The sequence below is a fragment of the Helianthus annuus genome, chromosome 11, assembly GCF_002127325.2.
Source record: "Helianthus annuus cultivar XRQ/B chromosome 11, HanXRQr2.0-SUNRISE, whole genome shotgun sequence".
Classification (NCBI taxonomy): Eukaryota; Viridiplantae; Streptophyta; class Magnoliopsida; order Asterales; family Asteraceae; genus Helianthus; species Helianthus annuus.
Window position 1 is genome coordinate 132,266,956 of NC_035443.2, and position 72,089 is coordinate 132,339,044.

General features: G+C 37.2%; 4 protein-coding genes and 2 long non-coding RNA genes across 10 annotated transcripts; 4 read left to right on the forward strand and 2 right to left on the reverse strand.

The window, feature by feature from the left end:
* Positions 1-2,465: 2,465 nt before the first annotated feature.
* LOC110884303 (heterogeneous nuclear ribonucleoprotein 1) lies at positions 2,466-5,843 on the forward strand. 3 transcript variants are annotated; one of them, XR_002561039.2, is made up of 6 exons: positions 2,584-2,771; positions 2,851-2,938; positions 3,193-3,421; positions 4,069-5,233; positions 5,329-5,431; positions 5,567-5,843. XR_002561039.2 is itself a non-coding variant. In XM_022132011.2 (5 exons), the coding sequence occupies exons 3-5, from the start codon at positions 3,200-3,202 to the stop codon at positions 5,340-5,342; spliced, it is 1,401 nt and encodes a 466-aa protein (XP_021987703.1). In that variant the 5' UTR covers positions 2,466-2,771; positions 2,851-2,938; positions 3,193-3,199; the 3' UTR covers positions 5,343-5,841. The 3 variants fall into 3 exon arrangements, 1 of the variants encoding a protein (XP_021987703.1); XR_002561038.2 differs by having other exon boundaries at positions 5,520-5,841; XM_022132011.2 differs by having other exon boundaries at positions 2,466-2,771; positions 5,329-5,841.
* Positions 5,844-9,308: 3,465 nt separating this feature from the next.
* Positions 9,309-10,095, forward strand: LOC110884302. Its single transcript, XM_022132010.1, has one exon. The coding sequence runs from the start codon at positions 9,371-9,373 to the stop codon at positions 9,965-9,967; it is 597 nt and encodes a 198-aa protein (XP_021987702.1). The 5' UTR covers positions 9,309-9,370; the 3' UTR covers positions 9,968-10,095.
* LOC110884301 (two-pore potassium channel 1) lies at positions 9,348-13,179 on the forward strand. The gene is made up of 2 exons (XM_022132009.2): positions 9,348-12,295; positions 12,932-13,179. The coding sequence occupies exons 1-2, from the start codon at positions 11,502-11,504 to the stop codon at positions 13,092-13,094; spliced, it is 957 nt and encodes a 318-aa protein (XP_021987701.1). The 5' UTR covers positions 9,348-11,501; the 3' UTR covers positions 13,095-13,179.
* A 26,799-nt stretch (positions 13,180-39,978) lies between these two features.
* On the reverse strand, positions 39,979-43,433 carry LOC110890276. 2 transcript variants are annotated; one of them, XR_002564386.2, is made up of 3 exons: positions 43,111-43,433; positions 41,843-41,926; positions 39,979-40,188 (listed from the first exon to the last, which is right to left on the reverse strand). It is a non-coding gene; the product is annotated as an uncharacterized LOC110890276 (long non-coding RNA). The 2 variants fall into 2 exon arrangements; XR_004873184.1 differs by having other exon boundaries at positions 41,843-41,931.
* Positions 43,434-46,047: 2,614 nt separating this feature from the next.
* Positions 46,048-49,502, reverse strand: LOC110892014. Of its 2 annotated transcripts, none has more exons than XR_002565761.2 (3): positions 49,180-49,502; positions 47,912-47,995; positions 46,048-46,257 (listed from the first exon to the last, which is right to left on the reverse strand). It is a non-coding gene; the product is annotated as an uncharacterized LOC110892014 (long non-coding RNA). The 2 variants fall into 2 exon arrangements; XR_004873185.1 differs by having other exon boundaries at positions 47,912-48,000.
* Positions 49,503-56,391: 6,889 nt separating this feature from the next.
* On the forward strand, positions 56,392-57,388 carry LOC110888253. Its single transcript, XM_022135785.1, has 2 exons — positions 56,392-56,807; positions 56,878-57,388. The coding sequence occupies exons 1-2, from the start codon at positions 56,392-56,394 to the stop codon at positions 57,386-57,388; spliced, it is 927 nt and encodes a 308-aa protein (XP_021991477.1).
* The last annotated feature ends 14,701 nt before the right edge of the window (positions 57,389-72,089 follow it).

Genomic DNA, 72,089 nt, shown 5'->3' on the forward strand with positions numbered 1-72,089 from the left:
CAAATCTAACATGTGAATGGACTTTAATGATAAAAAAATTGTTGAGGGACTTTTGTAAGACAAAACAAAGAGTATGTCAGTTTTTCGTATGCAAAAAAAAAAAAAAATTATTAAGAAGCTTTTGTGAGAAAAATAAGAAAGTATGTTGGTTTTTATATGATATTTTCCTAAGTTCTAAGGCAAAAAGTCTTTTTAAAAATGCTGTGCAAAAATCTTTAAAATTTATTGAGAATAAACTTTAATGAGGTATTGATTTATCATATAAAAACAAACATTTCATATTTTTTTTTTTCATGTTGCTACTATATGCCATAGTTGACGTGTGACACCCAAAAGTGTGGACAGTGTGACTTGTGATATAACACAATAAATACGTAACGCACCTTCCACTTTTACAAAATCAAAATAAGATATATCTTTTCTAAAAAAAAAGCTAAAACTATTCTAGAATATTTTACTATATATAATGGACAGTGTTCAGTCAAAATTATTTAATAATCTAATTTAAAAAATCTAATTCACTATATATTAAAAACACAAAGGAATGAACGGTAATAGAATTAAATGAATGGTATCGGGTACCGGTATTAAATTTACTAAATCGGGTCTGGGTGTATTTTTGGTATCGGTTCGGTATCGGTATTCATCAGTTTTTACTCTCAAATACCGGCGCCGTACCAGTACCGACCGGCGGCCTACCAGGTATATTCGGTACCGTTACCCACTTTTGGAACCTATATATTAAAAACACAAAGGAATGAACAGTAATAAACATAGAATTAAATGAATGGTATCGGGTACCGGTATTAAATTTACTAAACCGGGTCCGGGTGTATTTTAGGTATCGGTTCGGTACCGGTATTCATCGATTTTTACCCTCAAATACCGGTGCCGTACCAGTACCGACCGGTACAGTACCAGGTATATTCGGTACCGGTACCCACTTTTGGGGATTTCGGTAATGGCATTTTCGGTACCGGTTGGTATCGAGCTCATCAAATCTTGTAGCAATGCAAGTAATTGCATCTTTTAGATTACTTTTCATACACACAGTAAGTAAACTTTATTTCGTTTGAATGAGGTTTTATATACACAACGACTTATTTTGCTTTATTTTTTTCTTTTTCTGTAATGACTGAATTTTAGCATATAAAATTAACTTTGATATTTAGATTATTGATGAGCAAATCGTATCAAATCCTGTAATCAAACCGGTATCGTATCGGTACCAAATTTACTATACCAAATCATTTTCGGTACCAATTTGGTACCCACCTTTTGGCGTTTTCAGAATCGTTACTTTCGGTTCGACACCGGTCTAGCACCATACCTGTATTTATTGATTTTTACCTTCAAATACCATACCGTATTGTACCGAGTATTTTCGGTGCCAGTACCTAATTTCGATGATTTTCTGGATTGGTACTTTCGTTGCCGTTATCGGTACCAAGCTCATCCATATTTTAACGTGTTAGCACCGTAATAACTGAACTGAAAACAACCGAATTTCCAACGTGTAGGACGTGTGGGTCCTATTATTATATATTAGGTTATTTAAAAATCGTTTTTTAGGACGAAGTAACTATCCTTTTCACGACATTTTTATTTATGTTTTGATATTCGGTATTTGTTTGCCGTTAGTGACAAGCGTTTTGCAGTCATTGGGTCCCCGCCGCAACGCGCGGGCGGAAAATCAACTAGTAATTTAAATAATGGTTTACATAATCTAACAATAATTTATATATTATTAATTTGCAACAAATTTGTGTTTCTACTGGTTGTATCTCACGTATTAGGGTTTTAGTGTGAAAAAAACCCTTTGTAACTTTGGTTTTATGAGTTGTTTTCTTTAGTTGGTATTGTTTAAGTGGGTTTTGGCTTCATTCGAAAGTTTCCACTATCTCTCTCTTCGACTTATGAACTACCATTGCCTCTTTGAAGACCTTCGTCAAAGACCTTCGTCGCCGACCTCCGCCTGTGAGGGCTGGACTCGCTCTGATCGTTGGCCTCTACGATGTTTACAAGTAGATTCTTGCTGTTGTTGTCTTCGTTCAGTTTTTTACGTGTTTTCACGTAGTTAGAAACTGTGTATTATGCTCCGGAGGTTATGTTTAAAGTTTAATGTCGAGGTTTTATGTTGTTAACATAAACATGTTGACCCACTAAACCAGTTAACGATTTTTAAAAAACCCACCAATATTAATTAACATGTTTACAACTTGCTGGTTAACTCGTTTAGTTAAATCGGTTGACCCACCAACCTGTCTTATTATACATGTCGACCCACTAACCCAGTTAACCATTTTTAAAAATCCACCAGTCTTATTAACATGTTTACAACTCAATTAGTACCCGCCAATCCACTTGACACATTTAGATAAATAACTTAAACAAGCCATGTTCAGGTTGCACGATTTTAAGTGGTGACATAAATAAAACTACATGTCTTTTCCGTCAACCTGACACAGCTAACACCGTTAACACCCCGTCATTATTTATGGAAAAAATAAAAAAATACAACAAACATTCCAATTTTCACAAAACATTGAAGATTATAAAAAAATGTTTCAAATCGCGTGAGCTGAGTAATTTAAAACCTTGCAGTCACCCCTTCATTCATTCCTCTTCTCTCATGGTCTCCACATTTTCTTACCCGTGAAGAAGAGGGTAGCTAAACAGCCATCTTCTTCAATCTCCCACATCTTATATAACAATAACAACAGATCTTTCACCAATCAGATCTAAAATTCTCAATCTTTATATCTTAATTGGTACATATATGATTATATCAATCATCGGTTGTCGATATTTGATTTTAATTTACACTAAAATATTAACTTTTTGTTGTAGGAGTTTCGATTGATTGAATCTTGATCTGTGGAAGATCCGATGGTTTTTTGATTGAATCTGAGGATACCCATTTTGTATTTAGTTTGTGGTGAGAATCTTTTTGTCAAAATTGGGGACCTTGTGTGTGTTGTTAGCTTGTTTATGGTTATGCAGATAAGGTGTTTGATGAAAGTTCTGACTGAATATGTTATGTATTTATGTTTGTATATGTTTGTGGGTTGTTGTGTGTGGGTTTGATGAGATCTGTGTGGGTGGATTTGGTATAGTGTTTGTGTGGATTAGTTGGCGAAAGTTGTTTTTTTTTGATGTGGAATTGTTGGTTTTGTGTTTTTGATTGTGTAGAATTAGAATGGAAATGGAGTATGGGAAGCTGTTCATTGGTGGGATTTCATGGGATACAAATGAAGAAAGGTTAAAGGAGTATTTTCAATCTTTTGGTGAAGTGATTGAAGCTATAATTATGAAGGATCGGATCACGGGTCGTGCTCGTGGGTTTGGGTTTGTTGTGTTTTCCGACCCGGCTGTTGCTGAAAGAGTTGTGAAAGAAAAACATATGATTGATGGTAGAACTGTAAGTTGTTGTGTAATCTCGTTTAGTCGTTGATATAAGTGATCATAATTTGCCAAACACTCACCAACACTTTTTATTATTATTGTTGTTTTATGTTTTATATAGGCCTGTAAACGAAACGAACGAACACAAATGAGGCTTGTTCATGTTCATTCGTTTAACTTTAACTGAACAAACGAATGAACATGAGTTACATGACCATTTTATTGAACGTGTATTCTTGTCTGTGTTCATTTGTTAAGGAAATGAATGTGTGCGTGTTCGTTTGCTTATATTCTAAACGAACATAAATGAACAGTCATAAACATATGCAAATTAACGAACATGAATGACGAAAGCGAACACGTTCGTGTTCGTTGTTCATTTTGTTAGTCGAGACTCTACCAATAGCTCTGCTATGAGTAGGATTATATTGGGTATGTTTGTTTGTTAGATGAGCGTAAATAAACAAACATAAACACACATACATAAACACACATTCATGAACGAACAGAACACATGTTCATGCTTGTTTGTTTATCAAATAAACTTAACTCAAACACATTTCCCATTGAACATCGAACGTTCGGTTTGTTTACATGCCTAGTTTCATGTGATAATCCCACAACCAAACACACCCTACATTCGTTTTAAATTTTGATCTACAGGTAGAAGCAAAGAAGGCTGTTCCACGCGATGATCAACAGATTCTCAACAGAAGCAGCAGCAGCGTTCACAGTTCACCGGGTCCCATTCGCACAAAAAAGATCTTTGTTGGTGGTTTGGCATCCTCGGTCACCGAAAACGATTTCAAGACCTATTTTGACCAGTTCGGAACAATAACCGACGTGGTGGTGATGTATGATCACAACACACAGAGGCCTAGAGGTTTCGGATTCATTACTTACGATTCTGAAGAATCCGTTGATAAAGCATTGCTTCGAACTTTTCATGAACTCAATGGTAAAATGGTTGAAGTCAAACGCGCGGTTCCAAAAGAGTCTTCTCCTAGTCCTAACAGGAACCAGATAAGCGGATTTAACTATGGTTTAAGTAGAGCTAGTAGTTTTCTTAACTACGGTTTAGGTCAGGGATATAATAGTCCAAGTTACGGACCGAGAATGGATGGTCGGTTTAGCCCGGTTTCCATCAGTCGATCTGGGTATCCACCGTTTAGTCCGTCTAGTTATAATATCGGAATGAATTCTGATTCGGTTTTGGGTTTACACTATGGAAGTTATAACTCTAATATTGGATACACGCGTGCGATCAGTCCAGCGTATAATGCAGGTTCAAATAGACATGCTGATCCGTTTGGGTACGGGCTGGGAGGAGGTGGCGGTGTGGAAAATGGGTCGGTTTTGAACCCGACTAATCATAACATGTGGGCGAACGGGAGCCAGAATTTGAGCAACGTTTTGGCTACGGGAAATCCGTCTGGCGGGATTGGAGCAATTTGGGGTAGTTCCAATGGTGGTCAAGTTGGCGGTGTCGGTGTCGGTGTCGGTGGTGGTAATGCTGGTTTCGTTGGCGGTAATCTTAACTATGGCAATGAAGCGAGTACTGTTGGTCATAGGAGCAACGGGAACAGGATTACCAACGCGGCTTATTCATACGGCGTGATTGATGATGATGACGTTGGCGGTGATAAACTTTTTGGTGGTGGTGGTAGTGGTGATTCATTATTTGCGGACCCCACTTGGCGGGCATCATCTCCCGAGCTTGACGTATCTGATTTGTTTGGATATAATCTCGGAACTGGAGCGTCGGATGGTATACCCAAAAACTCAGTTGGTTACGTCGGATATAGTGTCACGAATAGATCAAATAGAGGTATATAACAATCATTGAACGATTTTATATCATAGTTCCTACGGTAAACATGTTACTAAAGACGGGTGTTTGTCAAATGTTTTATTTGGTTTCAGGTATCGCTGCGTAGGAAGTTTGCTAAATGGAGATATGCAGTTATGAAGATGAAGAAAGATTGAAGGATTTTGTGAATTCATAAAATACACCCCACGGCAAAAGGTACATTGCGACGTTGCGTACATTTGGTTAGATCTAATTGGAGCGCGTGTTAAATAGTACACATTACATGATTTGGTTTTGAAAATAGGTTTTTTGAACTGTGAGTTCATATGAGATGTGAATCTTGGATTGCAGATAAAGGTGGTGTCATTAGTTATGGTGACATCAAGATATATGGAAAAGAAGAAAAGAAAAGAAAAGAAAAGAATTGAATTGATATTTGTTGGTTTTTTTAAACTTTTTTTTTTGATGTGAATCCCAGAAAAGTTATAGTTTTTGTAAGGTAATGTGGTCTTTGAATCCATACTTATTTTGGGGTTTGTTGCTGATTTGATTGTTTGAAATATTTGGTGGGAAATACTCTTGTTGGATGCTAAATTGGGATCAATGAAATTAGTCCATATTTAGTATATTTCTTTACTTTTATTCAAGAATGGATTTTTCTGCTTGTTTTTATTGGAAGTGGCATCATTATTCTTATTCATTACCTTTGAAAATTTCAAAACTATTAAAATCAATCAAACCTTCTAAATCAAAGCAAGTAGGATGGTTTGAGATTTGTATTGTTCAGTTTTGACTCTTTAATTATTCGTCTTGTAGTTTTAAACTTAAAACCAATACTGTCTTTTTTTAACGACAAATTTCTTTTATTCCCTGTTGTCAGACTCAAACCCTATATTTATTATATTTATGTGTAATTGTTATAGTTTTAAAGTCTTCAACACAATCTAACGATGTTGAATAATAATAAATAAAGTTCTTTTTGAGTCCCTGTGGTTTGTGCATTTTAACCATTTGAATCCAAAAACCAAACTTGTTTTGATTTGAGTCCCTGTGGTTTCTAATTTTAACCATTTGAATCCAAAACGTAAACAACATTCAAATTAGAAACATTTGGTTTTTGGATTCAAATGGTTAAAATTAGAGACCACAGGGACTCAAATGGTTAAAATTAGAGACCACATGGACTCAAATCAAGACAAGTTTAGTTTTTAGATTCAAATGGTTAAAATACACAAACCACAGGGACTCAAAAAAGACTTTACTCTAATAAATAATTGGTTCAAACTACCAAAATCGAACTTTTAAACAACCAAAACTGGTTATTTTGAATGATACAACTCGTTTAGTTTAATTTGTCGTTTTACAAAACCGTAATTAGTTGTTTTGCTCAAGATTTTTGTCAAAACAAGTTGAACAACACAATGACCAAAACCCCAAATTATGATTAAGAGCATTTCTAATAAAAGGTTTTATCTTTGAATAAATATGATATCTACAAGGTGGTGTTTTGAGACATGGGATATTTTTAAAGATATATGTTTTTGATATTATGCAACTCCATTATTAACACATAGGCCCCTTATCTTTTAAGTGCTTACAAACATGTAAGATGTTGTGAAACACATAAAAATGAAGAATAGTTGACCCTTATCTAAACAAAACTTATTAATACAAGCCTTTCAATCTTTTTTGTTGGTCCATCTCTTTAAATAGGTAGCAGGTACTTGCCCAATATTAATATCATTCTCCAAATTGAGGGGTTCATTCAATATTTATTATAAGAACATTTCAGAAATTCTTTTTGTTCTATCATAAATAATTTAGAACATTTTAAAAATAATTATTTTGGTTTTGCGTAGGTTGTATTTTACAAGTTAAACTATACAATCTTTCCATCTTAACATTTTGTTTCTAGTTATATAATCCAAAGGTGCGTATAGTGAAAACCGTATTGAGTTATGTTAATATCTATAATCATATATCATTATTTTGTTAATAATCTATACTTAGGCCTTGGGGTATACTTTAACACTACTTAATTCTACCTACGTGTCATATCACCTATTTTTCCCCATTTCGCTCTATCCCACTTCAATGAAATGGTAATCTCGTTAACTTCATATAACCCTATTTTTAGTGGTTTAAAAAAGAAAAGAATATTTAATTCAATCTTTTAACATCCGGTTAACATATTAAAAATAGTCCCTTTAAGGGTGGAGGGAGTGGTTACGGGGAGTGGATCGGGGAGTGGGGTTTACCGAGTGGGGAACCATTGCCGGTGTTGGAGTGGTGATCGTGGAAGAGGAGAGAGGTGGTGTGGGCGGTGACTATTCATCAGCTCGATGAAGAAGATAAAGGTGGGAGAGAGAGGGTGAATGGTGGGTCCCAACCCCTTTCAACCAATCACATTTTTTTTTTTTCAAAATTGTTTACCATTCTCCATGACCATTGCAAGTGATTGAGTTCAAAATGGAGAGTGGAGTAGGGACTTGACATGACATTATTGGTTAGAAAATTGTTTAAACACTCAACATTTGGTGACCACTCCCTCCACCCTAACGCCCTTTAACACAAGGAGGGAGTGATGTACAATGTCGGTTAACGTGCCATGTCATCATTAACACCCTAAATGTTAAGGTACACCCTATGCCCTTAAGCCATGTATAGTTATAAAGCCCCTTTGGGGGCGTTATGCGACACATGGCACGCCACATCACTCAGGGGCTTTATGTGGCATTATATCACTAGAGCGTATAGTCATAAAACCCCTACCCATCATTACCTTTTCTATTAGTTATTTTCATTTTTATTGAATGAAAATAAAAATGGCAGCAACATCTCCTCCTTCACACTGCGAAGATCATCAGACCAACAACATTTCACACCCTCATAGCGCCGCCTGTAGCGGTGTTTCGCGGCGCTATGAGGCGTCATGGAGGGAGAAGACGGTATATACAGCCCCATTACGTATGATCTTATAGTTATTCAATTTGTTCAGTTTTATTGATATGCGTATCTATATCTATATTTATATTTAGAGTAAACTGCCATTTTGGTCCCTGTGGTTTGGTCACTTTTTCCACTTTAGTCCAAAACTCAAACTTTTTGCATCTGGGTCCCTGTGGTTTCAGTTTTATTGTCATTTTGGTCCAAAAATGAAATCAGGTCATATTTGTCTTATAAAATCCTGCTATTTTGTCATTTTCCGCATGTGCAAAATGATCATTTCTTTTTTATAAATAAATACCATATTTTATAAGACAAATATGACCTGATTTGCCTCTGAGGGAAATGACAAAATTGCAGAATTTTATAAGGCAAATATGACCTGGTTTCATTTTTGGATTAAAATGGCAACAAAACTGAAACCACAGGGACCCAGATGCAAAAAGTTTGAGTTTTGGACTAAAGTGGCAAAAGTGATCAAACCACAGGGACCAAAATGGCACTTTACTCTTATATTTATATTGATATTGATATCCATATTCATATCTAAATAGTAAATACCAACTTTAAATAAAATTGAAACATAGATTGTTACAAATTTAAATATAGGGATCTTAATTCTTAAACCAAATTATAATCCATTCCTTATCCGTATCTTTTATCATAATTTGATGTTCATTATTGCATTAATGATTTCATTTTAACATTAATGACCTCATGTGTGAATTTTTTTAAGTGAATCAAATTTTCGTAGTAAAAATAAATTATGCAAACTATTATAATAAAGTTTTAATGTATAAGAATCCAATGAGTTCAAAAACTTCAAAACAAAAGTAAACTTATAATTTGGTTCAGTATCCACCAATAGTGAATCGAATCGGGTTATCATGTCCGGTGGCTCTAATCGGTGTATTTTAGATACATTTTTTTACATATTAATTATTCATTAAACGCATTGATAAAACTATAAAATATACAAGTTTATAGAAAAAATCATGCTATTAAAATCAAGAAACATGAAAGATAATACAAGTGGAAGAAAAAACATACTTTTGGGGCAATTTGGCAAAATACAAAAGCTAGGTGTTCAAACCTATAAATAAAAAATCCAATAAAGATCAGCTTGTAACCACCACTCAACCATATATCTTCCTATCTTCCCTACACATTCATTTTCTACACTCAAAAAAACCACACAAAACTACCAACATGAAGACCATCACTTTGAGAACTCAACTCTACACCCCAACTCACTTCAATCTCATCACCAAAACCCCTCCAAGATTCAACCTTTCAAACACACCCATGATGTTTGACTCCCAAAAAGTCAAACCCACACCCAAAACCATCAAATTTGACCCAATTAACAAACCTTTTGATGATAAAGAAACAAACCCATCACTTTTTGGGGATAAAGAAACAAACCCATTTGGGGTATCAAAAAAAGTTGAGAACTTGATTGGTTCTGAAGAAAATTCTTCAAGGTGTTTGATAGTGGGGGCTGTTACTCTAGGGGTTGTGATGCTGGTTATGGGCTCTGATGACCACCAAAAGGCATTGGCTTTTGGGCCAGAAGGCCCATTGATGGAGGATTTTTGGGATAATATGAGGAGATATGGGCTTTATGCTTTGACTGTGAGTAGTGGTGTGTTGTATGCTGTTTTTCAGCCTCTTTATGAGTTGTTGAAGAATCCCATTTCTGCTATTCTTGTTTTGACCATTCTTGGAGGTGGGTTTTATATTGTTTCTCAGGTGGTTTCTGCTATGGTTGGTATTACTGATTTTAGTTATGAACTTAATTATTAGTAAAGTTTGCAATGGTTTGGTTATTGTATTACTGTTTTGTTGTTTAATGCCTATAGCAAAATACCATAGTTTTTGATCTTGTTATTCTTTTGTGAACAATGTGAGATGATAAATAGTGCTTGTGCATACCAATTGACTTATTTTCTAGCTCATGTCTTTTGCAATAACAATGAGATACAACCCGAGTTTAGGGCTGTGTAAACGAGTCGAGTCAGGGTGGGGTCGAGCTCAAGCTCGAAATTAATTCAGGCGGTTAAACTTAGCTTGAGCTTTACGTCAGAGTTAAACGAGCCTAAGAACGAGCCAACGAGCCGAGCCGAGCTTAGCTCGAGCTGGGCTTGGTTACAAAATGAGCCAGCTTGGTTCACGTCATCTCAAATTAAGTTTTTTAAGTTAGTTTTTCTCGAGCTTCTTTCGAACGAGCTACGAGCCGAGCTACGAGTCGCGAGCTTTATGAACAGCCCTACCCGAGTTTGACGATCGATTGATGTGTTAAGTTGTGGTATCATATCAATCTCGCAATTCAAAGCATGCATTTTGGGTCCATCTGTCATGCCCCCCCTTGAAAAAAAAATTAGTGGAACTTGTCGGCAAAAATCCTGATTGCTACGCCCAGAAAATAAATCCCGAGTCTGCCACTGGTCATGGTAAACGGTCTACGATGCCTTATAAACATCTAACTGTCTTGCCAACGCTCTACATTGTCCCAACACACTGCTTAGTGCCTAGTAAACTAACCACAATGCCTTGGTAATCGGCATGATGACCATTCACTGTACCTGCATTTTGGCACCGTAACTTGGTTTCCGGTTCATCTCACATCACAAGTTCTGCTTACCAAAAAATGGCCCACTTGAATCTCTTGGTAGTGGTACCATGAAATTTTGGACTTATTTTTTAAAAATTCAACAAAATCTCTTACCTTGATGGTCTAATATATCTCTTACTGTTTGATGAATGGTATTCAATTGCTTTTTTTTTTTCTTTACATCGAGATAGTTGGTAAACAGCCTACAAGCTGCGCCGCTACCCCTTTTTGAATAGCAAAACTAAGCCTTTTAAAAACTACATCCATAGATCTCGGGGTCATAACATTACTATGCATGACCCTTTGAACTCGACTAAGTAGGTCCATAGCCTCTGGCGCCAGAAAATAACGGATTAATAAGATTTTCATTCATAGATAGAGATCAAGATAAGAGTGGTATTGGATGTATTTAAAAAAAATCAGTCCAAAATTTTAGGGTGTTACTTTAGCATAGCTTAAGGATTTTGATACTCAGTTTCCCATTAAATAGATTGAGAATATAGTTATGTTTGTACAATAACATGTAACAAGCTATTAACCTTGTATATGTTCCATATTTTGTCCTCAAACATGTTCCAAGCTTTGTCATATAGTAAAACACCTCATTGGTACAAAACCATCCTTTTCCATCGACTCTTTCCCCGTTCAACGATGTTTTGACGAATGCATACACGTAGTACATGATCTTGATCAATCCAAATAAGACAGTCTTGGCTTGATCACACAATGGCAGATCATGGCATGACGGACATGCTACTAAAGAAAGTAAAAATATACGAAGACCGACCTCTTACAACAAACCATATTAGTTTGAAACAAATGTCACTTATCTTGGTTGCATACCTAACCGTGGGCACAGTCTGTTTTTCACTAATCCAAGATCAAATTAGTGGCACGAAAACCAACAAGATCCTGGACGCGGTCTATTTCTGCGTGATCACGATGACAGCTGCAGGATACGGCGATGTGGGACCAGAAACTAGACTGGCAAAGTCTTTAGCTTGTGTATTTGTGTTTACAGGCTTGGCTCTTGGTGGCTTTGTTCTTAGCAAAGTAGCAGATTACATTGTTGAAAAACAGGAAATATTGTTTGTAAAAGCAATGCACATGCACGAAACAAACGGTCCAGACAGTCCGAACGACATACTCAAAGAAGCGGAAACAAATAAAGCCAAGTACAAGTTTCTTACTAATCTTACACTTATTGTCTTTCTCATGACTCTTGGAACATTGTTCTTGTCTCTTGTTGAGAAGTTAAGCTACTTTGAGGCTTTTTATTGTGTTTGTGCCACGATCACGACTCTCGGGTATGGGGATAAGAGCTTCTCGACTCGAGCGGGGCGTTTGTTTGCCGTTTTTTGGATCTTGGTGACTACAGTCTCTTTAGCACAACTGTTTGTGTATTTGGTTGAACTATGGACTGAAAACAGACGACAAGCGCTTGTACATTGGGTGCTTAACCGGAAACTTACGGTCCAAGATCTTGAAAAAGCCGATCTCGATGATGACAAAGTCGTTAGGTACGCTCAAAACTAGTGGTGACAATTTCCGACACGATCAGGTTTTGGGTTGTCATATCTAACCCATTTAATTACGGGTTGTGTTCCCTTTAACAAACGGCTCGTAGACTTGTTTACCAAATGGGTCGTGTTTGGGTTGACTTTTCAATTAAACGGGTCGTGTTCGGTTTGACCTATTTAATTAAACGGGCCATGTTTGGGTTGACTTTTTAACTAAACGGGTCGTGTTCGGTTTGACCTGTTTAATTAAATGGGTCGTGTTCGGTGTGACATGTTTAACACGTTTAATTTAAATAAACAGGTCGACCCGTGAAATTTTTTTATTAAATAGAACCTGCCAAACCGTTTACGACCCATTTATTACAACCCACAAACCGGGTTAACACGTTCACAACTTGATTACTACCCGCCAAACCATCAACCCGTTTGACATGTTTCGATAAATGGGTTAGACGAGTAATATTCGGGTTACACGATTTTTTGTGTGTCCGGTTCAGGTTGATGTTTTTGACAGAATAAATTATATGGGTCGTGTTCGGGTTGAAGAATTCAATCTACCAACCCGCCACAATTGATCAACTATAGATGCTAACTAACATATATCTATATGGTTGTATGGTCTTTTTGTTTAAGCAGTGCTGCAGAATATGTCTTGTATAAGCTGAGAGAGATGGGGAAGGTGAGCAATGAAGATATTGCAGTTGTAGTTGAAGGATTCAAGAATCTTGATGTTGATCATTCAGGCACATTGACAGTGAACGATTTGAAGATCATAGAGTCGTTTGAATCACAGTGTTGACATGTGTGTATCATACTTGACTTTGGAAATGATGGAACTGTGTGTGATTGTTTTTTCATTTTTTTTTTTTAATAAAAAAGGCACATTCTATTCACACTTTTCGAATCCTATCGATACCATCATGACGGGACGGAAAAAAAACCCGAACTCGATTGGTAAACCTTAAATATTCGGAATGGGTATATGGGTATGGGATTGCGTATGGAATTTGTTTTGGAAATTTGGAAATTTTCATATATATCCTGAATTTTGTGGATTTGAGACGAGTATGAGATTAGGTGATACCCGTCTCATTAACCGGACCCGCTTACTTGTATATATATCAATATTTATAAGCTTATATTGTTTAAAAATATCGTTGGAAATGCCCATTACCTCTAGAATAATACTCACCTCAAAAACCAAAATAGTTATCAAATGCTCAACTACACTTCTAAAATATTTTTAATTTTAACAATTTCATACTTTCATACCCTTGACCATCCGTGTGTGACATTTTTTTTTTAATTTTAAGTTGTATTTTATTTTTATTTTGAAGTTTTTAATATATAATAATGTTTTAATAAACCTGAATACACCAATACAAAATGTTTATTTTTATCAGTATAAAAATCAATACAAAGTAAATTGTACCCGGTTGTTATACATATTTTTCCATTGTTTATTTATAAAGTCATCCGTAGTCATAAAGCTCCATTTGGGCGTTATGCGACACGTGTCGTGCCACGTCACACAGGGCCTTTATGGGCATTATGTCACTTAGGCTATGAGGTGTGGATGGAGCCCCATGGGGCTTTATCAAATCCACCTAGGATCCACGTCACCTATGGAGCCCCCTTTTAATTTACATGGTGTGGATGGAACCCCTATTAAACAAAATTAAAAAAAAAATTATTTGATTGGTTTAGAACTAGTGGACCCCACCTGAATATGTGCATATGGGCGCTACCGGGTGTTACCATGATGGAGCCCCATCAATGGCGCCCCATATGGGTGTGGTGATAAAGCCCTTATGGGCGCTAGCTGGTGATGTGGCGGGGATGGAGCCCCATGGAGCCCCCACACCTCATAGCCTTAAGACCATAGTCATAAAGCCCCTACCTCATCATTACTCAATTAATTGATTTTTAATTTTTTAATTAATTTCTAACTTTTTAAAATTAAAAACCATTCCATTAAATAAAAAAACATTACAATAAAATAAAAAAAGACATTAAAATAAAATAAAAAAAAACATTACACTAAAAAAAGAATACATTTATTCTTCGTCTTCATTGTCGTTCTCTCCTTCTTCCTCTTCGTTTTCTGCAGCATCCAAACCTACGTCTTCAAAGTTCCCGGCTTCGGATTCCTCAATTTCTTCTTCTTCGGAATCTTCTTCGCGTTCACCCTTGTGTCGCATTGGGCGAATCGCCCAAGCATGCTCGACCAAATCCGCCTTCAACATGCTCTATTGCTTGTATCACGAGAGTACATGCACTCGTAACCGCTTCTTCCTCCTCCGCGATTTCTTCGGGTGAAAAAATCTTCGGTAAATATCAGTAAACGAATCTTCCGATGGGGAACCCATTTTTTTAGAATAGGGTGGGAGTAGTTTCTACACTTTTATAAAAAAATATAGAGAAGAATGGAAGAGATGTGATGAATTGTAAAAAAATGGGAGATGTGGGAGGTATGTATAGATTGGAAATTGATTTTTTTTTAAATCTGACTGTTCAACGGTCAAAATTTGAAAACCAAACGGCGCTGCCCTTTATTTTTTGCCCCATAAAACCCTTCGTCGTGGTGTTCCAGGCGCCATTGGGCGCGGGGACCTAAGAATAAGTATGTACTTTTATGTTTAGTTTTTCAAATGCACCTATGACATACCCATTTACGAAACTAAGGTTGTTCATGGGTTGATGATAGGGGTCATAGATTGGACCGGACCGAACCAAACCGAGACTGTATAAGTGGAAACAGTGAATTAATGATTGGGCCAGTTTTAGACCAAGACCAATGATGTTTTGGGAGTAGACCAGTAGAATCACGTTCTATTCAAATGACAAGAAAGTGATCCCCTCACACACAAGTAGTGGATCACAAATAAATTATATCTTTAATATAATTTGATTTGATCGTTAGACCAAAAGTCGTTTTTGAGTGTCTACGAGCACCCATGCACAAGATTTTCTTCTTGCTATACCTATAGATGGGTTAGGCCAGCATATGTCGCCGATGGAGTACCGTACTATCCTTAAGTATCGCCTCATGATTCCTTTATTCCCAGTTGATGAGGTATACCCTGTTTGTCATATGGCATGTTTGGATTCTTTGGGGAGCATACAGTTCATTGTAGAGAGCTCCCGGGGTTCAAATACCAACATGATGGTTAGGGATGTCCTTTTTGACATATTCAGGCGCGTTGGTATTTCTGCGAAGAAAGAGGCACCCGTTAATTTCTTAACTGACCCGTTGGAAGGGAGATCTACCATTTGACCAACCAACATTCTGGTCTTTGGATGGGTAGGAGGAAAACATGTCTGTGTGGATCTAACAGGGGTTTCCCCGCTTGTGGGCTTAGAGGGTAGTGCTTTCACGGTGGGTCAGGCTGCTTCGGTAAAGTGAATAAAGACGAGAAAGCGTGCCTTGACAACCAATACGTGTTTATCCCGTTTGCTTTTGATACTTTTGGTTTTCTGGCACCAGAGGCCGTGGACCTACTTAGTCGAGTTCGAAGGGTCATGCATAGTAATGTTATGACCCCGAGATCTATGGACGTAGTTTTTAAAAGACTTAGTTTTGCTATTCAAAAATGGGTAGCGGCGCAGCTTATTGCCCATTTACCAACTATCTCGATGTAAATTCATATAATATTATGTAAGATAAATTATTTTTTAACATGTAATCGTCGTCGTTGAGTATCCGTTTCTACTATATGGACTACTTGAGCCTACAACTTCATCACAAGCGATCTCGTCATCGGAAATGGAAGCGTCCATCCTTTTTATACTTCACAATCGTGTATTTATTCTTCCACGGTGATTTCGCCTTCAAGATTTGCTATAGTTTTATACATATAAAACTGTTGTTGAAAAAGTTTACTTGTCATACGTGATCACATGCAACATCAGATAATAAACAATAGAAACCCCTAATATGGACCGGCGCCGGAAACCTATTTCGGAGTCAGTTCAACGTCGTATTACGAAGATCTTTGTTACCAATCTTCCAGAGGGATGTAGTGGAGTCGATCTAGAAAGTCGTATTCGTTTGTTTGGGGATATTTATGATCTTTACATTGCGAGAAAAAGAGATAAAGGAGGAAATCGTTTTGGCTTTGTTTCGATGTTAGATGTGAAAGATCGATCAAAATTACTTAAAGATCTAAGAAGTATTCGCATGGGGGATAACAAGTTATGGTTCAATGTTGCTCGATTCGTATTGGAAGATGGAGAAATCGATACAGCAAGAGAGGTGCCGGTTCGAACCAATGCTAACAATGATATAGAGGGGAAGAATGTTTCGGGGGCCAAGTATGATTCCGGAGATAGATCATTTAAGGATATGTTAGTTGGTAAATCTATTATTGTTGATGATCATATTAAGGGTTTCTCATCTTTGCATGGAAAAGACATTGTTGGTCGAATGGTAGATGTGGCTGCAGTGAAACGTATTTATACATTCTTGCATAATACTTGTCCGGGTGAAGGTACGGTTCAGTATCTTGGAGGATTGTATCTGCTTATTTCTTTTGACGATCCGGGTGTAGTTAATAGTGTGTTTGATGTTGCTAAAAGTGCTAAGGATATGTTTATTTCGGTTTGTTTGTGGGAAGGACAACCTTTAAGCTTTGAAAGGTTGGCTTGGGTGAAAGTGATAGGAATTCCGCTACACATTTTTACCCATGATATTGTTAACTTAGTAGGAGGGTTGTTTGGTAAAGTAGTCCACAGTGCGTGTAAGTCAGAATCTGCTTCTGATCTCTCTTTTGATCTTGTCGGAATCTTGGTCGGTGATGGGAAACGATTATCAGAAGAAGTCGTATTAGAATGGAAGAATCGTAAATTTAGGGTATGGGTTAACGAGGAGGGTGGTGATTGGATCCCCGAGTTTGATCCGGTTATAACGACCGAAGATATGCATACTCCGGTTAATGCTCCGGTGACCGAGGAAGCGAATGAAGTTGTCATCAACGATAACGTGATGCCGGTGAATGTGCCCCAGGCTGATGTCACCGGGAATGAAACTCCCACTGTTTTGGAAAGGAATGATTGCACTGATTTTGAGGGCATTAATTGCCATTCAATACCTGTTAATGAGAATAATGGGGTGACTGATTCTTTTTTGGAAAGAAATAATTGCGCTGATTCTTTTGTCCCTGCAGTTGACTTTAATTTTGACCAGCCCACATGTGATAATATTGTTGATTGTGATAATTCCAAAGTCAGTAAAAGGAAAAAAGGTAAAAAACAAGATGTGGGCCGGCCCAGCAATGCCTACTTGAGTAGTAATGAAAGTCAAGGAATAGGTAAAAAGCCCAAACAAAAGGATAGTGATATATTTGGGCTTAATAGCCTTTTGGGTATTTCTGATAGCGATACATCAGCTGAAGATGAGCCGAGTTCTGAAGGTGATGAAAGCTTTGATCTCAATTGTAATCCTAGTGAGGCTCAGGTGGAGGAGTTCGATACGGTGGAAAATGTTCATTTGGAGGAGCATCATGATGATATCAATGTTAATGTCGAAGCGGGTGATATTTTGCAAAATATTGAAGTTTCTGCTACTAAAATAGTGGGTGAGAAGTTGGGTATTAACCTGGATTTGCAAGAAAAGCTTATTAGAGAGTCGATTGTCGATGAAGGATTACAACCATGTATAAAATGAATTGTTTATCTATAAATGTAAGGGGTTTGGGCTCTGGGAATAAAGCGAGTTGGATTAGTCGTTTAAAGTCAGATTTAGGAGTTTCTTTTATTGGGGTTCAGGAGACAATGTCTTGTAATGTAAGTTCTAGTTTGGTTTCAAACGTTTGGGGTGGCTCGGCTTTTGAATTTGAAAAGGTTGATTCGATTGGGAATTCTGGGGGTATTTTGAGTATATGGGACCCGAAATGTTTTAAGAAAGATATGGTATTAAAAGACAAAAACTTTTTGTTTGTTTCTGGTCTTTTAACGGATGGTATGATGCGGCTTAATGTGATTAACGTTTATGCTCCTCAAAATAATGGTGAGAAAAAGGCTCTTTGGGATAAAATTACTTTGATTATACAAAGGGGTCAAGATTGGTGGATTGTGCTTGGCGATTTTAATGCGGTTAGAGATCCGGGTGAAAGAAAAAATTCGTTTTTTGACCCAGTTAGCGCTAGAGATTTTAATGATTTTGTTGACAATACGGGTCTTCGTGAATATGACTTAAAGGGTTTGAGTTTTACTTACTTGGCTAATCGGTGTGGTGTTTGTAAATTGAGTAGAATTGACAGGGTGTTCGTTTGTGATAGTATTTTCAATAAATGCCCTAGCGCTTGCGTCAGAGCTTTGAAACGTGAGCATTCTGATCACGCCCCATTGTGTTTAACTTTGATTGACACCAATTTTGGTCCCAAACCTTTCCGGTGGTTTGATTCCTGGTTGGATAGACCAGGGTGTGAAGATGTTGTTAAGAATGCGTTATTAGAGTGGCAGACTAATGGTCCGGCAGATTTGAAATTTACGAAAAAGATGGGTATGCTTCGGGCTAAATTAAAAATGTGGATTCAAGATACTAGGTTTAAAGAAAATGAAGATTTTAATCGGTTGAAAAAAGAACAGGAAGACATGGAGTTGCCTATGGAACAAAAAGATTTGGATGAAGCGGATCTATGGGTTTGGGCGGAATGTAAGAAGAGTTTGGAAGAAATTGAGTTGTTTAGAAGCCGAGAGATGAGACAAAAATCTCGGGTTAAATGGGCTGCTCTCGGGGATGAGAATACTAGCTTTTTTCATAGTATAGTTAATGGCCGTAAAGCGAGAAATTCTATTCCGGGTTTGGACATTAACGGTGAATGGGTTTCCAAACCGGCTTTAATTAAATAGGTGGTCTTTAAATTTTTTAGATCCCATTTTCATGAGAAGCGTACAGTGCGGCCGTCTATTAATTGTGAAGGTTTGCGGCAGCTGGATGAACAGGATGGTTTGTTTTTGACTAATATGTTTTCTAGACAGGAGATTAAAGATGCGGTTTTTGATTGTGGCTCGAATAAAGCTCCGGGGCCGGATGGTTTTAATTTTCTGTTTATTAAACACTTTTGGGAGTTGTTCGAAGATGATTTCTTTCGGATTATGATGGAATTCCATTAGACGGGTGATGCATGTGTAGTGTAATATATTTTTGATGTATATTTAAGCCCTTTTTACACTTTTAGCCAAGTTTTAAATTTATAAAACACGATATTCACTAACACTAAACACACATATGGGCAAGTGCACCCATCGTGGACGTAGTATAGTGTTGGTAAGATATCGAGGTCGTCCAAGGACACAAGAGCTTTTAATACCGGTTTATCCTCAACGTCTAATCAAATCAAAAAATGAGAAAAATGTTTTTTAAACTAAGAAAATAAAAACTAAATGCTGAAAAATAAAATAAAATAAAAACAGATAGACAAGATGAATCACTTGGATCCGACACGTGTATTAGTATAACCTTTGATTATTTTCGCACTTTTGCACTTGTTTAAGAGATTATCTTAGTTATTGTAGTAGGCCCCTCTTTTGAAGGCGACGTTACCTTCAACCCAGTAGTTTGAGTCAGCAAGGATACAATCCTAAAGGGTCGGATTATTGAAAGATAATGAATTAAGTTATTAATGCAAATTGTGGTAGGCCCCGCTTTCGGCGGTGACGTTACCCTCGGCTAAGTAGTCTGAGTCAGCAGGGATACAGTCCTAAATAGCCGGGTTATAGTATTAATAGTAGTTAACTTATGAGGGGGTCAAAGAGTTTGGATCCCCGCCATCCAATACCTATGGGCATTGAAGGAGATCCTACTAAATTTGACCCAGGTCCCAAGCAGGACCTCTAAACGCTGAACAAGGGCAAGACCCTTACCAAACCGTTCCCTTAACCCCCGACCAGGTAGCCAACATACCTCCATATAGACCGTGGAGATATGAATGGTGAAAATCTTTTATTTTATATAGACAGTAAAATAATGCCAAGACACCACGGACAAACGATAAGGAAAGATCACCTTCAACATAAGCAACTAGTTATTAAAGTCATTAATACAAAACCAAATAAAAAGTGCAAAAGATTGAAAATAAAAAGTATTATACTAAACACTTGTCTTCACCAAGTGATGTAAGAGACTTAGGCAAACATGGCCTTGATTGTCAAGAACTCTTACGATCAATCTTAGATCCCGAGACGACTCACACACTCTACGATGGACAATGGATGATGGTGGTGGATGATGGTGTTATGGTGGTGGTGGGTGGTGGATGAAGTGTGAGAGAGGTGGTGTGCCAAGGGATGAGATGGAATGAAACCAAGCACTCCTATTTATAGGCTGAACAGAAGGCTGGGCACGGCCCCGTGTCCGCTGGACACGGCCCCGTGCCCGTCTGACACTCTCTCTCCTCATTAATTGTAATTCGCAATTACAATTAATGCGCCTGCTGTACTTTCACCACGCCCCCGTGCCCGCTGGACACGGCCCCGTGGTGGGCAATGGAAGCTTCTATAAGTTTGTCTTTTATGCTGCTTCTTGGGCACGGCCCCGTGCTGGCTGAGCACGGGGCGTGTTCAGACTTCTGCTTTCTCTTCTTTGCTCTGGAGGATGCTGTTGAGGGTCCGGGCGGTCTACTTTTATTCCTTTTCTTGTATTTATGCTAGAATTAGCTGTCTTTTTGATTCTTTTGTGAATTTGAGCTCATTTCATCCTGGAAATACAAAAAGAAGACAAAAACACTCTTTTTCCAACATTAGTACTTAAAAAGGGTTAGTTTTATGCCTTAATTGATGTGATTTATATGTTGCATTTTACACACATTGATGTGCGTGAAGTGTGTTATATTTTTGATGAGTATTTAAGCCCCTTTTTACACTTTTAGCCAAGTTTTAAATTTATAAAACACGATATTCACTAACACTAAACACACATATGGACAAGTGTACCCATCGTGGACGTAGTATAGTGTTGGTAAGACACCGAGGTCGTCCAAGGACACAAGAGCTTTTAATACCGGTTTATCCTCAACGTCTAATCAAATCAAAAAGTGAGAAAAATGTTTTAAACTAAGAAAATAAAAACTAACTAAATGCTGAAAAATAAAAATAAAATAAAAACAGATAGACAAGATGAATCACTTGGATCCGACACGTGTATTAGTATAACCTTTGATTATTTTCGCACTTTTGCACTTGTTTAAGAGATTATCTTAGTTATTGTAGTAGGCCCCTCTTTTGAAGGCGACGTTACCCTCAACCCAGTAGTTTGAGTCAGCAAGGATACAATCCTAAAGGGTCGGATTATTGAAAGATAATGAATTAAGTTATTAATGCAAATTGTGGTAGGCCCCGCTTTTGGCGGTGACGTTACCCTCGGCTAAGTAGTCTGAATCAGCAGGGATACAGTCCTAAATAGCCGGGTTATAGTATTAATAGTAGTTAACTTATGAGGGGGTCAAAGAGTTTGGATCCCCGCCATCCAATACCTATGGGCATTGAAGGAGATCCTACTAAATTTGACCCAGGTCCCAAGCAGGACCTCTAAACGCTGAACAAGGGCAAGACCTTTACCAAACCGTTCCCTTAACCCCCGACCAGGTAGCCAACATACCTCCATATAGACCGTGGAGATATGAATGGTGAAAATCTTTTATTTTATATAGACAGTAAAATAATGCCAAGACACCACGGACAAACGATAAGGAAAGATCACCTTCAACATAAGTAACTAGTTATTAAAGTCATTAATACAAAACCAAATAAAAAGTGCAAAAGATTAAAAATAAAAAGTATTATACTAAACACTTGTCTTCACCAAGTGATGTAAGAGGCTTAGGCAAACATGGCCTTGATTGTCAAGAACTCTTACGATCAATCTTGGATCCCGAGACGACTCACACACTCTACGATGGACAATGGATGATGGTGGTGGATGATGGTGTTATGGTGGTGGTGGGTGGTGGATGAGGTGTGAGAGAGGTGGTGTGCCAAGGGATGAGAGAAAATGAAGCCAAGCTCCTCTATTTATAGGCTGAACAGAAGGCTGGACACGGCCCCGTGTCCGCTGGACACGGCCCCGTGCCCGTCTGACATTCTCTCTCTTCATTAATTGTAATTCGCAATTACAATTAATGCGCATGCTGTACTTTCACCACGCCCCCGTGCTCACTGGACACGGCCCCGTGGTGGGCAATGGAAGCTTCTACTGGTTTGTCTTTTCTGCTGCTTCCTGGACACGCCCCCGTGTTCGCTGGACACGGGGCGTGTTCAGACTCTGTTTCTTCTCCTTTGCCTTGGGAGGTGCCGTTGAGGGTCCGGGCAGTCTACTTTTGTTCCTTTTCTTGTATTTATGCTAGAATTAGTTGTCTTTTTGCTTCTTTTGTGATTTTGAGCTCATTTAATCCTGAAAATGCAAAAGGAAGACAAAAACACTATTTTTCCAACATTAGTACTCAAAAAGGGCTAGTTTTATGCCTTAATTGATGTGATTTATATGTTGCATTTACACACATCAAATACCCCCACACTTGAACTTTTGCTTGTCCTCAAGCAAAACTCTTTAAATGTGGCTTACACTCCCAAATGGAATAGGTAGAAGAGAAGTTTTTTAGCTTGTCCTAGAGTGTCGGGAATCCAAGGTTTTTATAGGTTTTATTTTTATTTATTTACAATCCTATTCGTTATGATTTATTTTGAACGTTTCATAAGATAAATTACTTATTTGGGCATAGCATGCCTTATTAAAATTCCATTTATATACAAGTTCACATACCTCACGGGAGATCACTCAACACTCGGCCGAAGGTGTATATTTTAGTGAATCACTCGAGAGCGGCATGGAACTTACGCCTTCCATAGGCTTGCCAAGCAATCAATCCTCCTCCTTTTTAACTTTTTACCTTTGTAAATATCAAGAGGGCTTTTGGGTGAAGGGTTAGGCTTGGGTTAAAGGTGGGTGGTTGGTTAGTGGTTAGTAAAAAGGGCGAAAATCGTAAAAAGCGTCGGTTTTCGTAAAATACCTTGTTTTTAGTGACTTTTTATTTTGAAGTATTTCTCTAAACAAGCTTTTTTATAGCTTTTGTTTGTTTTTGACTTCATCATCATTTTTTTTTCTTTTTTTTTTTTGATCGTCACATAAAAAGGTGAGTTTACGAAAAAGCGAGCTTGTTACTAAAATAAAGGGTGAAAAATAAAAAGGTTTTTGGTGGGTAAAAAGGGTTTTGGGGTAATGAAATGAAAGGTTTAGGCTCAAAGGGGCTATCTAGGGGGATTTTGGGTAGGTAAAAAAAATGAAAAATAATGGTTTTGAAAGAAAAATGGTTAGTCCTAATGCCTCCATCATTTACTTACTTGGGTTTAAGTTGGTAAGGACTGGGAATGTATCGTCGTGGCAAGTTCTAGATTTGTAAGAACCAAGCGGCTATTCACACAAGAAATGAAAAATGAGCATTTAGTTTAAATATGTATATTTTTATGCTCAATAAAGGCTCAAGACTCACTTTTGTGGGAATGGGTTTTTAATGTGATCAAGTATATATAATCGAATTTTTAACTAAGCTTGTCATGCCGTTTCATAATTTTCTTGTGTTGGTTCTTTTTATCATGACGCTATCGGTTGTAAACTTGTAAAAATATAACCTTTTTAGAACTTGTTATTCCCAACTTAAACTAAGACAAGTAAATAAAAAAAAATGAAAAAGTTTTTTGAAAAAATTTGGGGTGTTTAGCGGTTCCAATAGAGTTTTGTGTAAGGCTTGTGTTTAGGATTTTGCAAAATTTCAAGGTTTTAGCATCCCCCCCCACACTTAAATTACACATTGTCCTCAATGTGTCCAAAAATAATGTTTTTGGTTGATTAGAATGTGTAAAAGTGCGTTTAAAAGCAAAGTTTTGTGTTACTGGCATCCTGGACACGGCCCCGTGTTGACCGGGCACGGCCCCGTGGTCAAGTGCCAGTAACAAAAATTAGAGAATTGAAACAGAAGCCTGGACACGGGGGCGTGTTCGCTGAACACGGCCCGTGTCCAGTTACCTGAACTGGGTGATTTTCTGCAGGGGGCTCAGCACGGGGCCGTGTTGGTTGGGCACGGCCCGTGTTGAGCCTTCTGTGATGGAGATTTGTGTCGGGTTGCTCTGTTCTTCGTGCATGGTTCCATTTTTCTCGTTCCCTTTTTCATCCATTACCACCATGAGTGTGTTTTATACCCACGACAACCATCAATCATAAAAACCATCATAGCATTGCAAATCATAGAGAGACATTACATTAAGTTAGCTAAATAACTAGGGGATATATAAGGTTATCATAAGAGTTCTACTTATTTAAGAAAATTTCGGGAATAGCTTCCCGATGTAGTAACTCTCTCTAGCTGATGGCTTCTCGGTTTTCATTCAAAGCCATTCTTCTATCTCCCTTGGGAGGTAAAAGGTAGCTTCATTCTCTTCGGTGTCTCGAGGAGGAACGCTCACCGGGACTCCTTGCACCACCCTTGGTTGAGGTACTTGGTGCATGGCGTGTCATTCGGCTGGAATGATGACCTCGGGTACTACATTCCACGCCCTTTGGGTTATCACCGGAACCAAAGGCGGGGAAGCGAGAAGGTTTAATCTCTGGTGCAGGAGATTTACTTCTCGTAGGCAGCCCTCCAAACCTACCGTCAGATGATTAATACGATCCACCAAAGCTTCTTCTACTCCCGTCATCTCGTCTATGGCTTCCCTCAAAGCGTAAACGTAGTTTACTAGGGAATCCTCCGCCGTGGACGACCTCCTTCCATTTCGGTTATTTCTCGAAGATGTTCCGCTGTTTCTGCTGGCCATTTTATGCGAAATAAGCCGAAGATAACTAAACTTTTGCAAAACAGTACCTCGAACACGGCCCCGTGCTCAGTGAGCACGGCCCCGTGTTCAGCTGTCTGCAGGATTTTTGTCTAACGATTCCAGGTTTTTTAAATTATTTTAATACATTTTTATTGAGTTTTAAGCTCAAATAATTTAAAACAAAGTTATAGAACTAACTTTAGACAAGAATCCGTAGCAAAAACTCCTACAAACCTTTCATAGAAGGTTTGGAATCATGGGTTTCCAAGCTTCCATGGAGGCAAGGTTTGAAAAATTTTTGGAAGAAGGAGAAATGAACAAAAGTGGAAAAGACAAGATGGTCCTTAGGAACCTTCTTTTAGCACTTACCTAGGATGGTATATGTGAAGATCCCAGGAATCTCTGCTTGGTGAAGTGATCAAAAATGAGCAGGATTCAGGCTGCATTTAAAGAAAACGACAGCACACTGGACACGGCCCCGTGTCCGCTGGACACGGCCCCGTGTGCAGAGAAAATCCTGACACATTTTGTCCGTATTCTGACAGAATCAGCAGAGAATCTTCTGAGTGAACACGGGGGCGTGTTGACCGGGCACGGCCCCGTGTCGGCAGGCTGTTTTATGGAGTTTTGTCTCTTACTAAGGAGTTAATTTATATCGGGTGGTTCTTGACTTGTTGGAACAACCCCAAAGTGCCTAAGATACCTTAATTGTCCTATACTAAGGCGAGAACGCAAGAGGTTGTCGGTGAGGGTAATTCCTATTTTCATTCTAGGTGGACAAGTCCAACCCTTTCCCGGGCTCTCGTTAAAGAAGGTGTATGCCGAATCGCTCAGGTCTATGTATGCATCGAACGAAGTCGATGGGGAGTCCTTCACGGCACAATCGGCACAGGGACGACTATCGTCCGCGTCTTTTCTAGGTAAGAAGGTATTTTCGGGAGCAACGAGGTTGTCGGAATGCGGTTCCAACATTTCCTCATGGTCATCGTCTTGGGATGGATCTAAAAAATCCTTCCTAAGTTCTTTTGACCAATTGAGAAGTAGTTCTTCTAGTTGAAATAACTCGTCAAGGAGCATTTCTCCTAGAATATCTGGCTGGGCGCATTCGAGGGAGAAATAGTGCTTATTTTTACTTTCGCCCCTCTTAAGGTTACAAGGAATCGGTGGGTCTATATAGTGGGGCCTATAAGTGAGGAAAAAACATTTTAATTCCTCATGTTCGCCTCCACATATTCGACACCACAAACCATAAGAGTGCCGAAAGTAAAAAGAATTACTATCACTCATGTTTGTGTCAGAAATTACCAACCGCCGGGATCTAACGGTTCTGTTTTCAGCAACTGAATCTTGGGCACGGGGGCGTGTTGAGTGGACACGGCCCCGTGTTCAGCCTACTGTCTGACTTAAAACAGGATTGCCAGTTCCAATGATTGAGCACGGGGCGTGTTCAGCGGGCACGACCCCGTGTTGAGCTCTGCAGAAGCTAAAAAACTAAGAAAAAATCCTAAAAAATTAAAGAAAAATAAAAATATGATTAGGCCGCTGATTCCTAACTTTCTTAAAATCCTTGTGTCCCCGGCAACGGCGCCAAAAACTTGATGTGCGTGAAGTGTGTTATATTTTTGATGAGTATTTAAGCCCCTTTTTACACTTTTAGCCAAGTTTTAAATTTATAAAACACGATATTCACTAACACTAAACACACATATGGGCAAGTGTACCCATCGTGGACGTAGTATAGTGTTGGTAAGATACCGAGGTCGTCCAAGGACACAAGAGCTTTTAATACCGGTTTATCCTCAACGTCTAATCAAATCAAAAAGTGAGAAAAATGTTTTAAACTAAGAAAATAAAAACTAACTAAATGCTGAAAAATAAAAATAAAATAAAAACAGATAGACAAGATGAATCACTTGGATCCGACACGTGTATTAGTATAACCTTTGATTATTTTCGCACTTTTGCACTTGTTTAAGAGATTATCTTAGTTATTGTAGTAGGCCCCTCTTTTGAAGGCGACGTTACCCTCAACCCAGTAGTTTGAGTCAGCAAGGATACAATCCTAAAGGGTCGGATTATTGAAAGATAATGAATTAAGTTATTAATGCAAATTGTGGTAGGCCCCGCTTTTGGCGGTGACGTTACCCTCGGCTAAGTAGTCTGAGTCAGCAGGGATACAGTCCTAAATAGCCGGGTTATAGTATTAATAGTAGTTAACTTATGAGGGGGTCAAAGAGTTTGGATCCCCGCCATCCAATACCTATGGGCATTGAAGGAGATCCTACTAAATTTGACCCAGGTCCCAAGCAGGACCTCTAAACGCTGAACAAGGGCAAGACCTTTACCAAACCGTTCCCTTAACCCCCGACCAGGTAGCCAACATACCTCCATATAGACCGTGGAGATATGAATGGTGAAAATCTTTTATTTTATATAGACAGTAAAATAATGCCAAGACACCACGGACAAACGATAAGGAAAGATCACCTTCAACATAAGTAACTAGTTATTAAAGTCATTAATACAAAACCAAATAAAAAGTGCAAAAGATTAAAAATAAAAAGTATTATACTAAACACTTGTCTTCACCAAGTGATGTAAGAGGCTTAGGCAAACATGGCCTTGATTGTCAAGAACTCTTACGATCAATCTTGGATCCCGAGACGACTCACACACTCTACGATGGACAATGGATGATGGTGGTGGATGATGGTGTTATGGTGGTGGTGGGTGGTGGATGAGGTGTGAGAGAGGTGGTGTGCCAAGGGATGAGAGAAAATGAAGCCAAGCTCCTCTATTTATAGGCTGAACAGAAGGCTGGACACGGCCCCGTGCCCGTCTGACATTCTCTCTCTTCATTAATTGTAATTCGCAATTACAATTAATGCGCCTGCTGTACTTTCACCACGCCCCCGTGCTCACTGGACACGGCCCCGTGGTGGGCAATGGAAGCTTCTACTGGTTTGTCTTTTCTGCTGCTTCCTGGACACGCCCCCGTGTTCGCTGGACACGGGGCGTGTTCAGACTCTGTTTCTTCTCCTTTGCCTTGGGAGGTGCCGTTGAGGGTCCGGGCAGTCTACTTTTGTTCCTTTTCTTGTATTTATGCTAGAATTAGTTGTCTTTTTGCTTCTTTTGTGATTTTGAGCTCATTTAATCCTGAAAATGTAAAAGGAAGACAAAAACACTATTTTTCCAACATTAGTACTAAAAAAGGGTTAGTTTTATGCCTTAATTGATGTGATTTATATGTTGCATTTTACACACATCACACATCAACGGGTATGATTAATGTGGGATGTGGTTCGGCGTTTATAACTTTGATACCAAAGGTTAAATCCCCTATGGGACTCAAAGATTATAGACCTATCACGTTGATTGGGGTGATTAGTAAGGTTATTTCAAAAATCCTTGCTAACCGCCTTAAGAAGGTTTTGGGGAAGTTAATTTCAGAAACCCAGTCGGCTTTTTTATTGGATCGCTTTATTTTGGATGGGCCTCTTGTGGTTAATGAAGTTTTGGAATGGCTTAAACGTAGAAAGAAGAAAGCGTTTTTGTTGAAGATTGACTTTGAAAAATCCTATGACAATGTCAATTGGCGTTTTCTTTTAGCTATTATGTCTCAAATGGGTTTTCCTCCGGTATGGTGCAAGTGGATGAAGGGTATTCTTGAATCGGCTTATGCTTCGGTGCTTGTTAATGGGTCCCCTACATTCCAGTTTAAGAGTGAGAAACGTCTTCGTCAAGGTGACCCAATCTCCCCTTTTCTGTTTCTTATTGTTATGGAATGCCTATCTTTTTTGTTGGAAAAAGCGAATAATATGGGCATTATTAAAGGTATTAATTTCTCGAGTGGCAACACGGATATTAATCAACTTTTCTTTGCGGATGATGCGTTAATCATGGGGGAGTGGTCCCGTGAGAACATTCAAAATACGGCTCGGGTCCTTAGAATTTTTTATTTATGTTCGGGTCTTCGTATCAATATTCACAAGCCTAATCTTTTCGGTTTTGGTACGGAAGAAAATGAGGTTGATAGCATGATGGAAATTTTGGGTTGTAGAAGAGGTACTTTTCCCTTTGTGTGTGACAACCCTCACTAAACCAGGTATCCGTACGATTTAATTGATAATTAATTGCTGCCTAATTACTGTGCTTACCTGAAATTGCTGATGAACTGCTACTTGATTTCTAATACTTGTATATTCCTGCATCATACTTTACATACTGTCACTACACAATTTACATGTCAAACCTTAGTGACAAACATGATGCACAAAAGCACAGTAGCGTTTGAACGGATAACCTATTGAACATGCTGATAAAGCCAGCATCAGGCAGACACTGCTTCTAAGGCCTGTATGAGCCAGAAATATTTTTACTACACCCATAGTGAGTGTAGGGATACAAGGGTTGTAGAACTGCGTCTATAGGAATAAGATATAATGACTGGATGTGCCTAAAACGTACTCTAAGCACAAAACACAGCACTTTAATTAACATATCAGCTTCTGGCTAACTAATAAAGTGCCAAAACATGAGGAAAATATTCCTGACACTTTGGGAATAAGTTGTGTCACTAAAAATGGTATTTACGACACTTAAAAGCTTTGTTAAGCACTTTAACGGATTACTATCCAACCAAACAACCGGACTATACCCGAAACATAAAAATATTGACATTAACAATATTGGTCTTTTTCTGAGCCAGTTAGGGTCCCTGAATACCCTAACACCCGCATTAGAGCACATCACACCACTAACCAAGTTAACCCCTAAATCTAACTTGGTTTAACCTAACTAATACTTAACTAATCTAGTTGAGATCAAACTAGTACCCCCCCTTTTGTAACCGGCCCCAAACTAGAAGGGACACAATTGTACAAGTCTTGATTAAAATATTGCATGTTGTCTAGTATCTAGACAACACATGGACCAAAGGATCAAGAACTTGTGATTATCTATAAGTAAAGGCCTAAGCACATGAGATTAAACATTCACATTTCATCACTTCAACCAAAAACTCTCTCCCTTGCTCCCCATAGCTCACGGCCGAACCCCCTTCCCCCCCTACATCCATTTTTCGATTTTGTTCTTCACATTCCAATCATCTACAAACTTCAAGGATCACACATAAGGAGTCTTGGAGCAAACGGAAGGCGAATGACCTCTCTACTTTGCTTTTATCCACCTCTTCTTCGCATAGATTCTTCCCTAGCCTCGAGCTAGAGGTATAACACTTAAAACTCATACTCGAACTAATCTAAGGTGGTTAATACGATATGTAACGGTTAAAATGCGGAAACTTACATTTTGAAGCACAAAAGTCTACTAAAAACATGAATATTGTTGGTTAATAACACATAAGTTGTGTAAAAGTTGTAGTACTTGAAAGTTGTGATTATTTAGGCCCGATCTATGTTGTGGTAGCTCGGATCACCATTTAACCCGGTTTGATTAAGGTCATGGATCTTGACATAAGCTTGTTTTGAATGGTACAAGGGTTAAAAGGTGAAACTCTACCACACGAGAAACATGAACTTGTGTAAAAGTATTTTTACTTGTAAAATAGTGTTTAAAATTAGCAGATCTACGTATCTGCGGGTGGTATTTTCAAAGAACCACATATCATAGAAATTATGTTTTCTAAAAGACGGATATTACACTAACAAGTATGATTTTTATAAACCACAAGTGTGTAAACACTTGTGAAATGAAAAGTTTCGACAAAATAACAGTTTTTGTGAAAGGTGACGGGAAGTTGTAAAGATAGATTTTCTCTAAAAACGAGGTTTTTACGAGACCGAATTACTTGATAAAAAGATTCACAAAATGTAATGGGATTTACACTGTAAAGTTTAGAAAAACTACAAGTTCATGTGATTATGCGATTTACATCCTTGTCGACTAGTTTGATGTGTCGGAAACTGTTGATTGAATAAAGAAGTTGTTGAAATGATTTTGTAAAAGAAAATGATACGCTTGAAAGCGTGGCCACCTCCAGTTACAGAGGAAACTCTGGCGAAATTTTTCTAAAACCTAACACTTAGAATTATTTACAAGTGTTAGAATTATTTTTGACACGTTTTCAAAACATATTTCGCCACGTCTTTATTTACAAATATTCGGAGGTGGGATTTTCACAAAACTAAACGTGATAAATATATATTTGGTAAATATATTTTTCACAACACTGTTTATGATTATTTTGTGAAAAATACACAAATATTATTTTTAGAGTAAAAATAATATTTACGAACGTTGACGAATCCAAAATAATACAAACGCTTTCACGGTAAACATATAAGTTATAACGGTAATTATTATTACCACACGATTGCTAAAACGTAACTTACGCATTATACGGAAATAATTATGAACGTATATTTTATCAACGTATTATTTTTGGGAAAATATTATGTGAAATGAAAATATAATATTTTTGAGAAAAATATTTATATTTTGGAATTGGAAATGAATATATTAAGTGAGACTTAATGGTGTAATTCGAACGCACATGTATTAAATCCCCCATCCTTGGGAAGGAGATTAACTACCAAGTACATGCAAAATGTAAACACGAAATAGTTGTCTAACTATTTCCCAAAAACTTAAACTATAAAGCTAAGGCACGGCCATCCGTCTAATAGAATTAGTACATGTAGGTCGTTGCACAGCTGCCTGATTCGGAGTACTTGGTAGAGACGCACAGACAGTGAGTTCATGTCCCCCTTTTCTCTTAACTGTTTTCAGTTTTCTAAACTGCGGGGGTGAAATACATGTTACTATGATTACGAGTACTTTTACATGGTATGGTTAGCGTAAGGAGGGTTACTACTTAGATCATGTGAGTGGGTAGGCGTGAACTGGAGGCCATTAATCCTCATTGTAGGACCGAGGGACGTAAGCGGTAGATCTATCTGGGTGTAGCGAGCCCAACCCCAGGTCCAGCATAACGGAGCTCGGGGTGACTTTGTGCCCCGACGCAAAATCGCAAGGGTTGAGTCTTCCTACTTGCACTTCACACATATCAATGGACTTGCACACCATTGGTGATCTCTTTTTCCTTATTTGCTACATACCAGGGTTTTGATAAATACAAAGGTTTATTTACTCACTTACACATGAACTCGCTCAACATTATTGTTGATTTTTCAACTTACATGTATTTCAGGGAATTAAAAGATCTGGCACGGTATGGCACGTTTTCCCGCTGCACTAGTTTCCAAGGTCATCCGGGGTTTAGGGAATGTGACTCTTTCCTGGACAAGCCACAGTCCTTAAACCGTGTTTATGTTATGTTTAAGTTGTAATGTTTGTTGAACAATATTATAGTTGTCAGGGTGTTTCCCGTTAAAACAATGTTGGTATTTGTTTTTTTAAAAAACTTAATGGATGATTCTTGCATGTTTTTAATTCATATAGCTTTGTTATGATTAAGCTATGGTATTAAGAAGTCACACCAAATTAACCACGCTTCCGCAAAGCCAGGGTGTGACAGCTTGGTATCAGAGCTCTGATCATAGCAAACTAGGATTCTTTCTCGAGTCTAGACTATGATCACTAGGGCTCTCACGAAAACATTTTTACTGCATACCACTTAAGTCCAGATCCAAAACCTTTTTATAAACAAATGTTGAGCGCATTTTATTTATTATTTTTAGGCTCAGTCTGGGAGGCTAAGGCTCGGTCTGGGAGGCCGAGGCTCGATCTAATAGATCGAGGTAGTTGTCTAGTGGGACTAGGGAGTCAGTCTGGGAGGCTGGGAGAATTGGCTAGTGGGACTAGGGAGTCAGTCTGGGAGGCTGGGAGAATTGGCTAGTGAGACTAGGGAGTTAGTCTGGGAGGCTGGGAGAATTGGCTAGTGGGACTAGGAAGAGCAGTCTGGGAGGCTGGGAGGCTAGTGGGACTAGGAGGATTATGTGATATCTTACTTGGTAACTTATGTGATTACTTGATTGTGTGCCTGATTATTTGTGCATATTTATGTTTATGTTACAGACTCATGGACTCGCCCGGTACAGGCGACTCGGACACCACTGGACCCCTACCTGTAGTATCTGATGACCTCCCATCCTCGGAGCATGAGGTGCACACGTCTGACTACACCAGCACTGACGATGACGATTTCCAGCCCTTCGCACTACCCGAGGGTGCTGATGAGCCTGCAGATGGTCCTCCCGCTGAGTACCTACCTCTAGTAGTGATTCCGGCTCCTATACCTTTAGCCGTTTATCCAGCATATGACTTACTTCTTGACGCCGAGGCTGACGGCGATATTGATCTGTTTGAGGATGAGCCTATCGAGGATGAGATCCCGGACGCAGCCCTACTTCCTGCTGGCGATCTTCTGATGATCGCTGATGCTCCTGCCGAGGACTCACCCGCGCATTCACCGGTCCCAGACTCCTTTGAGTCTGTGGCATCCGCACCATCTCACGAGGTGAGCGCACAACACTTTGCACACGACTCGGATCCTGACCAGGCATCCTCTGCTGCACCTATTCCGAGCTTTGCGTTTGACCATGATGACATAGAGGATTCTGATCCTATCTTTCCTCCGGGATTCGACCCGGATCATGATATAGAGTTCATACCGATGGATCAGCCCATGGAGGATCCAGCTGACCCAGTCGATCCTATTGACCCCGAGTTCGATTTCGAGATGGCTTTTGATGACCATGAGCCTGCCTTGGCTCCTGAGCAGGCAGCTGCTCTAGATCCTATGCCCGAGCATGACCCCGTACATGCTGGCATCCCAGTTGAGCCTGTTCTAGCTGACCCGCCTGTCGATGATCATCTGGAGGGTGATCATGTTATTGCTGTCGATCCTGTTGTTCCCCCACCTGTTGTTGATATACCTGTTGACCATCCTGTCGATCACATTGCACCTGTTCACCCTTTTGTTGCTCCCCCACTTGATCCAGTTCCACTTGATCCTGAGCATGCACTGTTTGCAGACCACATGGATCCACCAGATGAGCATGCACAGCACGGTTGGATACCTGCTGATGAGGATGTTCCACCCTTGCCCCCTCAGATCCCTGTTACACGACATGTTGATTTTTCTTTTCAGGTTCCTCAGTTTGTACCTCCAGCGAGGCCTGGAGAGGGTTCTTCAGCCCATCCTTTTGGGCACGTACCGATGTCTATCCCCTTCATGCCCCAGATGTCATCTGTTCCACCCTCTGCTTCACCGTTTCATGTGGCACCTTTTGACCCCACCAGTGAGCCTTTACTCTGGTCCTCACCGCCTGCCATGCCACTGACTGATCCATACCATCCGTTCCATGTGGGACACACTATTGAGGACGTTTTGATGTCTTTCGTTTTTCAGCACGAGTCACACACGCAGCGTATCCAGGAGCTTGAGAGAGCTCAGCTGCCACCATGTTCGTGCCATGGACAGACACACTCTCCTCTGCAGCCATTTCGATCATTACCCCCAGATTATGCTGCCCGCCTCTTTACACTGGAGCAGCAGGTTGCTTCTATCATTCGTACTCAGCGAGCTATGGAGGAGGACTAGCTCCAGTTACGTCGCTTGATTTACACTCACTTTCCCCCTCCACCACCACCATCTGTATAGAGCTCATCAGTACTGTTAGGGTAGACGTTGGTGAGAGGACCGCGATTGCTTTTGACTGCACAACCTTTTTGGAGACTACATGATTCTGACTTTTGTTGACATATATTTGATGTATTTGATGTATTGACACTGACTTGATATAGTTTTGGACAGGGGTGATGTAGCCCCTAGTTGATTGATGATTGTATGACACAATGATGTACTGATACACTTACGTTGTGGTCTCGATATATATGGCAATCGCAGTATTCTCATCACATTTGATTCGCTTGATTGCTTATTTATATTTTTATGACATGGGATGTTGTGTGTATAATGTTTGTGACATGGGATGTTGTGTGATTAGTATTTGTGATATATTGATAACATGAGATGTTATGTGATATTACTATTACTATATACGTACGCTTCACTATGGCCTGACCGACGTAAACACATCTTTAGAAGATGCCGCCGAGATGTCAACAACAGCAAATGCCTACGACTCAGGAAGAACTACAGCAAGTCATTGCTGCTGCCATTGCTCAATATGCTGCCTCTCAAGGAGGGATGAGTGGAAGCAACTCTGGCAACACTGGCAACAACAACAATCCACCTCATGGTAACCCTAAGTCATTAAGACATACCATGACCTAAATGGATTTCCTTAGCAGAAATGCTAATGCCAAATGTATGTTATAATATATGTGCAGGGTGCACCTACAAGCAGTTCTTAGACTGCAAGCCCGTAAACTTTGATGGCACAGGAGGTGCTGTCGCCTTTGTCCGCTGGGCTGAGAAAACGGAATCCGTTCTTCGCATGAGCAAATGCGCATTGGATCAGCAAGTCACTTATATCTCTGGGCTATTTTTGGATGGAGCCCTATCCTGGTGGAACTTACAAGTACAGACACTTGGCGAAGCTGCTGCCTACGCGCTGACCTGGACCGAATTGAAGGAACTCATGCACAAAAAGTACTGTTCCCGCGCTGAAATCCAGAGATTGGAGACCGAGTTCTGGCATTTGAAAATGGAAGGTGCTAAGATAGCAGAGTATGTTCAAAGGTTCCACGACTTGTCGCATGTGGTACCCTACATGGTCACTCCTGAGTTCAAGAGAATTGAACGCTTCATTTGGGGATTAGCTCCGCAAATCATAAGCATGGTGACCTCCTCCAAACCTGCGACTATCACTGAAGCCATTGATTTGAGCGTCACTCTCACAGAGGAGGCAATTCGTTTGAACAAGTTTGATGAAGTTGAGCCCAAGAAGAAAGAGACTCATGTGGAGTCATCTGGAGGGAACAAGCGGAAGTTTTCAAACTTCAAGCAGGGCACCAGGGTGGTGGTTAAGAAAGGAGAGCAGAACGCGCCAGCTCAGGATACAGCTGGTAGTAGGAGGAAAGGTAAGGGGTATATGGGTGCGCATCCCAAGTGTAACTCTTGCCAACGCCATCACTCTGGTCGATGCGGGCCAAAAGTATGTGAAGCTTGTGGAAAGACTGGTCATTCGAAGGATTCTTGTTGGGCTAATGCTGGCCGGGGAGGCAAAGGAGGATTTGGGAATAGAAATAATCGTGGTGGTAATGGAAATCACCCCCAAGGAAACAAGGGAGGTGATGGAAACCGAGTCAACAATGCTAACCAAGCGGGCGCCATAAATCGTAATCAGAGAAACAATCAAGCTGGAAACGGTGGTGGAAATGGGCAGAGGCCCGGATGTTTCAACTGCGGCGATATTGGGCATTACAAGAGGAATTGCCCGGAATTGAACCAAGCCCGCGGGAGGGTTTTCAACATAGAAGCAAGGGAAGCGCGCCAGGATCCCAATGTTGTCACTGGTACGTTCCCTATAAACCAACGCTATGCATCCATTTTATTTGATACTGGCGCCGATTATAGCTTCGTGTCGTTAGAATTTAAGAAGATGCTTGGTTTAGCCGCTAGTAAGTTAGATACTCCGTACTCGATCGAATTAGCGAATGGGAAGTTAGTAGAAGCTAATGAGGTGATTCGAGGTTGTGTAATCGAACTGGGAGAGCGCGAGTTCGCTCTAGACCTACTACCAGTCCAGTTGGGAAGCTTCGACGTGGTAGTAGGAATGGATTGGTTATCGAGTAACAAGGCCGAGATAGTTTGTCACGAGAAGGTTGTTCGTATCCCAACCGATGATGGTGAGACCATTGTTGTTCATGGAGAGAAGCGTGAGACGCCATTGAGGATTATTAGCTGTCTGAAAGCAAGGAAGTGTTTGCAAAAAGGATGTGTTGCTTTTCTGGCACACATTGTGGATAAGAAAGCTGAAGAACCGAAGATCGAAGACATCCCTGTCGTGAGGGAATATCCAGAAGTCTTCCCAGAGGACTTGCCTGGATTGCCGCCTCAGAGACAAGTGGAGTTTCGCATTGACTTAGTTCCAGGCGCCGCGCCTGTGGCTAAGGCACCATACAGACTTGCTCCGTCTGAGATGCAAGAACTGTCGACACAACTTCAAGAGTTGCTAGACAAGGGATTTATCCGACCGAGCTTCTCGCCTTGGGGAGCTCCAGTTTTGTTTGTCAAAAAGAAGGACGGTAGTTTCCGTATGTGCATCGACTACCGGGAGTTGAACAAGTTGACGATCAAGAATAGATATCCTCTGCCAAGGATTGATGATCTGTTCGACCAACTTCAAGGTTCAAGCTTCTATTCGAAGATCGATCTCCGATCCGGATACCATCAGTTAAGGATACAAGAGGAGAGTATCCCGAAGACAACCTTCAGAACTCGATATGGACACTACGAGTTTCTCGTTATGCCGTTTGGTTTGACAAACGCACCTGCAGTGTTCATGGATTTGATGAATCGAGTTTGTAAGCCGTATTTGGATAAGTTCGCGATTGTATTCATCGATGATATTTTGATTTATTCAAAGACGAAGGCTGAGCACGAGCAGCATTTAAGAGCCATTCTTGAGCTGCTAAAGAAAGAACAGTTGTACGCCAAATTCTCTAAGTGCGAGTTTTGGCTAAGAGAAGTGCAATTCCTTGGGCACGTGGTAAATGGAGATGGAATCCACGTGGATCCAACCAAGATAGAGGCGATCAAGGATTGGGAAACGCCAAAGACGCCAACCGAGATTCGACAATTCTTGGGTTTGGCTGGCTATTACCGAAGATTCATTGAGAATTTTTCAAAGATCGCTCAACCATTGACGCTCCTCACACAGAAAGACAAGAAGTTTGATTGGGGAATCAAACAGGAGGAAGCATTTCAGATATTGAAAGATAAGCTTTGCAACGCGCCAATCTTAGCACTACCAGAGGTACAGATGATTTTGTGGTATACTGCGACGCATCGCGGCAAGGATTGGGCTGTGTGTTGATGCAACGCCAAAAGGTTATTGCCTACGCGTCACGCCAGCTGAAGGTACATGAAAAGAACTATACCACACATGATTTGGAACTAGGCGCAGTAATTTTTGCTTTAAAGATCTGGAGACACTACCTTTATGGTACAAAGTGCACAATCACAGATCACAAGAGCCTCCAGCACATATTCAACCAGAAAGAGTTGAATATGAGGCAAAGACGATGGGTAGAGCTGTTGAATGACTACGACTGCGAGATAAAGTATCATCCAGGGAAGGCGAATGTGGTCGCCGATGCCCTAAGTCGAAAAGAGAGGATCAAGCCCATAAGGGTTAGGGCTTTGGAAATGGTTGTTCGAACCGATTTTCCTCTGCGCATTCGTGCCGCGCAGAAAGAAGCTCTCAAGGAGAGAAACCTTGAAGAAGAGTATCTCCGTGGGATGGAGAAGTTATTGGTACCAAACAAGGAAGGAACGTTGTGTTTTGAGAAGAGGATTTGGGTTCCTTTGTTTGGAGATTTAAGGAAGGTTATTTTCGATGAAGCTCACAAGTCACGGTACTCTATCCACCCTGGAGCGGATAAGATGTATCAGGATCTTAAAGATTATTATTGGTGGCCTAGGATGAAAGGCGATGTGGCTGTTTATGTGAGTAAATGTTTAACTTGCGCCAAGGTTAAAGCGGAATACCAGAAGCCTTCAGGACTTCTGCAACAACCAGAGATTCCCAAGTGGAAGTGGGAACAAATCTCCATGGATTTTGTTACAAAATTGCCAAGAACGCCAAGAGGCCACGACACTATCTGGGTGATAGTGGACCGATTAACGAAGTCAACACACTTCTTGCCTATCCGAGAAAAGGATAATACGAGCAAATTGGCTGAAATTTACATGAGAGAGATTGTTACACGCCATGGAGTACCTCTCTCGATCATCTCCGATAGGGACGGAAGGTTCGTATCAAGGATATGGCAATCCTTCCAAGAAGCTTTTGGCTCGAAGTTGAATATGAGCACCGCGTTTCACCCGCAGACCGACGGTCAAAGCGAGCGGACGATTCAGACGTTGGAGGACATGCTGAGAGCATGTGTTATGGATTTGGGCGGTAGCTGGGATAAGCATTTACCCCTGGTTGAGTTTTCATACAACAACAGCTACCACACCAGTATTGGTGCCGCGCCATTCGAGGCTTTATATGGGCGCAAGTGCAGATCACCGCTTTGTTGGTCTGACGCCGGTGATAGACAGTTGGTTGGTCCTGACATAGTTCAGGAAACCACCGATAAGATTGCACAGATACGAGATCGCATCAGTGCGGCTCGTGACCGGCAGAAAGCCTACGCGGATCGAAGCAGTAAACCTCTAGAGTTCGAGGTTGGTGATATGGTTTTGTTGAAGGTATCACCCTGGAAGGGTGTGGCACGCTTTGGGAAGCGTGGAAAGTTGAATCCGCGATATATTGGTCCGTTCAGGATTTTGGAAAGAATTGGGACCGTAGCTTACAAGCTGGACTTACCTGCTGAACTAAATGGTGTTCACGATACATTTCATGTATCCAATCTGAAGAAAAGTCCAACACAAGATACCGTTGTCATTCCCACCGACGAAATTCACGTTGACGACACGCTCCACTTCGTCGAAGAACCTGTTGAGGTCACGGATTGGAAAGTGAACAAGACCCGCCGGAGCAGTGTCAAGCTCGTCAAAGTTTGTTGGAATGCTAGACATGGTCCAGAATTCACCTGGGAGCGTGAGGACCGAATGAAAGAGAAATACCCCCACTTATTTCCTAAGAACCCTGCTTCTACAAGCAGAACTTAAAATTTCGGGACGAAATTTCTCTAACGGGGGGAGAATGTGACAACCCTCACTAAACCAGGTATCCGTACGATTTAATTGATAATTAATTGCTGCCTTGTAAGACCCTAATGCGTATTTGACTAAAAGTCGCAGCGGAAGTTCAAGCCATAAACTTTCTTTCCTTATAATTACCTTGACTTACTTAAAACTTCATTTTAATACAACCTTTTCACATGAAGTCATCAATTGACTCATTTACAATTAAATGCATGACATGGGTTTTCTAAATTTCAACACCAACGTTTCCGTACAATCTGTCTTGTGACTCGATCCTCGATCTCTAATCCTTGAAGATCCTCGTGACTCGTACAACCTGCACTCACCACATTCATTCATACATTAGCACACATTATATAAACAAGATTCATTCACAAACACTTCACTGTTCGTCATTTTTCAAACTTTAAGCATTACATCTGCGTATCCATTCCCTGGTGAGGCTTCAGTAATGTACCTGCATTACCTTTCATTCTCAAGGTACACCATTAAAACGTTAACACTCAACGTGTCTAAATCATGCTTATATACATACTTACATACAAACATACATTCACATCTACATACATACATATCTTTCCTCCAACTTTACATACATGCATACACTCATACATGTCTTTACACATACATACATACACAATTACATACATACATACATACCTTTCCTACATCTCTACATTCATGCATACACTCATACATATCTTTATACATACGTACGTTCACATCTACATACGTACATACCTTTCTTACATCTTTACATACATGCATACACTCATACATACCTTTATACATACATACATACACATCTATATACGTAAAGGAAATTCTTAACTTAGAATCCCACAATTTAGGTACCATATTACTACATATTCTTTAGGATCCCACCTTTGGGTACCATATTACTACATATTCTTTAGGATCCCACCTTTGGGTACCATATTACTACTTATTCTTTAGGATCCCACCTTTGGGTACCATATTACTACATATTCTTTAGGATCCCACCTTTGGGTACCATATTACTACATATTCTTTAGGATCCCACCTTTGGGTACCATATTACTACATATTCTTTAGGATCCCACCTTTGGGTACCATATTACTACATATTCTTTAGGATCCCACCTTTGGGTACCATATTACTACTTATTCTTTAGGATCCCACCTTTGGGTACCATATTACTACATATTCTTTAGGATCCCACCTTTGGGTACCATATTACTACTTATTCTTTAGGATCCCACCTTTGGGTACCATATTACTACATATTCTTTAGGATCCCACCTTTGGGTACCATATTACTACATATTCTTTAGGATCCCACCTTTGGGTACCATATTACTACATATTCTTTAGGATCCCACCTTTGGGTACCATATTACTACATATTCTTTAGGATCCCACCTTTGGGTACCATATTACTACATATTCTTTAGGATCCCACCTTTGGGTACCCCTACCCGTCGGCGACGCCCTCTAGTTTTTTTTGCAGTTTTCTGTAGGTTCGTTTCGTCGTCCGTACGCACTAAAACGCACGTAACTTTTGAACCGTTTACCCGTTTGACCTCCCGTTTCTTCCTACATGCTTGTAAATTCACATTCTATCATATGAACATAAAATCTTACCTCCGGATTACGGAAATCCTTAACTTACATACATTCGACTTAACTATTTTCTAACTATTTGACCCGTTAAGGGTATTCGCGCATTAATTGGTCTATGACTGACCAAACCATCATCCCCACTTCCATACCTGCCCAAAACATTACTCTAATCGAATAACTTGCTTCTAAACCACTTTTAAGTTCGTTTACCCCAAAATACCCATCATGGGCATTTTGGTCAACCTTAAACCCATCATTTACGACGAAAGACTTTAACACATATTTGACCTCAAACATCATATTTAATTCATTACAACACTTTATTACTTACTTGTACTACGAAGTGATTACGGAAATCACTTACCTTTAGTGTTCGTATTCGCATCCGTTTCCTCGCCTCTTTTTGACCCGTTAACCTTCCATGCTTCCATCCATCTTGACATGATCCCTATACTTTCATGTCATCGCATTCACATTCTTGTTAGCATACATGATTGTACATATTAACAATCATATCAAATTCATGTTTCACATTTGACTTTCATTAGTCAATTCTAACAAGCATAAGGCATATTTCCACAAGTTAATCTTTCAAACTCATACAATTCATCGTGTCATCACATATAACACGTATGGATATAACACGCATCATATGACTTTCTATAATATCACAATTGTGACAAAAGTCCAACATTGCTACTTATGCACAGTTGACTTTCAAAAAGTCAACAATTTATCATATGAACTTTCGACTTAACCTCATACATCCATGTCATTATAGTAGACTATACTAATGACACTATATACATTTCATACTCACGATGCAATAAGCATACAACCACATGATCATCTAGTTATATGCACATACCAAACATATTTAATTCCGTTCATTCTAGTAACATAATTCTACAACTAACACCATGACCTATGCTTAACAACCCAACATCATTCTAACTTCATCCTATTCTAATGATCTCATATGCTTCACATTTAGTGTACTTTTACTTATCAATTTTGATTAAGCAATTATTCAAACATGTAGTAAACATCATACCACTCCAACATAGAGTACAATATTCTAATGCATACTTTTACTAAATAACATGGCCAACCAAATCCTACATGAATTCCATATAAAAATAGATTTCTCATGTTTATTTATCATCAAATACATCATATCCCCATATTATACGATTTCATCCATTACTTGCATACCATTTCATCTATTAATCCCACCTAGGCATTTCATCAAACACTTGGTGTGCATGCCACAATTTATGCATAATGTACAAGTGTTTCATGCTTTACTTCCTACTTCATGCTTTCATTCATCAATTAACACAAAAACATCAACAAATTCATATCACATTCAATCTACCTAACAAGAACGCATTACATACACCATAACACAACAAGATGTGAACAAGGATTGGACTTGGGTGATCATTCAAGTCATCATCCTTACCAAAACAAATGGGTTTCACCTCTAAACATCAAATTAACCTAAATCATGCATAACCCATGTTCAATATGATGATTCTAACACACACCCATTCACAATTTCATACAAATTCGCAATTTACATCATAACCCACTTCGTGAAAGATCACCAATCTAACTTTTAAGACATACCTTACAATCCCCTTGTGAAGGTGATCATTAATCCGTGTTCATTCATGAATTTAGACCTTGATTTGCCCTTCGATTTGATGATTCTTCACGTTTAGGGTTTCTTGAGCTCTCATGAGAGCTCCTGCTCCTTTCTAGAACACACGAATGTGTGTGTTTGTGTGTGTTGATTTTCATAAATAAAACCCATCTTTCCATCCTAACCGTTTTGGTCCCTCAAGTTTTCTCACTAATTAGAATTGACACAACTTTCATTCCTTATTTGTTTCTACCATACTTTTAACTAGGACGAATAACCTAGTTATTTATTTCTTGATGTACCCGATCATAACACTTAACGAATATAAACATTCGGGTTTTGGGGTGTTACAAGTCTACCCCCCTTAAATAAGGTTTCGTCCCCGAAACCTTTCTCATTTCCTCTTACACACACACATCTATGTTTGACTTCATAGTCATATCATAATTATATGTAATCATCCTATCTCAGTTCATATTTATTCATACTATTGACTTTTTTTTATAATAAGTCCATATTTTTCACACCATACCTTCACATAACATTTTCATTTCCCTTGACCCGTTTTTAATAGGTCAATATACATACTTCTTCAAGCTTGTGATAATACGTTCATTCGTAGGATTTGTTTATAACGGATCTAATACTTTCATCTTGTCTTTTAAGATTACATTTCATACACACATTCTATAACATTCAACTCTTGTTTTGTTATCACAACAAAACTACTACTTCATAGTTACACCTACATGCTTAACTCCATAGTTAGCATCATTCTACTTTTCTATAGTCATTCGTACCTTACATATCCTTACGTTACCTTCAACTTGCCTCATTCGTTCTACATTACTATACCTCTCATTTCGTGCCTTACTTATTTTGCATAAGCATACGTGTCGTGCAATTCATTTCATGAGATTTTAACCAATACTCGAACTTTTCACTCAAAACCTTTGAGATTCGCTTCTTGATGACATAGTTTTCTTCTTATGTCAACTGAAAAAAAAATCAAACTTCCCATACTATACCATACCCATTCCATCATTCATTTTGTAGGTCGTACCCAATTAACCAATTCATACTTATCTAACATAAGTTAAACTTTTTACTGACCTCATCTCATATCATCAATTGACGATCCGTAACCCAGATCGATCCGCATTCTTCACGAGTACTAGCCATACCAGGCTAGATTTCATTCATCCGCGTAATGCGCTTTCGCCCGTGCACATCCTTCCACCAATTCGGTTGGTTTCATCACATCAAGAGTTTCTAACATTATCATCTACAATTTTAGCGGTTAGCACATTTCATTCAAGCATTCATTAAACTAGGTGATTACTCACCTATAATTCTTTACAATTTCCTACGCACATGCTATAACATTTTCCACACTTCATTCCTTACATGCAATTCTTTATTTTGGTTACTTATTTTGTCGACCTTTGCAGTTTGACGTTTCAAGGTCAAACTGACATTTCTTACTTACCGTAGATGTAAAGAGGTACACATTCGTACGTCTTTCCCTTCATGTTTACCTACAAGGACATCCATTACATCATTTTGGTATTCTTAACAAAACTCACCCTTCTCATTCATACTTAAATTATTGTCCGGGTCGTAGCCCGTCATTCATTATGACTCCTAAGAGTCCATTACTAACATATTTAACACATAACTTGTTCGAACTTCTTTCTTTCGCTTTAAAATTTAGGTTTGCATGCCCATTACGATCATTCTTTTGTTTATTACTTTACATTTATCCGTATGACTCGTTTGACACAACCATGGTCAAACTGTCGACACATTGTGATGTGGATTAATTTCATCCCTTTTTATATTTTAAATCCGTCCTTCGGACGCAATCATAGCATCCATACCTTTCATTATTTCTATGTTTTGAATCCGTCTAGCGGTTTCGAACATTCTCTTCATGCATTTCATACCTTGAATCCGTCTCACGGATTCAAACATATCATTCATGCCTTTCATCCTTGAATCCGTCTCACGGATTCAAACATTGCATTCATAACTTTCATTCCCTGAATCCATCTCCCGGATTCAGACATATTATTCATATCTTTCTTTCCTTGAATCCGTCTCATGGATTCAAATCATTTCATTCATACATTGCATTCCTTGAATCCATCTCGTGGATTCAAACATTTCATTCATACATATCATTCATATCTTGTTGATCCGTACCTTCTTACGGATTCAACATTCTTCATTTTTTTTTTATCACTCATACTTTTCATTCCTACATAGTACTCTCAACTTCCCGAGAGTCTTAATTCCCATTTCCCCCCACACGCTCGCCTGCTACTCAACTCTACCGGACATACCTGTAACAATTATCATAATCTCACGAACGTCATACGTTTCTCGTGTACTGGCCAGGTACACAATCCACATAGTAGTTTCGTGCCTTCATGTAATTGTCACCTTATGTCCGTAGACTTAGGTTTCGGCGCGTGTATCACTTTCAGTACCTCATTACATACAATCCTTGTCTTTCATTTAAAACTTTTCCTTCCTTTAATGGACTTTACCATTGCTTACATCCTTACATTAAATTCACATACCTGGGCTCATTTGCCTACTTGTCTCAATACCTCTTTGCCTACCTTAGTATTCATTCTAGGCTGCATTCACGGATCATCCTCTTCCAACACTTATGCTTACCTTGCACATACAAAACCGTCAGTTTTGTTATACGTATACATAAATGCATACTTTCATCAACCCTTTACCTTTGGATCTTGATCGAGTCTTGGATTGTACGGATTTCTTATCTCAAGAGCACACAAGTTTGAGTTCAAGTACTTACCTTCTTGTACTTGATTCCCTCAAACCAGGGCTCTGATACCAACTTGTAAGACCCTAATGCGTATTTGACTAAAAGTCGCAGCGGAAGTTCAAGCCATAAACTTTCTTTCCTTATAATTACCTTGACTTACTTAAAACTTCATTTTAATACAACCTTTTCACATGAAGTCATCAATTGACTCATTTACAATTAAATGCATGACATGGGTTTTCTAAATTTCAACACCAACGTTTCCGTACAATCTGTCTTGTGACTCGATCCTCGATCTCTAATCCTTGAAGATCCTCGTGACTCGTACAACCTGCACTCACCACATTCATTCATACATTAGCACACATTATATAAACAAGATTCATTCACAAACACTTCACTGTTCGTCATTTTTCAAACTTTAAGCATTACATCTGCGTATCCATTCCCTGGTGAGGCTTCAGTAATGTACCTGCATTACCTTTCATTCTCAAGGTACACCATTAAAACGTTAACACTCAACGTGTCTAAATCATGCTTATATACATACTTACATACAAACATACATTCACATCTACATACATACATATCTTTCCTCCAACTTTACATACATGCATACACTCATACATGTCTTTACACATACATACATACACAATTACATACATACATACATACCTTTCCTACATCTCTACATTCATGCATACACTCATACATATCTTTATACATACGTACGTTCACATCTACATACGTACATACCTTTCTTACATCTTTACATACATGCATACACTCATACATACCTTTATACATACATACATACACATCTATATACGTAAAGGAAATTCTTAACTTAGAATCCCACAATTTAGGTACCATATTACTACATATTCTTTAGGATCCCACCTTTGGGTACCATATTACTACATATTCTTTAGGATCCCACCTTTGGGTACCATATTACTACTTATTCTTTAGGATCCCACCTTTGGGTACCATATTACTACATATTCTTTAGGATCCCACCTTTGGGTACCATATTACTACATATTCTTTAGGATCCCACCTTTGGGTACCATATTACTACATATTCTTTAGGATCCCACCTTTGGGTACCATATTACTACATATTCTTTAGGATCCCACCTTTGGGTACCATATTACTACTTATTCTTTAGGATCCCACCTTTGGGTACCATATTACTACATATTCTTTAGGATCCCACCTTTGGGTACCATATTACTACTTATTCTTTAGGATCCCACCTTTGGGTACCATATTACTACATATTCTTTAGGATCCCACCTTTGGGTACCATATTACTACATATTCTTTAGGATCCCACCTTTGGGTACCATATTACTACATATTCTTTAGGATCCCACATTTGGGTACCATATTACTACATATTCTTTAGGATCCCACCTTTGGGTACCATATTACTACATATTCTTTAGGATCCCACCTTTGGGTACCCCTACCCGTCGGCGACGCCCTCTAGTTTTTTTTGCAGTTTTCTGTAGGTTCGTTTCGTCGTCCGTACGCACTAAAACGCACGTAACTTTTGAACCGTTTACCCGTTTGACCTCCCGTTTCTTCCTACATGCTTGTAAATTCACATTCTATCATATGAACATAAAATCTTACCTCCGGATTACGGAAATCCTTAACTTACATACGTTCGACTTAACTATTTTCTAACTATTTGACCCGTTAAGGGTATTCGCGCATTAATTGGTCTATGACTGACCAAACCATCATCCCCACTTCCATACCTGCCCAAAACATTACTCTAATCGAATAACTTGCTTCTAAACCACTTTTAAGTTCGTTTACCCCAAAATACCCATCATGGGCATTTTGGTCAACCTTAAACCCATCATTTACGACGAAAGACTTTAACACATATTTGACCTCAAACATCATATTTAATTCATTACAACACTTTATTACTTACTTGTACTACGAAGTGATTACGGAAATCACTTACCTTTAGTGTTCGTATTCGCATCCGTTTCCTCGCCTCTTTTTGACCCGTTAACCTTCCATGCTTCCATCCATCTTGACATGATCCCTATACTTTCATGTCATCGCATTCACATTCTTGTTAGCATACATGATTGTACATATTAACAATCATATCAAATTCATGTTTCACATTTGACTTTCATTAGTCAATTCTAACAAGCATAAGGCATATTTCCACAAGTTAATCTTTCAAACTCATACAATTCATCGTGTCATCACATATAACACGTATGGATATAACACGCATCATATGACTTTCTATAATATCACAATTGTGACAAAAGTCCAACATTGCTACTTATGCACAGTTGACTTTCAAAAAGTCAACAATTTATCATATGAACTTTCGACTTAACCTCATACATCCATGTCATTATAGTAGACTATACTAATGACACTATATACATTTCATACTCACGATGCAATAAGCATACAACCACATGATCATCTAGTTATATGCACATACCAAACATATTTAATTCCGTTCATTCTAGTAACATAATTCTACAACTAACACCATGACCTATGCTTAACAACCCAACATCATTCTAACTTCATCCTATTCTAATGATCTCATATGCTTCACATTTAGTGTACTTTTACTTATCAATTTTGATTAAGCAATTATTCAAACATGTAGTAAACATCATACCACTCCAACATAGAGTACAATATTCTAATGCATACTTTTACTAAATAACATGGCCAACCAAATCCTACATGAATTCCATATAAAAATAGATTTCTCATGTTTATTTATCATCAAATACATCATATCCCCATATTATACGATTTCATCCATTACTTGCATACCATTTCATCTATTAATCCCACCTAGGCATTTCATCAAACACTTGGTGTGCATGCCACAATTTATGCATAATGTACAAGTGTTTCATGCTTTACTTCCTACTTCATGCTTTCATTCATCAATTAACACAAAAACATCAACAAATTCATATCACATTCAATCTACCTAACAAGAACGCATTACATACACCATAACACAACAAGATGTGAACAAGGATTGGACTTGGGTGATCATTCAAGTCATCATCCTTACCAAAACAAATGGGTTTCACCTCTAAACATCAAATTAACCTAAATCATGCATAACCCATGTTCAATATGATGATTCTAACACACACCCATTCACAATTTCATACAAATTCGCAATTTACATCATAACCCACTTCGTGAAAGATCACCAATCTAACTTTTAAGACATACCTTACAATCCCCTTGTGAAGGTGATCATTAATCCGTGTTCATTCATGAATTTAGACCTTGATTTGCCCTTCGATTTGATGATTCTTCACGTTTAGGGTTTCTTGAGCTCTCATGAGAGCTCCTGCTCCTTTCTAGAACACACGAATGTGTGTGTTTGTGTGTGTTGATTTTCATAAATAAAACCCATCTTTCCATCCTAACCGTTTTGGTCCCTCAAGTTTTCTCACTAATTAGAATTGACACAACTTTCATTCCTTATTTGTTTCTACCATACTTTTAACTAGGACGAATAACCTAGTTATTTATTTCTTGATGTACCCGATCATAACACTTAACGAATATAAACATTCGGGTTTTGGGGTGTTACATGCCTAATTACTGTGCTTACCTGAAATTGCTGATGAACTGCTACTTGATTTCTAATACTTGTATATTCCTGCATCATACTTTACATACTGTCACTACACAATTTACATGTCAAACCTTAGTGACAAACATGATGCACAAAAGCACAGTAGCGTTTGAACGGATAACCTATTGAACATGCTGATAAAGCCAGCATCAGGCAGACACTGCCTCTAAGGCCTGTATGAGCCAGAAATATTTTTACTACATCCATAGTGAGTGTAGGGATACAAGGGTTGTAGAACTGCGTCTCTAGGAATAAGATATAATGACTGGATGTGCCTAAAACGTACTCTAAGCACAAAACACAGCACTTTAATTAACATATCAGCTTCTGGCTAACTAATAAAGTGCCAAAACATGAGGAAAATATTCCTGACACTTTGGGAATAAGTTGTGTCACTAAAAATGGTATTTACGACACTTAAAAGCTTTGTTAAGCACTTTAACGGATTACTATCCAACCAAACAACCGGACTATACCCGGAACATAAAAATATTGACATTAACAATATTGGTCTTTTTCTGAGCCAGTTAGGGTCCCTGAATACCCTAACACCCGTATTAGAGCACATCACACCACTAACCAAGTTAACCCCTAAATCTAACTTGGTTTAACCTAACTAATACTTAACTAATCTAGTTGAGATCAAACTAGTACCCCCCCCCCCTTTGTAACCGGCCCCAAACTAGAAGGGACACAATTGTACAAGTCTTGATTAAAATATTGCATGTTGTCTAGTATCTAGACAACACATGGACCAAAGGATCAAGAACTTGTGATTATCTATAAGTAAAGGCCTAAGCACATGAGATTAAACATTCACATTTCATCACTTCAACCAAAAACTCTCTCCCTTGCTCCCCATAGCTCACGGCCGAACCCCCTTCCCCCCCTACATCCATTTTTCGATTTTGTTCTTCACATTCCAATCATCTACAAACTTCAAGGATCACACATAAGGAGTCTTGGAGCAAACGGAAGGCGAAGGACCTCTCTACTTTGCTTTTATCCACCTCTTCTTCGCATAGAATCTTCCCTAGCCTCGAGCTAGAGGTATAACACTTAAAACTCATACTCAAACTAATCTAAGGTGGTTAATACGATATGTAACGGTTAAAATGCGGAAACTTACATTTTGAAGCACAAAAGTCTACTAAAAACATGAATATTGTTGGTTAATAACACATAAGTTGTGTAAAAGTTGTAGTACTTGAAAGTTGTGATTATTTAGGCCCGATCTATGTTGTGGTAGCTCGGATCACCATTTAACCCGGTTTGATTAAGGTCATGGATCTTGACATAAGCTTGTTTTGAATGGTACAAGGGTTAAAAGGTGAAACTCTACCACACGAGAAACATAAACTTGTGTAAAAGTATTTTTACTTGTAAAATAGTGTTTAAAATTAGCAGATCTACGTATCTGCGGGTGGTATTTTCAAAGAACCACATATCATAGAAATTATGTTTTCTAAAAGACGGATATTACACTAACAAGTATGATTTTTATAAACCACAAGTGTGTAAACACTTGTGGAATGAAAAGTTTCGACAAAATAACAGTTTTTGTGAAAGGTGACGGGAAGTTGTAAAGATAGATTTTCTCTAAAAACGAGGTTTTTACGAGACCGAATTACTTGATAAAAAGATTCACAAAATGTAATGGGATTTACACTGTAAAGTTTAGAAAAACTACAAGTTCATGTGATTATGCGATTTACATCCTTGTCGACTAGTTTGATGTGTCGGAAACTGTTGATTGAATAAAGAAGTTGTTGAAATGATTTTGTAAAAGAAAATGATACGCTTGAAAGCGTGGCCACCTCCAGTTACAGAGGAAACTCTGGCGAAATTTTTCTAAAACCTAACACTTAGAATTATTTACAAGTGTTAGAATTATTTTTGACATGTTTTCAAAACATATTTCGCCACGACTTTATTTACAAATATTCGGAGGTGGGATTTTCACAAAACTAAACGTGATAAATATATATTTGGTAAATATATTTTTCACAACACTGTTTATGATTATTTTGTGAAAAATACACAAATATTATTTTTAGAGTAAAAATAATATTTACGAACGTTGACGAATCCAAAATAATACAAACGCTTTCACGGTAAACATATAAGTTACAACGGTAATTATTATTACCACACGATTGCTAAAACGTAACTTACGCATTATACGGAAATAATTATGAACGTATATTTTATCAACGTATTATTTTTGGGAAAATATTATGTGAAATGAAAATATAATATTTTTGAGAAAAATATTTATATTTTGGAATTGGAAATGAATATATTAAGTGAGACTTAATGGTGTAATTCGAACGCACATGTGTTAAATCCCCCATCCTTGGGAAGGAGATTAACTACCAAGTACATGCAAAATGTAAACACGAAATAGTTGTCTAACTATTTCCCAAAAACTTAAACTATAAAGCTAAGGCACGGCCATCCGTCTAATAGAATTAGTACATGTAGGTCGTTGCACAGCTGCCTGATTCGGAGTACTTTGTAGAGACGCACAGACAGTGAGTTCATGTCCCCCTTTTCTCTTAACTGTTTTCAGTTTTCTAAACTGCGGGGGTGAAATACGTGTTACTATGATTACGAGTACTTTTACATGGTATGGTTAGCGTAAGGAGGGTTACTACTTAGATCATGTGAGTGGGTAGGCGTGAACTGGAGGCCATTAATCCTCATTGTAGGACCGAGGGACGTAAGCGGTAGATCTATCTGGGTGTAGCGAGCCCAACCCCAGGTCCAGCATAACGGACCTCGGGGTGACTTTGTGCCCCGACGCAAAATCGCAAGGGTTGAGTCTTCCTACTTGCACTTCACACATATCAATGGACTTGCAAACCATTGGTGATCTCTTTTTCCTTATTTGCTACATACCAGGGTTTTGATAAATACAAAGGTTTAGTTACTCACTTACACATGAACTCGCTCAACATTATTGTTGATTTTTCAACTTACATGTATTTCAGGGAATTAAAAGATCTGGCACGGTATGGCACGTTTTCCCGCTGCACTAGTTTCGAAGGTCATCCGGGGTTTAGGGAATGTGACTCTTTCCTGGACAAGCCACAGTCCTTAAACTGTGTTTATGTTATGTTTAAGTTGTAATGTTTGTTGAACAATATTATAGTTGTTAGGGTGTTTCCCGTTAAAACAATGTTGGTATTTGTTTTTTTTAAAAACTTAATGGATGATTCTTGCATGTTTTTAATTCATATAGCTTTGTTATGATTAAGCTATGGTATTAAGAAGTCACACCAAATTAACCACGCTTCCGCAAAGCCAGGGTGTGACATTGTGTACTTGGGAATCAAAGTGGGAGCCAAGATGTCCCGTATAAATAATTGGAATGTGGTTTTAGAAGTTATTAAAAACCGTCTTGCAAGTTGGAAAGCTAAGCATCTTTCTATTGGAGGCCGATTAATTCTAATTAAAGCGGTGCTTGAGAATTTGCCAATATATTATTTTTCTCTTTATAAAGCTCCTAAGTCGGTTTTGGAGTCTATGGAGGCGATTATGCGGAGATTTTTATGGGCGGGTTGTAGTACGGATAAAAAGATTAATTGGGTGGCTTGGGACATAATTACAACGCCAAAGAAGATGGGAGGCTTAGGGGTGTCGAAGTTAGAAGATATTAACGACACGCTTCTTCTTAAATGGGCGTGGCGTTTTAAGACCGGGGGTACTTGTTTATGGAAGAAAGTGGTTATTGGATGCCATGGGAAGAGTAGATCTTGGTCTTTACTTCCGTGTTCCGCTTCCGCTAGCGGGTGTTGGAAACAAATTGTCAAGATTGGAGCAAAAAGAATTTGGAACGGTAGAACTCTTGGCAATTATTTCACCGGCACTGTTGGTGACGGATCTAGCATTAGCTTTTGGGTGGATTCTTGGATTAGGGAGGAGCCTTTAAGATTAACTTATCCTCATCTCTTCAGCCTTGAAAAAAACAAATGGGCTTCGGTTTTGGATAGGGTATATGTCGTGAATAATGTGAAGACGTTACAGTGGGAGTGGCGAACTAATCCATCTACCGCTTCTGAAATCTTGGAGCTGTTCAACCTCATGTCTGACATTTACGACTTCGAGTTGAAGGGGGGGGGGGGAACAATACATGGAGATGGAACGATGATTCATCCGATGGATTCTCGGTTAAGAAGGTTAGGTGCTTGCTGGCTGATTTTCCGCGTCCTCTCACAGGTGTGAAGATGAAATGGAAAGGATGGGTTCCGTTGAAATGTAAGATCCTAGTTTGGAGAGCTGCATTAAATCGTCTGCCGTCTAAAGTCAATTTGGTTGTTCGAGGTGTTAATATCCCTAGTCTACAGTGCGACATGTGTGATGTGGATACTGAATCAGTTTTACACCTGTTTACGGGACGTTGGTTTGCCTTGGAGGTTTGGAGTCGTGTGGAGTCTTGGTGCAAATTAAGCCCGTCAATTGTCTTCGATGTTGCTGACTTGTTGCGGATTCCTAACTCGCAGTTGCTGTCCAAACATGCTAAGCATATTTTGAGAGGTATTGTATTTACTACTATGTGGATGATATGGAAGGAACGTAACGACCGTATTTTTCAAAGCAAACGTCGTTGAGCCCCGGAAGTTTTCGAGAGCATTAAAATAACTTCTTATTTTTGGTTTAAAAATAGATCTAGATTGAAAGGTTTAGCATGGAACGATTGGTGTAAATACCCGCTTGTGTTGATGTAACGTTTGTGTGCTTGGGGATCCTTGTTTTGAGGTCCGTTCGTGGCCGTTTTTGAATGAAGTTAACCTTTCAAAAAAAAAAAAAAATACGTGATCACATGCTTTATTTAATTGCGTTTGTACAATAATGAGTTTTGACTTTTATAAAAACTTTGCTTATTTACTCGTTTTGAGTAAAGATGAATGAATTTAATTATTAAATGTATATGTGTAAGATGAATTTATTTAATTATTAAATGTATAATATTAAACTTATATGAACTTATTAACTTTGATTTATTTATTATATAATTATAGTGACACGCTGTTTTTAGAAGTTTACTAAGATGATATGTCCGAGACTAGACATACCAATTCACATGTGTGGAGCAGAATCTGTTCGTGGATTAAGCTGCCGCCATTGTTCGCTTTTTCGTTCAAGGATATCAACTTCCATAATAATTTTGGCGGGGATAGATGTTCGAAGGAGATTGTTCGGGGCCTTATTCTGTATGGTGTATTTGGAAAGCGAGAAATGCAAAGATATTCTCAAATGGTAACGGTGATAGTAACGAGATTTTTGTGGATTTAAGGTCGTTTGGTTTTTTTGGCTGAAATACAGATCGAAGTATAGGGATATTGAGTGGCGTGAATGGTGTAAATTTCTTTGTATATGTTGTAAGGGGTTGTGGTGCGGTCCTGCGTTTTTTTTTTGTCAGGCCGGCCGGTTTTAACAAAGTTTTCCTTTAAAAAAAAAAAACCAATTCACATGTGTATATTTCTTGTCGTTGCTTTTAATACCGATCCACACTTTATTGCTATATTACTAGAGTTTTTCCCAAACTAGTGCAGATACAAAAAATATTTACATATTTGAGTACTTTGAAAAATATTTACCTATTTGGGTAGATTTAAACTATTATTATTTTTAATTAAAAAACCCTTAATCACGCAGCCATTCACATCCCCAGACGGCGTTCCTAAGCAACCAGGCGGCCATCATTCCTCAGGTTGGTTCATCTCTGATTATCATTAGATTTTACTTTTTTATGTAATAAAGAATTGAGTCATAGTAAACGGTGGTGCATGTGATGAAGTAGGGTTACACAAATAAGACAAAACTTAAAGAATTGAAACTAATATTAAATAATTGATAGCTATATTCTTTGATTTTGTATATGGATTGTCTTTTTAATCAACGACATGATTAGGGTTTTACTTATACATTGTAGCAGTTCATATTTATCAATATAAAATTTTGAATTATCATATTTATGATGTTGTTTATCTATGTGTATCATCTCTAAAGCTGTGTTATCATTCGGGATGAATAGGGTTAATGCAATAACAGACATGATTCACAATGAGGATTTTAACGCGATGTCTCATATTGCTATCGTAAACAATGATGATGTGGAAGATGTGTTAGAAGATGAAACTGTAGATTGCATTGAAAGTGATACGGATGATGAGTTAGAAGATGAAATAGGAGATGAGACTCAAACAGATGGGGATGGAACTTCATATGGTAATGTTTAAGTACCTTTAACATATACCAATTTAGAGGAAACTAATTTAACAATTGATGACAATTGGAAGATACAACATTCTAAGACTAAAAATGATTTCATTCGTGAGTTGGGAGTTGATTCTTTCAATGACAAGGAAGAATTTGTTAAAGCTGTCAAGCTCTACAATATTAAAACACATAAACATTTTGAGGTTGTTGAATCACGTCCAGACATTTGGTCTATTAAATGCAAGCTGCATAAACAAGGTTGCCAATGGAAACTTCGTGCATGTAAACGTAAACGTAGTGGATCTTTTGACATCACAAAGTATAACGGTCCACATACTTGTTTGCATTCTAAGATTACTCAAGACCATCCTAACCTAGATGCAAGCTTGATCGCCCAAGAAATACAACATCTTATAAAAGAGCAACCTTCTATTAGCATTACTGCTTTGAGAGCTGAAGTAATTAATAAGCTGGGCTATACTCCTTCATACAAGAAGGTTTGGTTAGGAAAATAGAAGGCAATTGAAAATTCCTTTGGGGATGGGGATGAATCTTATAATATCTTACCTAAATTTATGGAGGCACTTAAAAAGTTCAATCCAGGGACCATAGTTGAATGGTGTGTTTTGAGACGGACTGGTGTAGAGCAGGTTGAATTTAGACGTGTGTTTTGGGCATTTAATCCTTCTATCCTTGGATTTAAGCATTGTCGGCCAGTGATTAGCATTGATGCCACACATTTGTATGGCAAGTATAAAGGTAAGTTGATGATTGCAATGGGAGTTGATGGTAATAATCAGATATTGCCACTTGCATTTGCTATTGTTGAAAATGAATCTTATGCTAGTTGGAGTTGGTTTCTTTCTCATGTTAAAAAACATGTGGTGAAAGATACTAAAGGGATATGTCTAATTTCTGATCGTCATGCTGGAATTCTAAAGGCAGTTAATGAACAAGGATCTCCTTGGTTAGAGCCACATGGTTTTCACAGGTATTGTTTATAAAATTCATATTGATTTTGTTTTCTTTTTATGTCAATAACATTCATCATTTTGTCATAGGTATTGCTTAAGGCATTTTATCAACAACTTTAATGATAAGTTTCGCAACTCTCAATTGAAAGCTTTAGCTTACTGTGCTGTGAGTCAGAATCAGATTAGAAAGTTTAACTCCATTATGGAGGAAATTGGAAAAATAAACCGAAAAGCTCGCCAGTGGCTTGAGCAACATGCATTTGACAAATGGACGCTTGCACATGATGGTGGAAAGCGTTATGGGCTACTCACAACAAATTTGTCAGAGATTTTTAATAGTGTACTTAAAGGTGCTCGTTTCTTACCAATCACATCATGTGTTCAACTTACATTTTATAGACTAGTACACTATTTTGATGTGAGACGTCCGATGGGATCTAATGCTCAAGCTAATGGAGAGATGTATACTCCCCATATTTTGGCCAAACAAGCAGCTTCAATGTCAAAAGCTGGTGCACATTCTTTGAGGTCTTTTAACCGTCAGAAAGGTATATTTGAGGTGATAACTCAAAAGGGAAAAAAATGTGCAAGTAGTTAATTTGGATAAAAAAACTTGCACGTGCGGTAAGTGGCTGATATATAAGTATCCTTGTTCTCATGTTTTGAGTGCATGTGCCAAACTTTAGAATCTCATGTATTACAATGTGGAATAAATGTAATATTACATACTTAGTAATAAAAGCATTTGAGTGTACAAAAAATTCGTGTATCACACATGTTAATACGTACCATAATCGAGATGTCTTTTAAAAAAATAAGTAAAATAAGTTTTGACGTGATAGTTATAAATTATGTTAAGTTAATTTTTAAAACATCCTATACTTAGTTCTTTAAATATCCTTTTAGCACATATATATATTTGTAATTACAATTTAAGTATATATAATTAGGGCTGTTCACGAGCCGATCCGACTGAGCGGTCCTTTGCTTATGCTTGGCTCGTTTACAACCGAGCGAAATCCGAACGAGCATATTCAAGCGTGTAATTTTCCGAGCGAGCGGTGAGCGAGAAGCGAGCGACGAGTAATTTGGACAACCGTAGATTTAGCATGTTTCTTTTGATGTCTCCGCTATCGGGTCACGACTAAGGTCCAACTATCCGAGGATGACACTAAGATTGAGATCGGATCATCCGAGAATGAGGCTCTGGTTGAGGCAGGTGAGACGATGAATATACAACAAAGAACAATTGTCGCATTGTGGCGTATGGTGAGAGCGAGAGACGATTGACGACTGACGATTGATGAGAGAAAGATGTCAATTTTTTATTGGTTTGATTAGGCTAGTATGGATAAATATAATTGTATATTTGAGTATAGTGGGCTAAATCTAATAGAGCGGTATGTATAAAATATGAATATACATGTAATTTGTGTGTGCATATATAATTATATATGTAATAAATTAATAAAAATTAATTCGAGCCGAACCGAGCCGAGTGGACCTTTGCTCATGCTTGGCTCGTTTGCAAACCGAACCAAATTGAGCGAGCATATTCTGAGCGTTTTCCGAGCGATCGACGAGAGAGCGATGAGCGGCGAGCGATTTGAACAGCCCTATATATATATATTACATACCGATACCGACATCGGTATCCTTTTTTATGGTGCTTCACTGATAGGGCTGTAAACGAACTGAACGAACCCGAACAAGGCTATGTTCGTGTTCGTTCGTTAAGGAAATTAACATGTTCGTGAACTGTTTACGAATGCATACCGAACATAAGTTTATGTTCGTGTTTGTTCGTTAAAGAAATTCAATTGTTCACGAACAGTTCGTGAACACTGGTCTCGAACACAAACGAATGCAAGCAAATAAAAATGAACGCAAACTTACATTTAACTTGAAAATAAAAAAAATGAAAACATTGTTATCCTTAAACATTGGATATATGTAGTTAAATACAACCATTAAATGATAAATTAAAACACAAGAAGTCTACCACACCACCAAACGATAAATAAAGTTTGACTAACTTAGATATAATTATCCACAAAAATGTCTTAGAATGTCTAAATTTTAGCAAACTTAGAAAAAAATAGAGTTTCAAGTTTTCAATATGTTTAGATAAAAGGTTTATTATTTATTATTTTTTAATATAATTAAACGAACATATTACCAAACGTTCACGAATACAGTCGAACGAACGAGACCTGTGTTCGTGTTCGTTCGCTAAGCTAACCGAACGAAATTTTTTGTTCGTGTTCGTTTATTAAGCTAATCGAACAAACATAAACAAACTTCCCGCAGAACGGTTCATGAACTGTTCGCTAAACGTTCGGTTCATTTACAACCCTATTCATCGATGTAAAATACGTGTCAGTATCCTTTTGAGCATATCATGACTTTTGATCGATGTAAAACACTTGTAATAACTTTTCGAGCAACTCACAACTTTATTTTCTTTGGATATTTTCGGCCGCTATATACCAAATGTCGGTATTGTATAATACTATAACAAAACGAACCAACACAACTCGAAACCGAATTGATTGCTAGTGCATTGCGTGATAGGGGTGTTCACGGTTCAGTTCGGTTCGTTTTTGGGTAAAACAAAAACCGTAGCCGAAAGTTTGGTTTTCGGTTTTTGAAAACCATTCGGTTTCGATTTTTTCGGTTTCGGTTATTTCCGTTTTAGCAACGGTTCGGTTTTTCGGTTTTTTCGATTTTTGAAACAAATTACGTAAGATTCAAAAATTAAAAGTATAATTCAACGTTTAAGAATCTTTCTTAAATGTTTACATTTAATTTAATATATTAAATCTTTTTAATTAATATAGTTCACATAAACCTAACCTTCTAATCTATTCGAATTTTTCTCCATAGTTTTTGTTAAGACGTTTTGTTTTATAATACTCTGAAAACCATTTAATTTTTATGTTAAATTTTGTTATTTCTTGTAAACAATGGATAAATCATTTTAATGATAAAAAACATGTTAATGTTCTTATTATGAATATTTAACAAACAAGAATAAAATTAATAATTCTTAGTAACATGGGTTAAACACTTAAACTTAAAGATAAAAATATATGGATTTGGCATACTTTTATAACTTATCGGTTCGGTTCGGTTATTTTCAGTTATCGAAAATGATTATCCGAAAACCGAACCGAAATTTTTGGTTATTAAAAATCCGAAAACCGAACCGTCGGTTTTTGTTTCGGTTCGGTTTTTTCAGTCTGGATTTTTCAGTTATTTCGGTTACGATTCGGTTATTTTGGTTTTCTGCTCACCCCTATCGCGTGAAGGACTCCCAACATGGCCAACTCTTGGGAAGGGAAACATGGGTAACTTCTCGGGCCCAATCTCATAGGGCCTCAAATTTTTATTTGTTTTTTTTTATTTTACTCTATATAATATTTTTTTCATAAAGCATATACATAAGGCCCCAAACATTTTAAATTTAAAATTTGTTTACTTAAAAGCAAATAGATTTTTAAATCTATTTCAGGCGCATATCTATATTATTATATAAACCATCTCCTTGATATAGATGTAATTTTTTTTTTCAAGTGGTAACTTTGTAGAATAGTAACCAAGTTTTAAAATTGTTCCATTTAGGTCACTCAAGTTTCAAAAGTGTTTCAATCAGGTCACTCAACATTCATTCTTCATTAAAATTAAGGGGTTTTTCATCAATTTCACAGGTAACCGTGGTGATGTGGATTTTTGTTTGTTTTTTCTCTTTATTTGATGCTAACGTCGAGTGATGACGTGGATTGTAACTTGTTTTTTTTTAATTTTTAATGTAGTTAAATGGTTTTTATTTTTAATAAATATAATTTCATATATTAAAATAATTCGACCCTAGCATCTTATGATCCATTTTATTCTTAACACATGGAAAAAGGACATGACTCGATTTGAATGTTAAGTTATCTAATTGGGATAAAAACAACACAAGTGACCTAATTAAAACACTTTTAAAACTTGGTTACTATTCTGTGAAATTTTCCTTTTTTTTAAACGCCTGTTACATAATTTGAAGCGTAGAATATAAATACTCTATGCAATAGTTTCTAATTTGGCTCTATTCAAAAAACTTCTCTTTTTAATACATTATTTAATATTTAATATTTAATTAATACATATGAGATTATCTAATTCCCTAGATTAACTATTATCTCATTATATCACTTTAAATAATTTTTAAATTTAAATTTACTATTTATAATTTTACAACTAAATACTTTTTAAATTACGTATTATGTATATAATTACCAAATAATTACATAGTTTTTTTTTTTGAACAGCGATATTTCATGCATTCCTCTTTGACGATTTTGGAATGGCAAATAATTACATAGTTATGATACCAAAATGGTGGATGATTCAAATGAGAAGAAAACTTTTATAAGAATAAAAAGAACAAGTTTTAAACCAATAGAAATACTCCATTTAATATTTGTATTTAATGTTCTTGTAATGGATATAGGTAAACTTACCATTTTAATAAATTTATTGTATTCCCTTAAATTAGCTAACTAATTAAACTTGTAACACTTTCTTAAAATATATTCTTTAAATCAACCTAATTTATGGTGAAGGAAAATTTTCGATTTGTGTATGATAAATGTCGACATGGGTAAGATGAAATGTATGATTAATTTCGATATGTGCAAGATATATGTATGATAAATTTTGATATATGTTGGATAATTTTTGAAATATGTGTATGATAAGGTGTTTTGTAATTAACGAGAGAGAGAGAGAGAGGGAGGGAGGGAGGGAGGGAGAGAGAGAGAATAATTAATGAGAGTGGTTATAAACTACTTATTGTTTTACCACTATTTCATTTCTTCTTTTTTCTTGTTACATTAAGTTTCTTCTTAAGTGCTCATTCCCCTACCAAAATAACCATTTTTATATGACATGTTTTGACATGACATGCTGCTTGACCTGATCTTACCAATACGTATTATTAAAAGAAAAATGAATAAAAGAAATATTAAATTCAACTAATTAATATATATATATATATATATATATATATATATATATATATATATATATATATATATATATATATATAGTGGAGGGTTCAAATGAGAATAAAATTTTGTAAGAATAAAAAGAATAACTTTTAAACCAATAGAAATGCTCTATTTTACTTCATTTAATATGTTTATTTAATGTTATTAATAAGGGCATATAGGTAAACTTCTAACTGTAATTAATTAGCTAACTAATTAAAATTGTAACTCTAACTGTAATTAATTAGCTAACTAATTAAAATTGTAACTCACTTTTAAATATACTTTTTCAAGATAAGATAAAATAATTTAGAATGAAGGACAATTTTCGACATGTGTAGGATACATTTTAGTATGTGTAGATAAATTCTTAAACGTGTATGATAAATTTAGATATGCGTAGGGTAAATTTCGGTAAGTGTAAGATATATGTAGGATAAATTTTGAAATGTGTAGGATAAAATGTTTTTTTACTTTATTAACGAGAGATAACATAATTAATGGGAAAAGTTATAAACTATTTAATGTTTTACCATTATGCCCTTTATTCTTTTTCTTCTCACATTAAATTTCTTCTCAAATGAACATTCCCCTATATATAGGGTGGGGTTCGGCTACAAAGTACATTTTTCCTACAAAGTGTACAAAGTTATAAAACACCTCAATTTCAGCCATAAAACACACATCAAATCCACAAATTACAAAGTGAAGAACACTAAAACACAATATCCAAACCCTAACAGTCTATTAAAACTTCAAACACACCATCTTAGAACTATGAATATAAAACACAACATGATAATCAACATAAAACACACTAATGTTAGTCATTCGATAATCAAAGCCTTATCATCCAAAACACAACACAAAACCCACAAATATGGCGTTTCAGTAATTTTCGCTTTGTTATTTGTGGGTTTTGAGTGTGTTTTATGGTTTTATGATGTTTTATGACTTTTTACACTTTGTAGGAAAAAGAGACTTGGTAGCCAACTCTCACCCTATATATGTGTATTAGTTGATAACGTGTTTGAGAAACAGTATTCTATGGTTCATTTACGTTTTTACCGCAAGGGTTTTTTCCCTCTTTTATTTTTGCCTTGCTCCTCATTTAGTTAGAAAGAGAAAGAAAATAGACAGGATTTGAGATTCAACCTACAGAGGTATACCCGACGCTTCCGGCGGCCGTCTAGTCCGGCCAGCGGTGTTCGTCTCTCCGTTCTCTCTCTTTCTCTTCGAATTTCCCTGAGTTTATTTTGGCTGTGATTTTGCATCTACATGCATATGAGCTTGTAGGGTTGAATGAATCTGTTTTAGATGTTGATGGTAAACCCTAAGGATTTTGGGTGATGAGGACTGTGATGATAAGCACACAATCATGTCTCAAAGGAATTTGGATATGCTGTTAGATGTTAATGATAAACCCCAATATTTCGGGGTGTAAAAGGCTACGATGATGCACCTCTCTTTCATTTTAGAACTTGATCATGTAGATGGACTGAATGGATTTGGAGTTTTTGTTTGACGTTTATGGTAAGCACTACTAATCTAGCCTTGTTTTTGTTTGAGGTTGAAATCTGATAGTGTTGTTTCCACAGCCATGAATGATTAAATGAACTTGGACCAATTCCTCATCGTTGGCTAACGATTATGAGTCTTCAAAAGTACATTTTCTTTGAAATTGAATTATAAATGAGTATTGATTGGTATGTTCTAAATGTTGTTATAATAACATACTCTAAAATCGGTACACTCTATGTATCCATGTAATATGTCTTGATTACATGCGATGAATCAGTATTTGCATCATCAAAAGGTACCCCCTTAATTCATGTAATTGACTTTCTGAATATAAATCTAGGATATTTAGATTCAAAATTGATATGGGTTTTGTTGGTAATTTAATAAATCGATTTAATTGTTGTACTTTTGTTAACTTGATTGTGATTATATGTTGTTATTTGTGATTGTTTTAGACATAGCTATTCTGATTATATGACAACATACTCCAACCAAATGTAATGTTTTATCCAAGCTTGCATGCTCTAATTTACATTTATAGAATTTAATTTACATTGACAAACCCTAATTGCAAGTCATTAAAATTTCAATTTACTAAATCTTCAACTGATTCAACTTCCAATTCTTTCACATATAAAAATTTCCATTAGTAACGTGTCGTGGAACCAAAACAAAGAATTTCCGCACGCGTACGGTGATGATACTAGTTAAATATTATTTTATAAATAAAAATAGTTAAAATTATATTTATAGAATTCATTAACATTCAAATTTATATTTACTATTTATATTTTTATAACTAAATACTATTTAAATTAAGGATTATCTCATTTAAATAATTAAGTATATAATTTCTAAATGCTTACATTGTAATTACAATAGTAATAATTAAATATTATTTTATAAATAAAAATAGTTAAAATTATATTTATAGAATTCATTAACATTCAAATTTATATTTACTATTTATATTTTTATAACTAAATACTATTTAAATTAAGGATTATCTCATTTAAATAATTAAGTATATAATTTCTAAATGCTTACATTGTAATTACAATAGTAATAATAACAATAATACCCAAATAAAATAATTGTATAAGGCAGGTCACGTTAGATTGCACTATCTGAAAAACGCCACATTTACTATTATTTTATAACTAAATACCATTTAAATTAAGTATCTTCTTTTTTATATACTTAAGTATATAATTACTAAATATATACATAATAATAATAATAATAATAATAATAATAATAATAATAATAATAATAATAATAATAATAAAGGCCAAGTATAATCATTGTTTAAAACAGCTCGGTTTAGATTGCATTCTCCAAAATAGCCTTAGTGATACTCGCTGCATCGCACGTGCCAATCCACTAGTAAACAAATAAACCCAACTCTCATTAACCTAATTAAATCCAGTAACTTTTAAATTTAAATCCATTTAAAAACATAAAGACGGAAAGTTTAAAAGTTAAATGGGCGGCAAATTGGCGAAGGGGTGATAATGGCCTAATAATCCGTATAGGGGCCCGTTTTTTCTACTCGTACCGAGCAACTGAATTATGAGGGATTCTTAGCGACGGCTCTTACTCCCACTGGTATTAAAATCTGATTTAGAGGGTGTTTGGGATTATGATTTCAAGTGATTATTTGATTATTGCGTTTGTAAAACATAAATAATCTAAAAAAGTGTTTGGATGAAAAAGTGATTATCTGCCTCTAAAACGCAGTTTTGGAGAAGCATGTACCTACATGCTTTTTCAAAACGCAGTTTTAAAAACGCAAAATCTATTTTGAAAACGCAACACCAAACACCCCCTTAGTATTCTACATACATCAACCCCAACGAAGGTGTTAAGTTGCACGCTCTTGCCATGCCAAAGGGAACCAACAAGGCAACAAAGATTCTTCCAACTAAACACGCGTGCACACTTCTAGGAACATGTTTTGTTCGGTCTATGTGTGCTGTTAGATCTCCTAACACACTTTTAAATTGCAAGACTTATCTAGAAACTAGTACCTCTTATGGCAACCCCACATGAAGAAGTCTTGAGAAAATGAAAATGGCACCATATCATTTATAACATGCCAACACATTGCAACAGGCCAAAAAGTCAAATGTATACATTCACCATCTTCACTCTTTCCATTTTATGTTAACTAGAATAGAATTGAGACCCGCCGTAATGCGGTGGGGATTCTTTAGTTATAACTAAGTCGATCTACGACCTGCATTTTATGTTAAACCTTTCAAACGGGAAAAAATAGACGTTGTAAAAACGTTCACCCACACACGCACGTTGCGTCATGTTAACTCGCAAAATTTAGAATGAAAAGGAAAAAAGTTAAACCAAAGACACACGTTGCGATGCGTTAAGTCACAAAATTTAGAACCAAGCATAAAGCGAAAAAGTTTGCGGAAAATAAAAACTGTAAAGGACCAAAGTTGAAAGTAAAAAAAGTTGTGAGGATAGATTGCAAAAGATAAAAAATTATGGGTTAAAAGTAAAAAAACAAATAGTTTTGGGTTAAAAGTAATTTATAAAATACTTTTGGTTGAAAACTAAAAAAAATCAATTTTTTTTTGGAAACCCCCAAAGCCAAGGTTACGACAACCATATGCATAACGATTTTTTCTTTGGAAACCCCCAAAGCACACGCCGCGTTGCGGCGAGGCGTAAAACAGTGTCAAATAGTACTAATGTCACACAACCGTTATCGACCAGCAACACTGACTCGAGCTAGGGTATGCATGTTGTGACGAACCTGTCAAACATGAAAAATAGAGGTAAAAACGTTGAATCACACATGTACGTTGCGTCGTATTAACTTGCAAAATTTGAAACAAAACATAAAAAAGTTGAACCACACTTGTACGTTGCGTCGTATTAACTCAAAAAATTAAGAACTATACATAAACCGAAAATTTGCCAAAGATGAAAAAGTATAAGTAACAAAAGTTGTGAAGTTAAATTGCAAATAATGAAAAGTTTTGGGTTAAAGTTAAAAAAAACAAATTATGTAGGGTTAAAATTGCAAAAGGTAAAAACCTTTGGGTTAAAAGTAATGAAAAGATTGGGTTAAAGTTAAAAAAAAACAAATTATGAATGGTTAAAATTGCAAAAGGTAAAAACCTTTAGGTTAAAATTAAGAAATCAAGTTTTTTATTTTGAAAAACCCTTAAAGCAGATGTTACAAGTGGCTATGCACAAAAAGTTTGCTTATTTATATATGGAATAATAAGCGAATATAAAACAGGTCGACCTAACCATGACCTAAACACACACGATTTAAAATGGGTTTGACATGACACAAATATATACACCGGTCAGATTTCCATTTTATATTAATAAGCGAATATAAAACAGGTCAACCTAACCATGACCTGAACACACACGATTTAAAATGGGTTTGATATGACACAAATATATACACAGGTCAGAATTGAATTATATGGCCTGTTGCAATGCGTTGGCATGTTATATTGGGGTTTATCATTAACATCTAACAGCATATACAACAGAAGTCATAGAAACAGGTAACCGCCTCCACTGCCATGAACAATCTCCAACAATTATAACTCACCATCATACAAAACCACCTGTCACCTATTCAAATCATCGTCATTACATTAGACTGGGACGTAGATTTTAAGGGACGGGATGTACACACGCCCCTCTCCCCTAGTGTTTCGGTTAGAAATGTAACATTTCTGATTTTTAAAATTCGATTTCGTGTAGTTAGCGCAACACATAATGCTTGGATCAAATCGCAATGCTTATGTAGGTTACATTAAGTTTAATCAGATACGTCGAAACACGCGTTTTCGTGTGGTTAACGCAACACATATAATGCTTGGACTAATCCATTCGATTTTTGCGATGTACCCGCGCCGTAACGCACGCGTACATTATTACTAGTTACTACTTTAAAAGTCAAATATCTTTTACTTGGGAAATAACGTAAATCATTTATAAGTCCTTTAACGTTTACAAAAGGTGCTACTTTCTACACCCACTCTAATTACTTTTTACACCCCCCTCCTCTCACATACTTACAGATGGGGCTCGTGTGGGACCAGCAGTTTTCATCTCACAAAAGGGGTATAATCAGGAAGGGAGGGGTGTGTGTTTAGAATCAGTCTTACAAAAAGATAAAACTTCACACACCACCTTTAAATATATTTTTTTTACCACTTTTGTGAAGAGAAAGTATTATGTCCTCTTTCCTACACCAACATTCCCTCGTTTACCTAATGGTTTATGATATAAAAAAACTAGGTTAGAACCCCGTGTATTATACGGGTTGAATAAATGTAATTTTATATATTAAATAATAAAAAATTATATCTTTATGAACCCCGTATATTGTACGGGTTAAATAAATGTAATTTTATATATCAAATAATAAAAAAAATTATATCTTTAAAAACCATGTGTATTACACAGATTAAATAAATGTAATTTTGTATGCTAAATACTAAAAACGTCGTATCTTTAAAAAACCCGTATATAATCGGGTTGAATAAATCTACCAAATAATTAAAAAAATTACATCCTTAAAACCCCCGTATATTACACGTATTGAATAGATCTAAAAAAGAGTTATATCTTTAAAAACCATGTGTATTACACAGATTAAATAAATGCAATTTTGTATATTAAATACTAAAAACGTTGTATCTTTAAAAAACCATGTATAGTCGGGTTGAAAAATCTACCAAATAAATGTAATTTTGTATATTAAATACTAAAAACATCGTATCTTTAAAAAACCCATGTGTAGTCAGGTTGAAAAATCTACCAAATAATAAAAAAAAATTATATCCTTAAAAAACCCCGTGTATTTCAGTGTTGAATAAATCTTATTTTACATAGCAAATGATAAAAAAATATATCTTTAAAAATTTCGTGTATTACATGGGTTATATAAATGTAATTTTGAATAGTAAATAATAAAAAAATTATTTTTAGAGTAAACTGCCAGTTTGGTCCTTGAAGTTTGGTCATTTTTACCACATTAGTCCAAAACTCAAACATTTTGAATCTGAGTCCCTGTGGTTTTATTTTTATTGCCATTTTGGTCCAAAAGTGAAATCAAGTAATATTTGTCTTATAAAATCCTGCTATTTTGTCCTCTTCCTCAGGGGCAAAATGGTCATTATACGTTTATTATAACAAATTATTAATTAAAATAATTAAATTAATTCGTTTATTATAACAAATTATTAATTAAAATAATAAAATTATATTGACCATTTTCCCATGAGGAAAAGGACAAAACAACAGGATTATATATTAGACAAATATCTACTGATTTCACTTTTGGATCAAAATGGCAATAAAAGTGAAATTACAGGGACCCATACTTAAAAGGTTTGAGATTTGGACTAAAGTGGCAAAAGTGACCAAACATTAGGGACCAAAATAGCAGTTTACTCTTATGTTTAAAAACCTCGTGTTTTACATGAGTTGAATAAATATAATTTGAGTTGAATAAATATAGTTTTGTATACCAAATAATAAAACAAATTCTATTTTTAATAAATTAGAATAACATATAATATTAATTTATTATTTATATATGGCAAATTGGAAATAAATAATCTCACCTAACTCAATTTGGCCGATAATAATCCCAAGCCAGTTATTGGCGGATAATAATCCGAACTGGTCATTTTTTTTGTAAAATAGTCTGCCGTTAAAATAGCTTAACGGAGTTAAGTTTTTTTTTCCGAGTTACACACCGATGTTTTAGGGTTTTTGATCAGAACGAGTATACGAGTCGATTGATGTAAAACTTACCTCGAAATACTGACCCAACCCACGAAAACAGTGCTTCAATTCGGGTGTTTAAACTTCCAAATAACAAAAATCAAGCCATTTCGAGCACGATTTCGAGGTAAGTTTTACATCAATCGACTCGTATCCTCGTTCTGATCAAAAGCCCTAAAACATCAGTTTGTGATTCGGAAAAAGCTTAACTCCGTTAAGCTATTTTAACGGCGGACTATTTTACAAAAAAATTTGACCAGTTCGGATTATTATCGGCCAATAACTGACTTGGGAGTATTATCGGCCAAATTGAGTTAGGTGGGATTATTTATTTTCAATTCGCCTTTATATATTTAATATAAGATAAGTAGGAAAGAGGGGTATTTATTTTAAAAATATATTAAATTAACATTTAGATTTGAGGATAATATTTTATTAAAGTATGATAAGATTTAATATTAATTTAATATTTATTTAGTTAATATAAAATAAGTATAGATTTGAGGATGCCTTCAATGAATGACACGTGTCCAAAAGTTGGTTTCTTTTATTATATAGATAGATTTAAAAATATATATTTGGAAAGGAATGCATACAAAAAAGAAGAGGCATTTGCTTTACCACATTTTTATGGTACAACTTATGCTGCTTAAAGTACAAACACATAATAAGGAAATGTAATCTCTTAGTCGGTGTTTGGGTTTCCTTTTTAAAAGTCATTTCAGAGCTAAAAAGACTTTTGAGAAGGACTTTTCTATCCAAACACTATATAGAAGTCAGGAGAAGGAGAAAAGGAATCCAAAACACTATGGAAATAAGTTCTTTTGAAGCTTTTTTTGTCTTCAAAAAGGAGAAAAGAAGTGTAGGAATCCGTTCGTGCAAAAATAAATAAAAACCTTTATTATTAACTTGAATACAACTGAAATAAAGAAAGCTGAAATATACTTTTGTTACAACTGAAATAAAAGAAAAACAAGAACTGAATTACAAAAAGAAAACAAGTTCTTGGCTGAGGATCGTGTTAAACACGGGTCCCTTAAAACAAATTTCGTGTCTCCCAGGAGAACACGTTTGTTTCGAGGATACAACAGCCCGAAGCAGTTGCACTGCCGGTCTTGACTCCAACCCGAAGGTGTACCTTGAATGCTTGAAGAAAAGAGAAGAATTCTGTAGTGGAGAAGTTGTTTAGAGCTGTGTTTTTCGGCGTGTTAGTTCTGCAATAGGATACTCCTATTTATACTGGTGATCTATGTCGAAACTAAAAAGTGAATTAAGTAGGAGAATTAAACTGCATTAAACGTCTTCGATGCACTTTAATTCGTCATTTAATTCTCAGTCAAACGCATTGACTCATCAGTTTCAACTGCTGAAATGTAACCGCTGACATTAACTGCTGCTGGAAGCTTCTACGCGCGCGCGCCCTTGCGCGCGCAAGTGTGCACGCTCCTGCCCGCATGCGCCATTTTGGCTCACTGCCATGCGCGCGTGTGCCATACTGGCTAAGTCCCATGCGCGCCTACGCGCATGCGCCATGTCACTTGTAAGCCTCTATGAGCACGCCACACAGTCGCGCCGTTTTGGATCACTTTGGTGCGCCGCGCACGTCACTACAGTGCCCATGCTCCATGCGCCAGTGCGCGCCATCATGCCATGTGTACTCGCACGCGTACGCGCGTGACTGCCACGTCAAGCGCCACTGCGCGCGGACCCACCAAGGTCATGCGCCTGCATTTCACATCACTAACCACTTGGTCCTTGCAATCCTTGTGCTCCACCACGCGCACACGGTCAAAAATACAAAGGCGGCTCTCAAGCCACTTGGTCCTTGCAACCCTTATGCAAAGTGCGCGACACGTGGCAGCACATTGCACATCACACTAGGCTCGACACATTGCACGACACGTGGTAACACCGGGCTGCGCCTCATGTCCCTTCGCTCGCGGCCCGCGTAAGACCAGGGGTAGGTCTTCGCGGCCCACCACAGCCCTAAGAACTTGGTTTTTTAATTAAATTTAATAAAAATAAATGTATTCGAGGCCTGTTTTTGTATACGTGATGTATTTTAGGATGTATTGAGATGTTTTAATTATTTTTAGGGTGTCGAAAATTTTAGAAGGGTTGTTATAGTTGTATTTTTGTTAACTTGATTGTGATTATATGCTGGTGTTTGTGATTGTTTTAGACATAGCTATTGTGATTGTATGACAACATACTCCAACCAAATGTAATGTTTTATCCAAGCTTGCAAAGGCAAGTGCAATGCTCTAATTTACATTTATTGAAATTAATTTACATTGACAAATCCTATGAGCATATGTAGTGGGGCAATATAGGGCATTATAAGGCAAAAAAAAACGCCCCCTTCCCCATTACATAGGACATTATAGGGCATTATTTTTGAAAAAAAATTGGTGGGGCATTATATATAAAACGCCTAACTTGGTTTGTGGAATGGTTGACTGTGTTTGACCCACCAATGAGAAAATAGTGTTTTTTTTTTGTTTAATTATTGGAAGGGGCATTATCAGGCATTATTCCCACTACGCCACTTTTGCAATAATGCCCCATACTGATTGGACTGCCACGTGTCGAATAATGCCCCATGGTGGAGGCATTATTTTGTTTAACCACTACACATGGTCTAATTGCAAGTCATTAAAATTTCAATTTACTAAATCTTCAACTGATTCAATTTCTGATTCTTTCACGTATAAAAATTTCCATTTTGTAAAACTCTCAATGAACGTTGCAACGTGTCGTGGAACCAAAACAAAGAAATTTCCGCACACGTAGCGTGCGGCGATGATACTAGTAAAATATTATTTTACAAATAAAAATAGTTAAAATTATATTTAAAGAATTCATTAACATTTAAATTTAAATTTAAATTTACTATTTATACTTTTATAACTAAATACTATTTAAATTAAGGAATATCTCATTTAAATAATTAAGTAT

Coding starts and splice junctions, on each gene's coding strand:
- LOC110884303 (XM_022132011.2), top strand. CDS start 3,200: ATGGAAATGGAGTATGGGAAGCTGTTCATTGGTGGGATTTCATGGGAT. Junction 3,422..4,068: donor ATATGATTGATGGTAGAACT/GTAAGTTGTTGT, acceptor TTTGATCTACAG/GTAGAAGCAAAGAAGGCTGT.
- LOC110884302 (XM_022132010.1), top strand. CDS start 9,371: ATGAAGACCATCACTTTGAGAACTCAACTCTACACCCCAACTCACTTC.
- LOC110884301 (XM_022132009.2), top strand. CDS start 11,502: ATGGCAGATCATGGCATGACGGACATGCTACTAAAGAAAGTAAAAATA. Junction 12,296..12,931: donor GATGATGACAAAGTCGTTAG/GTACGCTCAAAA, acceptor TTGTTTAAGCAG/TGCTGCAGAATATGTCTTGT.
- LOC110888253 (XM_022135785.1), top strand. CDS start 56,392: ATGGAGGCACTTAAAAAGTTCAATCCAGGGACCATAGTTGAATGGTGT. Junction 56,808..56,877: donor GAGCCACATGGTTTTCACAG/GTATTGTTTATA, acceptor ATTTTGTCATAG/GTATTGCTTAAGGCATTTTA.